Source organism: Thamnophis elegans, chromosome 1 (assembly GCF_009769535.1).
Source record: "Thamnophis elegans isolate rThaEle1 chromosome 1, rThaEle1.pri, whole genome shotgun sequence".
In the NCBI taxonomy this organism is placed as follows: Eukaryota; Metazoa; Chordata; class Lepidosauria; order Squamata; family Colubridae; genus Thamnophis; species Thamnophis elegans.
In genome coordinates this window covers 73,016,502-73,079,085 of record NC_045541.1, presented here as the reverse complement: position 1 = coordinate 73,079,085, position 62,584 = coordinate 73,016,502, and the positions used below count along the sequence as shown (strand labels likewise).

Here is a 62,584-nt window from a genome sequence, read left to right as displayed (position 1 = left end):
CTTTGTCATTATGCAGTATTGAGTGTAGATTAATGAGAAATAAATGAATTTCAACAACTATAGAATCAGGCCGCAGCATAATAAAATTGACAAAAGTTAAGGGGGTCTGAGTAATTTATGAATGGGTCTAGGACCTTCAGGCTCCCACCCTTGGCCATGTCTCCTTTGCCTCCAGCCACCCAACTCAGCCCCTTCACAGCCAGCTTTCCCCCTCTGCTGGCCCTTTCCCGGTGATTCTCCCTGGCCAATGGGCCTCTGGGCCTCCGACCCTTGCTCTTCGGCTTGGCCCATTTGCTGTAACATGAATTATCCCAGGTGTTTAACTCCAGGGTAGAAAAAGCTGCAAGCCAATTGGTTGGTAAGTGGCAATGATGGTGCTGGGAAGGGCGGCCAAGGGGCCTGGAGGGGAATATGATTAGTGACAGGTTACAGGAGAGAGCAAGGAGGGCAGGCAACCAAATTCTCCTTGCATACAGCTTGTGCTGGTGCTGGGAGGGGGCAGTAGGCAAACACTGCCTGTGCACTCCTCCTGGGTGGCTGGGGGAAAACAGGTAAATTCTGCCTGCACATCTGGTGTGGTAGGAGGAAACAGGCAAACGATTGTGCATAGCTCCTGGTGGAGCTGGCAGGGGAAAGGAGGCAAATGCTGGCTGTGCACTGCTCCTGGGGGATGTGGGGAACATCAGTACATCGATGGTAAACATGACTGATGGTGGGTTTTGTGTGTGTATGGGGGGGGGGGGGGTAGAATGGTGTGGTGCAAAATGGGAGGGCAGCCTAACTACCCATTCAGAGTTAAACCAGAGTCGAGACACAGAGGCAATGGCAGTGAGAGGTAAAATTAGGAAACCCCTGCCCACTGCTGCCTGCCCGTTGCCTACATTGTCTTCTCATTTTCACCACCACCACCATTGCCTCTGCACCTGGACTCCAGCCTAATGCCAAACGGGCAGTTTGGCTGTTATGCCACTGTGAATCCCCCCACCCCCTGCACCATCAGGAGTAGTGTGGAGGCAGCATTTGCCTGATTTCTGCTACCAGCACCAGGATGAGCTGTGCGCAGGCCTTTCCCCCTTGCTCTCTTCAGCATTTATTCCTTTCAGTTTGATGAACACAAATATTCCAAATTGAGCAATATTTTGAAAATATATCCAAGGAAAAGCAGTTCAGTTGCCATAAATACATTCCCTTGAATTCCTATAAAAATACAATCCATAATTATTTTTCGAGAACTAATAGTGATTATTTTGGACTGCAGATTTTCTGGACTGACCGGGATTGAATCCTGGACCAGGCATCTTGCAGAAGTACTCAAGACAAACCAGAGATTGAGAGAGTTATGCTTGGACATCATCTGCCTACATGATAAAACAATGAAACTATTGTGCGATGGGCTCAAACATCCACAATGCACAATAGAGGCATTAACGTAAGTGACTATTTACTTTCAGTTTGCTCTGCATCAGTGTCTTTTGGCTGTTAATATTTTAGAAATATATCTTGAAAGTCAATTTCTACACTAAACCTTTAGAGACTTAGCCCGCTGGACTTTTAGTTCTGCATCTCTCCCCCCAGACTGCGTCTATTACCGTGGCTATCATCGTCCACTATTACCTCAGAAACTTTACCCTAGCCATCTCGACTATTATTCTTCCTATACTAGACCTTTAGAGAAAGAGGCCTTTTTAGCTCCCTCATATCGTGCCAGCTTTGACCGGTTTATTGTGCTGTTGCTCTTTGGACTTATGTCTTTATGTACGGACTGCTCACTTATTTTATCACCTTTTTATATCTGCGCAATTTTTTCTTTGTAAGTAGTGTGGATGTGTATGATTGTAAGCGAATGATCCCACTTTTTAAAACTTGTGTAATTCCCTTTTTATATTTATATTATATTGTTGTATTTTAAAATTTTTGTGGGGGTGTGAGTGAGTGAGTGAGTGTTTGGGTGTGTAAGTGAGATTGCGATGGGAACTGGGTTCCCCCACACTGAGTGCTTCGCAGAAGTGTTGGGGGATCTGGGCCTACTCCAATCTCAGGATGACTGATTTGAAGGGCCTGTCGGGAAATGCGGGGGCTATGGGGGTGGGTGGAGGGACTACGGACACGGGAGTGGGCCGGAGCATTACGGTCTTAACAGGGAGGGGCAGATATGGCGGGGACTTTAGGGCTGGCCATTACCGGGGAAGGAGGGCTCGCTACGTTATAGAGATCCCTCCTTCCGGCCCTATGAGTCCCACTCCAAGGCCAGATGGCGTGCGTAATCAGGACCCTGGTCTCAGGCTGCTGTCGCTAAATGCCAGGTCTGTAGTTCATAAGGCTCCCCTCGTCCGGGACTTAATTTTAGACGAGAGGGCAGACCTGGCATGTATTACTGAAACCTGGTTGGGCCCGGAGGGAGGAGTCCCCCTCGTAGAGATGTGCCCAGAGGGCTTTCAGGTGCTTCATCAGCTGCAACCCCAGAAAAAGGGGTGGGGGTGTGGCTATTGTTATCCGAGAGTCTCTACTACCTCGTAGGATCCCTGCTCCGGAGCTTGTTGGGTGTGAGTCCTTGCTGGTGAAGTTGGACCTCAAGGGTCAAGTGGGCTTGCTGTTAATGTACCTGCCTCCCAACAGCGTTGCAGCAGCCCTCCCCTCGCTCCTAGAGTCAGTAGCTGAGCTGGCAATTGAGTTCCCCAGGCTTATGGTTCTGGGGGATTTCAATTTGCCTTCGCTCGGTGAACACTCTGATGGAGCGCAGGAGTTCATGGCTTCCATGACAGCCATGGGCTTGACCCAAGTAATTCGGGGCCCGACTCACTCGGCGGGTCACATGCTCGACCTCATATTTCTCTCGGAGCAGTGGAGTTGTGACCTTGGTCTGAGGGGTAGTGAGATCTTACCCCTGTCATGGTCGGACCACTACCTACTGAGGCTTGACTTTCGGAGACCAAACCCCCACTGTAGGGAGGAGGAACCGACCAGGTGGTTCCGCCCCAGGCAACTTATGGACCCGTCAGGTTTTCAGACTGAGCTTGGGGTTATTCCTGATACTCTCGCCCGCAGTCCGGCGGAGACTCTGGTTGCTGCTTGGAATTCAGCAGTGACGGAGGCTCTTAACCGGATTGCGCCTTTACGGCCGATCCGAGGCAGTGGATCCAGGAGGGCCCCTTGGTTTACTGAGGAACTCCGGGAGATACTAGTGCACCGTGACATAGTGTAAGGTGTGCCGTGGGAGAATTACTTTATATATAGTCAATATAGGCACAGAGTTAAAATTTTTTAACATTTTCTAATGGTGGTGTGCCTCGTGATTTTTTTCATGAAAAAAGTGTGCCTTTGCACAAAAAAGGTTGAAAAACATTGGCCTAGAGCACTGATGGAGATCCAGTAAGTCCGAGTCGGACCGAGCACTTTTAACATCCAGCATCAGAGTCTACATCCGGGCAATTAGGATGTCAAAGAGAACACACATTGCCTCTCTGATTGCTTCCGCTGAGTCGCGCCCAGCCGCCTTGTTCAGGATAACCCGTTCCCTCCTAAATAGGAGGGATACGAGCGATCCTTTGCAGGGCAGAGCTGAGGACTACGTCCAATTCCTCTCGGATAAAGTTGCTCGGTTTCGGGCGGACCTGGACTCCAATCCCACAGAACCAGCTGAGGCACCAAGGGATAATCTGGTAGGACATCACTGGATTGATTTTCAAGCTGTTACCCCTGAGGACGTGGACAAGGCCATGAGAGCTGTAAGTGCCTCCACATGTGTATTGGACCCGTGCCCCTCCTGGCTGGTTGTTAACAGCAGGGAGGTGACACGGGGCTGGATCCAGGCGGTTGTTACTGCCTCCCTTCGGGAGGGGGTCTTTCCCCCCCGCATTAAAGGCGGCGGTGGTGAGACCCCTCCTGAAGAAACCATCTTTGGATCCAGCCATCTTAAACAACTATCGTCCATTCTCCAACCTCCCCTTTGTGGGGAAGGTTGTTGAGAAGGTGGTGGCCTTTCAGCTCCAGCGGTCCTTGGAGGAAGCCAGTTATCTAGATCCCTTCCAGTCGGGTTTCAGGCCTGGCTACAGCACGGAAACCGCTTTGGTCGCATTGATCGATGATCTCTGGAGAGCTAGGGATGGAGGTCATGCCTCCATCCTAGTACTGCTTGACCCCTCGGCGGCTTTTGATACCATCGACCATGGTATCCTTCTGCGACGACTGCGGGAGGTGGGGGTGGGAGGCACTGTTTTATGGTAGTTCTCCTCTTACCTCTCGGACAGGTCACAGTCGGTGTTAGTCGGAGGGCAGAGATCGACCCCTAGGCCCCTAACGTATGGGGTGCCGCATGGTTCGGTCCTGTCCCCCCTCCTCTTTAATATCTACATGAAACCGCTGGGTGAGATCATCCGACGGCACGGGATAAAATACCACCAGTATGCGGACGATACGCAGCCGTATCTGTCCGCCCCGTGCCAACTCAATGAAGCGATGGACGTGATGTGCCAGGGCCTCGAGGCTGTTAGGGACTGGATGGGGGTTAACAAGCTTGTACTCAATCCAGATAAGACCGAGTGGCTGCTGTGCTTCCCTCCTACTGATTGGCCAAGTGTTCCACCTCTCAGGCTGGGGGGCTCAAATAGTACGCCCCTCAGATAGGGTCCGCAACTTGGGACTCCTCCTGGATCCACAGCTGACTTTTGAACACCATTTGTCAGCTGTGACCAGGGGGGCATTTGCCCAGGTTCGCCTGGTGCACCAGTTGTGTCCCTACCTGAACCAGGAGGCTCTCACAACAGTCACTCGTGCCCTTGTGACCTCCAGACTGGAATACTGCAACGTGCTCTACATGGGGCTGCCCTTGAAGAGTATTCAGCGACTTCAGCTTGTCCAGAATGCAGCCGCGCGAGCGATTGTGGTTGCGCCTCGGTTCACCCACGTAACACCTATCCTCCGCGAGCTGCACTGGCTGCCTGTTGATCTCCGGGTACGCTTCAAGGTGCTAGTTGTCACCTACAAAGCCCTTCATGGTATTGGATCTGGGTACTTGAGAGACCGCCTACTGCCAATTACCTCCACTAGACCAATTAGATCCCTCAGACTAGGCCTCCTCCAAATTCCATCAGCCGGCCAGTGTCGACTGGCGACTACCCGGAGGAGGGCCTTCTCTGTGGCTGCTCCGACCCTCTGGAACGAACTCCCCGTGGAGATTCGTACCCTCACCACCCTCCAGGCCTTCCGCATAGCCCTTAAAACCTGGCTGTTCCGACAGGCCTGGGGCTAAAGACTCGCTGCCCCACTCGAATGTTATGATTGTTGTGTTTCTTTTAACTATGTATGGTTTTATGTTTTTTGTAACTTGTTTGTTTTTTCCCTCCCTTTGAGTTGTGAGCCGCCCTGAGTCCCTCAGGGCGGCATACAAATAAAATTATATATATATAAAAAATTAGTTGCCATACTTTGTCCTATTCTCTTCAGTTCCTAAAAAAATACATTGCATACTTGATATTCAAGAAGTAATTGTACTTTTTGATATTTTTTTCTGGTGGGGCTGGGAGGGGGACAGGCGGCAGGGCAGTGGCTTAGGGAAAACTCTGTGACTGTCCTAGAGTGGCCCAACCAGAGCCCTGACTTGAACCCTAATGAGCATCTCTGGAGGGACCTAAAAATGGCTGTCCACTGGTGCTTGTAATCCAATCTGACTGAGCAGGAGAGGATTTGCAAGGAAGAATGACAGAAAATCCCCCAATACAGGTGTGCAAAGCTTGTTGCATGATACTCAAAAAGATTCGAGGCTGAAATTGCTGCCAAAGATGCTTCAACAAAGTCCTGAGTGAAGAGTCTGGATATTTATGCCAATGGGATATTTCAGGTTTTTTTTCTTTTTAATAAATTTACAGACATTTCTAAAAAAAATTCTCTTTGTCCTTATGCAGTATAGACATGGGCATCTAGACCCCCAACCCTTGCTCTTCGTCTCGGCTGATTTGCTGAAACACAATTTATCCCAGGTGTTTCACTCCATCGTACAAAAAACTGCCAGCCAATTAGATGGCAAGTGGCAATGATGGTGCTGGGAAGGGTGGCCAAGGGGGCTAGGAGGGTAATGTGATTAGTGACAGGTTACAGAAGAGAGCAAGGAGGGCAGGCGGGCAAATGCTTTCTGCTTACAGATCGTTCTTGTGCTGGAAGGGGGCAGCAGGCAAATGCTCCCTGCACATCTGGTGCTGGTAGGAGGAAGCAGGGAAACGCTTCTGCACAGCTCCTAGTGGAGCTTGGAGGGGGAAGGAGGCAAATGCTCCTGGGGGGGAAGCAGTGCAGCAACAATAAACATGGCTGATGGTAGTGTGGGTGTGTGTGTGTGTAGAATGGTGTGGTGCACAATGGGGGGGGGCAGCTGTACTCCCCGTTCAGGCTTAAGCCAGAGTCCAGACGCAGAGGAAATAGCAGTGAGAGGTCAAATTGGGAAGCCCCCATCTACTGCTGCCTGCCCATTGCCCACGGTGGCTTCTCATTTTCACCACCACCACCACCATTACCTCTGCACCTGGACACCAGCCTGATGCCGAACGGGCAGTTTTGCTGCTTTCCCACTGTGCAGCCCCCCCTGCAACATCAGGCAGCATTAGCCTGTTTTCCCCTACCAGCACCAGTTGCGCACAGGTAGGGTTTACCTGCCTTTCCCCCTTTGCTCTCTTCCGTGACCTGTCAACAATCACATCCCCCTCTGAGCCCTCTTGGTCACCCTTCCCAGGCACATTGTTGCCACCTGCCACCTGATTGGCTGGTGGCTTTTTGTCCCGTGGAGCGAAATAACTGGGACAAATGGTGTCTGGGTGAATGGGGCAAGCTGAAGGGCAAAGGGCAGAGGGCCAGAGAAAATCACTGGGGGAGGGCCAGCAGAATAGAAAATCTGGCTGTGAATGGACTGAGGCAGGTGGCTTGAGGTGAACTGGGTGTGGCCAAGGGTGGAAGCCTAAAGGTCCCAATGCATTCTGAATGCACTGTATGTTCATATTCCCTTCAGTTCCAATAAAATACGTTGCATGATGGATTCTCAAGAAATACTTCAAACCCGTCTCCGCAGATTTCATGGATACATATCAAGTGAATTGTGCAGCGGGCATCTTGCAGAAATACTCAGGAAAAATCAGAGATTGAGAGAGTTAGATCTGTTCTTCAAAACCCTGATGGCAAAACAGTTGAACTATTATGTGATGGGCTCAATAATCCAGGGTGCTTTTTTCCCCACAGAAATAATTGTAAGTTTTCGGACTTGTCTCTGCAGGTTGCATAAAAGGATCCTGAGTGAATCCTGCAGCAGACATCTTGCTGAAATATTCAAGAGAAACCAGAGATTAAGAACATTATCCTTGTCCCTCAATAAACCAGATGATCAATCAATGTTAGAACTGTGTGAGGTCCTCAAACAACCACAATGTACAATAGAGACCCTATGGTAATTGACTGTTTTTTCCTTTCAGTTTCATCTGTGCAACTGTTTTTTTTTAATATATATTCTGGAAATATATCCAGGGTGAGGCAGTTCAATTGCCATACATAATCTCATTCCCTTCAATTCCTATAAGAACAGATTCCAGTTTTTTTTTTTATTTGTTTGTACTATTCTCCGCAGGCTTCATGTAGAGATATTGAGTGAATCCGGCAGCAGGCATCTTGCAGAAGTATTCAGGAGAAACCATAGATTGATAGAGTTAGAGCTGTCCTTCAAAAGCCCTGATGACAAAACAATGGAACTATTATGTGGTGGGCTGAATGATCCAGAATGTACAATAAAGAAGCTAAAGTAAGTAATGCATTTTCCTATACAAAATCGTCTTGTGAAGGTTAATATTTTGAAAATATATCCAGAGAGAAGCAGTTCACCTTCCATTGTTTATTATATTTACTTCATTTCCTTTAAAAATGCAATACATAGTTGTTTTTCCTAAGATAATGTTAATTTTGAGATTCCTGTCTGCAGGATTTCTGGAGAGAGCCTGAGTGAATCTTGCAGCAGACATCTTGCAGAAGTATTCAGGAGAAACCAGAGATTAAGAACATAATGCTTGTCCCTCAATAAACAGATGATCAATCAATGATAGAACTGTGTGAGGTCCTCAAACAACCACAATGTACAATAGAGACCTGTTCTGACCCCCACCTTGCCCGTTCAGAAACTACAGCCACACACAGGTTGCAAAGGAATGTTTTTATCAGTCCCGACTCTTGCTGGCTGCGAGCCCAAAATAAACCCAGATAAATTCTCTGGCAAACGGAAACTACAGCAAAAGAGGTTTATATAAATCAAATCACTTATCCAAGTGCTTTTTATCGATGATTGCAAATAAACAGAGACTTGACTAGAACAGGAACGAAACGGAATGGAATGGAACGTTGACTTCTGCAACTAAGGAGTGGCACCATCAGTCTTTTATCCCCAGGAGGAGATCCTAACGAGCCACAGCTGCTCGTTATCCTCTCCTGTGAGTCGGTCAGCCCTGCATCCCGAAACAACTCACAGGAGGTTTCTGCTGAGTCACAACACTATCCCTTACTGCAGGGCCCTTCCCCCGGGTCTGACGGTCCGGATGCGGTTGTGATGGGGTGTCCGTATGATAGGCTCGTCATCTCCTGTGTTTCCTTCTTTGTTCCTTACGCTGCGCAGACCTCAGCATGTGTGCCTCCTGCTATAACGCCCAAATACCTTTAGGAATATTCCCCTTGATCCAATGCTCCCCCGGTATCCAGTGGCTGCCACGTCTCTTCCTGCCCTGCGAGGCATTGACAACCCGTCCAGGGTCCTCCACCTTCTCCAAGGCCGACCCACCAGCCCCCGTACTGTCGGATTCTGGCGGCAGCTTCAACAGCTCCTGCCGGGCCCTAACACCCTCTCCGGGGTTCTCCATCTCCTCCAAGGCCAACCCACCAGCCCCCGTACTGTCAGATTCTGGCGGCAGCTTCAACAGCTCCTGCCGGGCCCTAACACCCTCTCTGGGGTTCTCCATCTCCTCCAAGGCCAACCCACCAGCCCCCGTACTGTCAGAGTCTGGCAGCAGCTCCAACGACTCCTGCTGGCCCACAATACTACCCCCCACTGCAGGGCCCATCCCCCAGTTCCGACGCTCGGGATGCGGCCTGGAAGGGTGGGTGACAGCCTCCACAGAACACAGTGCAAGACACTGGTGCCCTGCCCTACATCCCAAAACAACTCACAGGAGGTTTCTTCTGAGTCACAACAGAGACCCTATGGTAATTGACTGTTTTTTCCTTTCAGTTTCATCTGTGCAACTGTTTTTTTTATATATATATTCTGGAAATATATCCAGGGTGAGGCAGTTCAATTGCCATACATAATCTCATTCCCTTCAATTCCTATAAGAACAGATTCCAGTTTTTTTTATTTCTTTGTACTATTCTCCGCAGGCTTCATGTAGAAATATTGAGTGAATCCGGCAGCAGGCATCTTGCAGATATATTCAGGAGAAACCATAGATTGATAGAGTTAGAGCTGTCCTTCAAAAGCCCTGATGACAAAACAATGGAACTATTATGTGGTGGGCTGAATGATCCAGAATGTACAATAAAGAAGCTAAAGTAAGTAATGCATTTTCCTATACAAAATCGTCTTGTGAAGGTTAATATCTTGAAAATATATCCAGAGAGAAGCAGTTCACCTTCCATTGTTTATTATATTTACTTCATTTCCTTTAAAAATGCAATACATAGTTGTTTTTCCTAAGATAATGTTAATTTTGAGATTCCTGTCTGCAGGATTTCTGGAGAGAGCCTGAGTGAATCCTGCAGCAGACATCTTGCAGAAGTATTCAGGAGAAACCAGAGATTAAGAACATAATGCTTGTCCCTCAATAAACAGATGATCAATCAATGATAGAACTGTGTGAGGTCCTCAAACAACCACAATGTACAATAGAGACCTGTTCTGACCCCCACCTTGCCCGTTCAGAAACTACAGCCACACACAGGTTGCAAAGGAATGTTTTTATCAGTCCCAACTCTTGCTGGCTGCGAGCCCAAAATAAACCCAGATAAATTCTCTGGCAAATGGAAACTACAGCAAAAGAGGTTTATATCAATCAAATCACTTATCCAAGTGCTTTTTATCGATGATTGCAAATAAACAGAGACTTGACTAGAACAGGAACGGAACGGAATGGAATGGAACGTTGACTTCTGCAACTAAGGAGTGGCACCATCAGTCTTTTATCCCCAGGAGGAGATCCTAACGAGCCACAGCTGCTCGTTATCCTCTCCTGTGAGTCGGTCAGCCTTGCATCCCGAAACAACTCACAGGAGGTTTCTGCTGAGTCACAACACTATCCCTCACTGCAGGGCCCTTCCCCCGGGTCTGACGGTCCGGATGCGGTTGTGATGGGGTGTCCGTATGATAGGCTCGTCATCTCCTGTGTTTCCTTCTTTGTTCCTTACGCTGCGCAGACCTCAGCATGTGTGCCTCCTGCTATAACTCCCAAATACCTTCAGGAATATTCCCCTTGATCCAATGCTCCCCCGGTATCCAGTGGCTGCCACGTCTCTTCCTGCCCTGCGAGGCATTGACAACCCGTCCAGGGTCCTCCACCTTCTCCAAGGCCAACCCACCAGCCCCTGTACTGTCGGATTCTGGCGGCAGCTTCAACAGCTCCTGCCGGGCCCTAACACCCTCTCCGGGGTTCTCCATCTCCTCCAAGGCCAACCCATCAGCCCCCGTACTGTCGGATTCTGGCAACAGCTCTAACAGCTCCTACCGGGCCACAACAACCTGTCCAGTGTTCTCCATCTCCTCCAAGGCCAACCCACCAGTCCCCATACTGTCAGAGTCTGGCAGCAGCTCCAACGACTCCTGCTGGCCCACAATACTACCCCCCACTGCAGGGCCCATCCCCCAGTTCCAACGCTCGGGATGCGGCCTGGAAGGCTGGGTGACGGCCTCCACGGAACACAGTGCAAGACACTGGTGCCCTGCCGAGATCCTAGAAACGAAGTCCTGTGCTACGGGGACTGGGGTCGGCAAGGGATGGAATCTTGGCGAAGCCCTCCTCGCAGACCTGGCTCATTGGCACTGGACAAATGACTCCACGCACTTCTGCACATCATTTCTTAAGCGGGACCACCAAAACGTATGGGATACCAAGCACAATGTCCGGAAAAAAACCCCAATGTCTCACTGCAGAAGCGCCATGAACCTGAGAGAGCATCTGTCTCCAGATGTGCCTGCGGGAACATAGAGCCAGTCCTGATACTTCAAAAGATCTCCCTCCAAAATCCATGGGGAATCCGGCCCTACTTCCGCCTTTCGTTGCTCCACCCATTCGTCACCCTGCTGCGCATCCCGTATCAGAGACTGTATGCTCATGGGATGATAAACTGCAGCGCAGGATGCGACAGGTAGAACAGTCCGGGGTGGAAGCAAGTCCGCAGGGTCAGAGTTCTCCAATTTTCTAGGCAGGGCATCCGCCCTTGGATTCCACACCCCACGAATGCACGCTACATTGTGCGAACGGGGTATCAGAACCACACAAATGTGCCGGTTGTCTGACACGATAGTTAGTTGCTGAGGGAAGCCCGCAGTCTGCGCAACCCTTCTATTCTTCTTGGGGCAACTCCCCGCCAGGTGTCCAGGATCCCCACAGTAGAAACACAACCTCTCAGTAAGTCGTCTGTCCCTCTCTGTATGTGACACTCGAGGTCTGACAGCACCCAACTCCATGGGCTCCTCCCATTCCACTGCAGTCTCTTGATGAACTGGCACGCTAGCGGTCTCCTGGAATGCACGGCGAGGCCTCCGCCTGTGCAGCCGGGCATCTATCCGGAGGCACAAGTGGACCAACGTGTTGAACGTCAGTGGCCTGTCCACCCTCGCCAGTTCATCTTGCAAGGCATCAGACAACCCGTCTTGGAAAGTGTCCATCAGAGCTGGTTCATTCCATGCTGAATCCTGGCTACGCTGCCTGAATTCACTCACATACTCTTGTAATGAACCACTCCCCTGCTGCAGTCACTTAAGACGTCTGGTTGCTGTTTCCCCCTTAATGGGAGCCTCAAACATTCGCCTAAAATACTGACAAAAGCCCTGGAAGTCATCCAACAAAGGGCTAGGCTGGGTTAACAAGGGGGTAGCCCAACGGGCAGCTGTGCCTGATAGCAAACTAATAATAAATCCCACCTTCATCCGGTCAGTGGGAAAGTCGTCTGCTCTCAAACTCAGGAACAGCTGGCATTGTCCCAGAAACGCTGCAAACATGGCTTGATTTCCATCAAACCTATCTGGCATAGCCACTGGGCACTTCCTCCTTTATTATTATTATTATTATTATTATTATTATTATTATTATTATTATTTTATTTTATTTTATTTTATTTTGTTACATAAACAACACATGCCCACACCAGTGGGAAAAGAAAAAATCAAAACACAAAAGAGACAAAAAACAAAAAACAAGGCAGGGGGAAAAAAAAGAAGAAACAAAAGAAAAAAAAACACAAGTATATTTTATAAAAAAGTATATCAGCTGGTTACAACATGTTTGGGTGCATCTCTTCCATTAATTCATATTAGTTCAAATATCTTGACTCAAATGTTTACCATATTGACATCATTATACCTCCACTTTTAGTTGACTACAGTTATTTAAACATCTTTCATCTTTAACTATGCCAAAGATTTAATCCATAACCACATGCTAACATTTCATTTACTTGTTTGTAAAATCCTCTATTAACATCAAATCCTCATATACTGTTTTAGTTAAACATCCATAATATTTAATACCAAAAATTCCATCTTCCATGTATATAGTTTATTATCATTCTCCTTTCTTTATTTAATTATATCGTATAGCGTAACATTTTCCCCATATTAGTTAACATTTAACTGTATATAGTTTTATTTTATTTTTAATAGTGATAATTATTGTGATTAATAACCTTTGTATATGGTCCAAAAGTATTTCTAACCTTCCCTTCTCATATCCAATTATTATTTATCATATCAACTCCACATTATATACATTACTGTCATTATCAATTATTATTCAACTATGTCTATTACAAATAAAAATAATTAGGTTTAGCTAATTTTGAATTGTATTCTTCCATCTATCAGCCTGTGTCTCTCCAATAACAAAACCTCCTTAATCCTATTACCATTCGTGGATCAAGTTCTACAAACGTCTTTATAAGCAAGTCCAAACAGGAATATCTTCGCACCTTTTTGCTTAAGATGCCTCTCATATAATGTCCTACACGTTGTCCTACGCTTGTTGCACTTTTCAGCTTGTCTTTAATTCTCAGTGGTGGTATCGAAAGATTTGCAAATGATGTTTCATAAAGTATAAATTCTTTAATGCTTCTCATTCCTCCTGCGCTCTCTTTTGAAATAAATCTTCTGTATGGCTGCCCCCCCTTCAAGCGTTGCATCTCTTTCTCCCTCCAAAGTAAACCAGATGCCCGGAGTGTCAGCAAATTGAGAATCTTTAAACCAGATGCCCGGAATGTCAGCAAATTGAGAATCTTCATTTCTGACATCCTTCGTTTGTATTTCAGGAACATTCAAACATTCAACATTCTCACTTTTTTCTTCATATTTTGATGTTAAAAACAGCAAATAGTCCAGTTTTTTTTCAAATCTGTCATACGTATCAGACAGCTTTTGCAATGCGGAAAAAATCATTTGAAATGAGTCATTTGAAACTTGCATAGACGCCATATTTGTGACGAAGTTAATATTTTTCCTTTAGAGGCTTTAAGGTATTTGCAAGTAAAAACAAGCTGGGAGCTGTACAATCTTATCTGATCTTAGACCAACCCAGCCAAGCAATAAAAGTGTCAAGTTGTAGGAAGCCAAATTATAGTAAATTGGTTTACAGCCCACTTACAGAGAGTCAGAGGAGATGTTGAGGTAATCTTTCCTTTGCCCATGTAAGTAGCATTTAAAACATTTAAGAAATAGGGTATCCACGTCCATAAACCTATAAAGAGATCCAATTCGCCACTAGATTCTTCTGTTCTTTGGTTTCAATTAGCTTAGATTTTTTATGCGGACCGTGTCTCTCTGAGTAATAAAATCATCTTTCCAGCTGGAAACACTCACGCCATTCTTAGGGGCAACCTGCAGTTTCGGTTAGCTTACAGCTAATCCAGAAGTCACTGGCAAAGGAGGTTAAATTCCAACCCCCCAGGGACTTTGCGAACGTCTCTGGGGTCGCTGGATCTCCTCCAACCTTTCACTGTCTCTCCGGGACAGCTTGGGTCCGAAAAGGACCGTCCAATTTCCTTCGGAATAGAGGAATGTCAGGAATAGCCTGAAAATCCGTCTTCTCACTGCTAAGCCCCGCCTTCTTCAGGGGCACTTCCTCCTTGACTGGGTTTTTTTTGCAGCTCTCTGAAATTGAGAAATTTGATCAGCCAATACTGTTATTTGCTGGGCCAGTCTGGTGTTCTCAGCGTAAAGTTGCTCCATAATTTTATGAATGGAGGTTTGTCTGGGCAGAAGTCAAACTGTTCTGACCTCCACCTTGCCCGTTCAGAAACTACAGCCGCACACAGCTTGCAAAGGAATGTTTTTATCAGTCCCGGCTCTTGCTGGCTGCGAGCCCAAAATAAACACAGATAAATTCTCTGGCAAACGGAAAACTACAGCAAAACAGGTTTAAATAAATCAAATCACTTATCCAAGTGCTTTTTCTCGATGATTTCAAACAAACGGAGACTTGACTAGAACAGGAATGGAACGGAATGGAACGGAATGGAACGGAACATTGATTTCTGCAACTAAGGTGTGGCAACATTAGTCTTTTATCTGCAAGAGGAGATCCTAACGAGCCACAGCTGCTCGTTATCCTCTCCTGTGAGTCGGTCAGCCCTGCATCCCAAAACAACTCACAGGAGGTTTCTTCTGAGTCACAACAGAGACCCTATGGTAATTGACTGTTTTTTCCTTTCAGTTTCATCTGTGCAACTGTTTATATATATATATATTCTGGAAATATATCCAGGGTGAGGCAGTTCAATTGCCATACATAATCTCATTCCCTTCAATTCCTATAAGAACAGATTCCATTTTTTTTTTATTTGTTTGTACTATTCTCCGCAGGCTTCATGTAGAGATATTGAGTGAATCCGGCAGCAGGCATCTTGCAGATATATTCAGGAGGAACCATAGATTGATAGAGTTAGAGCTGTCCTTCAAGAGCCCTGATGACAAAACAATGGAACTATTATGTGGTGGGCTGAATGATCCAGAATGTACAATAAAGAAGCTAAAGTAAGTAATGCATTTTCCTATACAAAATCGTCTTGTGAAGGTTAATATTTTGAAAATATATCCAGAGAGAAGCAGTTCACCTTCCATTGTTTATTATATTTACTTCATTTCCTTTAAAAATGCAATACATAGTTGTTTTTCCTAAGATAATGTTAATTTTGAGATTCCTGTCTGCAGGATTTCTGGAGAGAGCCTGAGTGAATCCTGCAGCAGACATCTTGCAGAAGTATTCAGGGGAAACCAGAGCCTGAGACATTTAGAACTGACCCTCAAGAATTCAAACGAGAAAACCATGGGACTGTTGTACGAAGGGCTCAAACATCCAGAATGTAAAATAGAGACATTACAGTAAGTGGCCTTTCTCTCTCTCTCTTCATTTTCATGTGCCAAACATCTCTTCAATGTTTATCTTCTGGAAATATATCCAGGATGAGGCAATTCTAAATGTAACATATAACTTTCTGTTCATTAAATGGTACAATTCCTGTTTCTTTTCAAAGATCTAAATATTAAAACTGTTTATGATTATCTTTCAATGGGAGAAAGCATAGGTTTGTTTGTTTTTATTTTATTTTTAAACATAAATATCATCTTTGCAACATTTCTACATTGGTAAATATCCATAATACTCCTTTTATCCGTACACATATAACTTTATATATCTATATGGCCATTTTTACATATTTTTTCATGTACTCCTATTATTATTTATACTTATATTTCTTCTATTCATGTTAGTCTTTCCATGTACTTATTTCTATACAATACATCTTATATCCTTCTATATATTTCTCTTATATTTCTTATTCTGTACTATTTTATATATAATCTACCTTATATTTCCCCCCTCTTGTTAATTCTGTGGTTTTATGATTATTTTCTGATTTCTTAATCTTTCTTCCTCCCTTTATTGCTTTCTTATTCTTTGCATCATTCCTCTAGCCATTTGTACCATAAATTCCATACTGAATAGTACTTGGATTCTTCTTTGTCTTTTATTTCTTTTGTGAGTTTGTCCATTTTGGTGCATTCTAGTACTTTTTTTATCATGTTTTCTTCTGTTGGTGTATTTTTCGTCTTCCAGTTCTGTGCGGATATGATTCTTGCTGCCGTTATTACATGTAGTAGTAGATATTTGATTTTTTTCTCATAGTTCCCTGTATTTGTTCCTAATACAAATAATTCCGGTTTTAATTCTATTGGTTGTGTAATTATATCTTCCAACCAGTTTTTTATTTTTATCCAATCTCTTTTTGCTGTTGTACATGTCCACCACATATGATAAAAAGTTCCGTGTGCCTGGCTACATTTCCAACACTCAGGTGAATATTCCAGAAATATTTTTGCTATTCTTGCTGCTGGTAGGTGCCATCTGTAGAACATTTTGTACAAATGTTCCCTGTATGCCATTGCCATTGTTAGCTTGCAATTTATTTCCCACAGGCTTTGCTAATTATTCTGTATCCAAAGTTTGTTGCCCATGTTATCATGGTCTCTTTCACTACTTCTTCCATTTTGAATTGTAATAAATAATGGTATATTTTTTGATCAGTTTTTCTTCAGTCCCCTGTAAAATTTTGTCTAGTTCATGTGGTTCTTTGTAAAATCCATCTTTTTCTAGATCCTTCTTATACCTAGTCTGTATCTGCATATAAGGCCACTATTCTATATCTATTCCCTGATTTTTTAATTCTTGTCTTGTTTTTAGTTTCACCTGGTTGTCCAATAAATGTTCATATCTTATTATTTTATTTATATCTAATACATTTGCGTAGACTAGTGCTTCCATAGTCGATAGCTAAATTGGAATTTTATTATAATGTTTTCTTTACATTTTTAAACATGTTTGCAGTAAGGGATTTCTAATTTGATTCCTTTGGAAATAGCTATGTGTTTATTTTTCCCATCCCAAATGAAAGCATGCCAGCCTATTTCTAAATCGTGCCCTTCTATTGTTAACATTATTTTATTCCTTAAATTTATCCAGTCCCTTATCCAGGTAAGAAGAGCTGCTGTCTGGTAATAGAGCTCTCAGTCTGGGAGTCCAAAACCTCCTTTCTCTCTACTGTCTTGTAGTAATTTTAATTTGATCTGAGGTTTTTTCCCTAACAAAATAAATTATATTAATTTCTTTAGGTACATAAAATTCCTCCCCCCCTAAATTTATTGGTGTTACGTGGAATAAGAACAGGAGTTTTGGCAGGATGTTCATTTTAACTGCAGCTATTCTTCCTGTCAGTGAGTTAGTTTTTTCCCAATTTTCCAAATCTTTTTAAATTTGTTGCATTGTCTTATCATAATTATCTTCATTGATTATTGAGCATTTATTTCCCTGTTAGCCAGATTCCTAAATATTTCACATTTTTTTGATATCTGTATACCCTTATTGTCTTCTAATCTTCTCTCTTGTTTTTTAGTATGGTTTTTTGATATGATCTTTATTTTGCTCTTATTAATTTTAAGTCCGGCTACTTTGCCAAATTTCTCTGTTTTTTAAATTAATTTGGCCCTGTTTCTAATGGCTCTTCTAAAATTAATACTATATCGTCTGCGAATGCTGGACTTTATATTCTTCTTTTTTAATTTTTAGTCCCTTTATTTCTTGTTCCCTTCTAATTTCTATTAGTAATACCTGTAATATTAAGATAAATAATAGGGGTGATAGTGGACATCCTTGCCTTGAATTGAATTTGAATTGAATTTATTGCACTTATATGCCGCCCTTTTCCCCAAAGGGGACTCAGGGCGGCTCACAATCCAAGTCAGGGAAGGGGATACAGATAAGGGATAAAAAAGACGAACAAAACAATACACAATTTAAAAGCACACAACAACCATACCATTCGAGGAGGGGGGCAAAAGCTCTTTAGCCCCAGGCCTGTCGGAACAGTCAGGTTTTAAGGGCTTTGCGGAAGGCCTGGAGGGTGGTGAGGGTTCAAATCTCCATGGGGAGCTCATTCCAGAGGGTCGGAGAAGCCACAGAGAAGGCTCTCCTCCGGGTAGTCGCCAGCCGGCATTGGCTGGCGGATGCAATTCGGAGGAGGCCTAATCTGTGGGATCTAATCGGTCTATTGGAGGTAATTGGCAGCAGGCGGTCTCTCAAGTAGTCAGGTCCAATACCATGAAGGGCTTTATAAGTGATGACTAGCACCTTGAAGCGTATCCGAAGACCAATAGGCAGCCAGTGCAGCTCACGGAGGATAGGTGTTACGTGGGTGAACCGAGGTGCATCCACGATCGCTCGCGTGGCTGCATTCTGGACAAGCTGAAGTCTCCGAATGCTCTTCAAGGGCTGCCCCATGTAGAGCACGTTGCAGTAGTCCAGTCTAGAGGTCACAAGGGCACGAGTGACTGTTGTGAGGGCCTCACAGTTCAGGTAGGGACACAACTGGTGCACCAGGCGAACCTGGGCAAATGCCCCCCTGGTCACAGCCGACAAGTGGTGTTCGAAAGTCAGCTGTGGGTCCAGGAGGACTCCCAAATTGCAAACCCTGTCTGAGGGGCGTACTGTTTGACCCCCCAGCCTGAGAGATGGAAAACTTGGCCAATTAGTAGGAGGGAAACACACCAGCCACTCGGTCTTATCCGGGTTGAGTACAAGCTTGTTAACCCCCATCCAGACCCTAACAGCCTCGAGGCACTGGCACATCATGTCAACCGCTTCACTGAGTTGGCATGGGGCAGACAGATACAACTGTGTATCGTCCGCATACTGATGGTATTTTATCCCGTGCCGTCAAATGATCTCACCCAGCGGCTTCATGTAGATATTAAACAGGAGGGGGGACAGGACCGAACCCTGCGGCACCCCATGATTCAGGGGCCTAGGGGTCGATCTCTGCCCTCCGACCAACACCGACTGCGACCTGTCCGAGAGGTAAGAGGAGAACCACCGTAGAACAGTGCCTCCCACCCCCACCTCCCGCAGTTGTCGCAGAAGGATACCATGGTCGATGGTATCGAAGGCCGCTGAGAGGTCAAGGAGCACTAGGACGGAGGCATGACCTCCATCCCTGGCTCTCCAGAGATCATCGGTCAAAGCGACCAAAGCGGTTTCTGTGCTGTAGCCAGGCCTAAATCCCGACTGGAAGGGATCTAGAAAATCGGTTTCCTCCAAGGACCGCCGGAGCTCAAAGGCCACCACTTTCTCAACAACCTTCCCCACGAAGGGGAGGTTGGAGACTGGACGATAGTTGTTTAAAATGGCTGGATCCAAAGACGGCTTCTTCAGGAGGGGTCTCACCACTGCCGCCTTTAAAGCGGGGTGAAAGAACCCCTCCTGAAGGGAGGCGGTAACAACCACCTGGATCCAGCCCCGTGTCACCTCCCTGCTGTTAGCAACCAGCCAGGAGGGGCACGGGTCCAGCACACATGTGGAGGCACTTACGGCTCCCATGGCCTTGTCCACGTCCTCAGGGGTAACAGCTTGAAAATCAATCCAGTGATGTCCATCCAGATTTTCCCCTGGTGCCTTGGCTGGCTCTGCGCAATTGGAGTCCAGGTCCGTCCGAAGCCGAGCAACTTTATCCGCGAGGAATTGGACGTAGTCCTCAGCTCTACCTTGCAAAGGATCGCTCGTATCCTTCCTATTTAGGAGGGAACGGGTTATCCTGAACAAGGCGGCTGGGCGCGACTCAGCGGAAGGTATCAGAGAGGCAATGTGTGTTCTTTTTGTCATCCTGATTGCCCGAAGGTAGACTCTGATGCTGGATGGTAAAAGCGCTCGGTCTGACTCAGACTTACTGGATCTCCATCGTTGCTCTAGGTGTCTCTTTCGGCGCTTCATCTCCCGGAGTTCCTCAGTAAACCAAGGAGCCCTCCTGGATCCACTGCCTCGGAAAGGCGCAATCCGGTTAAGAGCTTCTGCCGCTGCTGAATTCCAGGCAGCATCCAGAGTCTCCATCGGACTGCGGGCGAGGGTATCAGGAACAACACCAAGCTCCGTCTGAAAGCCCAAAGGGTCCATAAGGCGCCTGGGGTGGAACCACCTAATCGGTTCCTCCTCCCTACAGTGGGGGTTTGGTCTCCGAAAGTCAAGCCTCAGTAGGTAGTGGTCCGACCATGACAGGGGTAAGATCTCGCTACCCCTCAAACCAAGATCACAACTCCACTGCTCCGAGAGGAATACGAGGTCGACCGTGTGACCCGCCGAGTGAGTCGGGCCCCGAATTACTTGGGTCAAGCCCATGGCTGTCATGGAAGCCATGAACTCCTGCGCTCCATCAGAGTGTTCACCGAGCGAAGGCAAATTGAAATCCCCCAGAACCATAAGCCTGGGGAACTCAATTGCCAGCTCAGCTACTGACTCTAGGAGCGAGGGGAGGGCTGCTGCAACGCTGTTGGGAGGCAGGTACATTAACAGCAAGCCCACTTGACCCTTGAGGTCCAACTTCACCAGCAAGGACTCACACCCGACAAGCTCCGGAGCAGGGATCCTACGAGGTAGTAGAGACTCTCGGATAACAATAGCCACACCCCCACCCCTTTTTCTGGGGTCGCAGCTGATGAAGCACCTGAAAACCCTCTGGGCACATTTCAGTGAGGGGGACTCCTCCCTCCGGGCCCAGCCAGGTTTCAGTAATACATGCCAGGTCTGCCCTCTCATCTAAAATTAGGTCTCGGACGAGGGGAGCCTTGTGAACTACAGACCTGGCATTTAGCGACAGCAGACTGAGACCAGGGTCCTGATTACTCACACCATCTAGCCTTGGAGTGGTACTCATAGGGCCGGAAGGGGGGATCTCTGTAACGTAGCGAGCCCTCCTTCCCCGGTAATGGCCAGCCCTAAAGTCCCCGCCATATCTGCCCCTCCCTGTTAAGACTGTAATGCTCCGGCCCACTCCCATGTCCGTAGACCCTCCACCCACCCCCATAGCCCCCACATTTCCCGACAGGCCCTTCGAATCAGTCATCCTGAGATTGGAATAGGCCCAGATCCCCCCAACACTTCTGCGAAGCACTCAGTGTGGGGGAACCCGGTTCCCATCCCAATCTCGCTTACACATCCAAACACTCACTCACACCCCTACGAAAATTTTAAAATACAGCAATATAATATAAAAGGGAATTACACAAGTTTAAAAAGTGGGATCATTGGCTTACAAACATCCACATCCACACTACTTACAAAGAAAAATTGCACAGGTATAAAAAGGTGATAAAATAAGCGAACAATCCGTACATAAAGACATAAAGTTCATAGAGCAACAGCACAATAAACCGGTCAAGGCCGGCACAATATGAGGGAGCTAAAAAGGCCTCTTTCTCTAAAGGTCTAGTATAGGAAGAATAATAGTCGAGATGGCTAGGGTAAAGTTTCTGAGGTAATAGTGGACGATGATAGCCACGGTAATAGACGCAGTCCGGGGGGAGAGATGCAGAACTAAAAGTCCAGTGGGCCAAGTCCATAAAGATGAAACGTAATTGGAGGGGCCAGCTAGGGTAGATGGTAAGGATGGTAAACAAGAAAGCCACCCCCCAGCCACAAAGGAGGGCAAACCAAGGGGGCCTTGCACGCCCAATAAGATGGAAAGACGGCTGTTGTAGGTTGAAAGGCACTGGATGGGGGGAAAGTTCAGAAGGGCCGTAATGGTGGCTACAGACTAGCCGCTCGATCACCCTAGGCCCTAACCCACCCATCCAGGCTAGCCACCCCTTCACCCGGTCCACGCTGACAAAACAGACCAAACGGCTAAGCCAGGGCGTTTTCAGGGTGGCTTCGGCGAGCCAATAGAACAGCAAGCCAGCAGCAGCCAACATCAGCATAACAGTGATTAAGATAGTCAGGGCGGCAGTCATTGCAGTCATAGCGGGGTCAAAGCTCGCCAAACAAACAGGGGGGGGCGGTGTCCTCCAACGAACTTAGCCACAGCGTTCTCCCAGTTGCATCGGCAAACCAAGGTCTAACAAGCCAACAGCAGCCCTGCAATTGTCATAGTCACCAAGCCAGAATGGTAGTTGCGAGGAGACCAAACCCCCTCTGCAGCTAGGCCACAGCGTCCTCTAAAGCTGAGCCGTGGCGTTTTTAAAACAGCCTCAGCAAACCAGAGGCACAGCGGCAGTCACGGCAAACAAAGCAGCAGTGTGGGGGGGGGGGGGTTAGGCTCTCTCAGCCAGCAGTTAGAGAAGCTCTCTCAGGCCAGCTGGATCGTAAAAACTCCCAAACGGTGTCACCCAAACGTCTCCGACCAAGCTGGGTCGTGGCGCCTTCCAAACGGCACCCGGGCGGCGTCTTCAAACGCTTCTCCAGACCAGCTGGGCCGCGGCGTCTTCCGAGCGGCTCCCGGGCGACGTCGGCGTCTTTCTCAAAAGGCAGCCTTGGAGAGCAATGTCTCTCGAGTCCGCTGCCAGCACCAGACCCCCGAAGAAATCGCTCGTGCCCTGGCCTCTCTCCAGCTCGATTTCTGAGGCCAATTACTCTTTTTTTTTGGCTGTTTTCCCGTACGGACACCGGAGCGATAAGCTCGGCAGACATGTTCCTTTGCACATCAGCAATACCTTACTCCCTTCAAAATATTAAATTCCTCTGTGACATCTCAATTTATTAGGACTTTCGCCATTTGAGTCGAGTATATTGTCTCAATCATCTTTACAAATTTTTTTCCAAATTTCATGATTTTTAGTTGTATAATGATAAATTGCCAATTCAGATGGTCAAAAGCCTTTTGGGCGTTTAAAAAGATCAGTGCAACTTGTTTCCCTGGGTGTTCTTCGTAATATCCTAATGTATTCATAATTATTCTCATGTTATTTTTCAGTTGTCATTTAGTTAAAAAACCATTTTGATCTGAGTGGATCATTTTGTTTAGTTTTATATTAAATCGTTCCGCCATTATGGATATAAATAATTTATAATATGTGTTCAGTAATGAAATTGGTCTGTAATGAAAATAGCCAAATTTTGTTTGGCTATTTTAATTTTCGGCGCCAACTCCTCTTGTATCATCAAATTCAATTTGTGTTTTTTCAGTTCTCTCTTTTCTTTTCTTTTCTTTTTGTATTTTGTGGATCTTTTTGCAGGCCTACTTCTAATTTTTTAAAGTCTCTAATATTTCTCATTTTTGTTTCTTTTCTTTGTTTTTCTTTGCCAAATATGTTATTGTCAGTCCTCTAATGAATGCCTTTGTTGTACCCCACAAGTTTTGTAATGATGTTTCTTCTTTTTCGTTTACTTTGTAGAGGAGTTTCATTTCTTTTTCTATCATTGTTATGTGTTCTTTATCTTTCAATATTCTTTGGTTAATTTTCCATCTCTTTTTTTCCCTGTCCTTTCCATACTATTTTTATTGGATTGTGGTCTGCCCAGATATTAGTCATTATATCAATCTCCTCTATATCTTTTCTCAATCCCAGTGTCATCCGGAACATGTCTATTCTTGACCACGACTTGTGTGGGTTGGAATAGAAGGTATATTGTTTGTTTTCTGTCTTAATTTCTTGTTCCATTTCACTATTTGTATACAGTGCTTAATTTTCTCATAGTCCTTGTCTCCATTCTTGTTCTTGCGCCCTCTCGTTCTATTTGTTCTCTTTCTTGTTTCCTTTTTTCTTCTTGTTCTACCTCCTTATCTTCTATTAGTTGCTCTTCTTGACTTCTACATTCTGCTTTCTCCCTACTCTCTTGTTCTTCCTCAGTTGTGAAGTGGTGTTCGAAAAACTCGTGTGCCTTATCTATTGTGTTTATTTTGAACTTTTTTCCTGCCAAGTGATCATGATTCCCTCTGGAATGAGCCATCTGAACATTATGTTGTATCTTATTAATTGTGAGGTGAGGAACTGGTAATACCTTCTTTGATCTCTAACCCTTCTTGGTATTTGTCTCAGAATTTGTATTTCTCTTCCTTTGTATGTTGTCTTCTCTCACTTTCTTATATACTTTATCCCTTACTGATTTTTTTGTAAATCGTATGTGTATTTCTTTTGGGAGTCTGTGTAATTTGGGAGTCTAGCATAATTTGTATGAATACCTATGTTCCTTTATATATCTTGTTTGTGTTTTGTAATATGTGTGCCAGAATTTCTGCAATTGTCTTTCCTAAACCCTCCTCCTTATCTTCTACTATGTTTTGGAATCTAAAAAGAAAACTGCCTTCTCCATCTTGAGGAAAACTATTTTTTCTTCTAAATCCCTATTCCCTGTGGACAGCTTCTGTTCTATTCTTTCCATTTTTCTCTCCATTGTTCTACCTTTGTTTCTACTTTTTTGGATTATTTTTGTTCATCTTGGTAATTTCATTTTGTATTTTTCCTATTTTGTCATCTATTCTTCTAATCTCACCTTTCACTTCTCCCACCTCAGTTTTGATTTCTTCATGTTTTTTTTCTAATCTCCTCATGATTTTTTGTTATTGTCTCTTGTGTCTTCATCATTGTTTCTTGAATCATAAGTAACGTTGCTTGCCTACTCTGTAGATTTGTTGTTGAGCTTGATTTTTCTATGCTTAGCATGCTCTTATTGAGCCCTGGTTTGAGGGTGATGATGTTGCAGATGCAGGATTATATGTCACCTTCTTATTTATTTTACTAATGATTGTTATGCTCGTCGTGTTTATCATGTGCACAATATTTTTCCAAAATAGCATATACTGATACAATTATTTAGATATGTCAGTTGTTTTTGCATACTTGATATTCAAGAAATAATTGTACTTTTTGATATTTTTTCTGGTGGGGCTGGGAGGGGGGACAGGCGGCAGGGCAGTGGCTTAGGGAAAACTCTGTGACTGTCCTAGAGTGGCCCAACCAGAGCCCTGACTTGAACCCTAATGAGCATCTCTGGAGGGGCCTGAAAATGGCTGTCCACTGGTGCTTGTAATCCAATCTGACTGAGCAGGAGAGGATTTTCAAGGAAGAATGACAGAAAATCCCCCAATCCAGGTGTGCAAAGCTTGTTGCATCATACCCAAAAAGATTCGAGGCTGAAATTGCTGCCAAAGATGCTTCAACAAAGTCCTGAGTGAAGAGTCTGGATACTTATGCCAATGGGATATTTCAGTTTTTTTGTCTTTTTAATAAATTTACAGACATTTCTAAAAAAAAATCTTTTTGTCCTTATGCAGTATAGACATGGACATCTGGGCCCCCGACCCTTGCTCTTCGTCTAGGCTGATTTGCTGAAACACCATTTAACACAGGTGTGTCGCTCCATCGTACAAAAAACTGCCAGCCAATTAGATGGCAAGTGACAATGATGGTGCTGGGAATGGTGGCCAAGGGGGCTAGGAGGGTAATGTGATTAGTGACAGGTTACAGAAGAGAGCAAGGAGGGCAGGCGGGCAAATGCTCCCCGCTTACAGCTCGTTCTTGTACTGGAAGGGGGCAGCAGGCAAATGCTCCCTGCACATCTGGTGCTGGTAGGAGGAAGCAGGGAAACGCCTCTGCACAGCTCCTAGTGGAGCTTAGAGGGGGAAGGAGGCAAATGCTCCTGGGGGGGGGGGAGCAGTGCAGCAACAATAAACATGGCTGATGGTAGTGTGGGTGTGTGTGTGTGTAGAATGGTGTGGTGCACAATGGGGGGGGGCAGCTGTACTCCCCGTTCAGGCTTAAGCCAGAGTCCAGACGCAGAGGAAATAGCAGTGAGAGGTCAAATTGGGAAGCCCCCATCTACTGCTGCCTGCCCATTGCCCACGGTGGCTTCTCATTTTCACCACCACCACCACCATTACCTCTGCACCTGGACACCAGCCTGATGCCGAACGGGCAGTTTTGCTGCTTTCCCACTGTGCATCCCCCCCTGCAACATCAGGCAGCATTAGCCTGTTTTCCCCTACCAGCACCAGTTGCGCACAGGTAGGGTTTACCTGCCTTTCCCCCTTTGCTCTCTTCCATGACCTGTCAACAATCACATCCCCCTCTGAGCCCTCTTGGTCACCCTTCCCAGGCACATTGTTGCCACCTGCCACCTGATTGGCTGGTGGCTTTTTGTCCCGTGGAGCGAAATAACTGGGACAAATGGTGTCTGGGTGAATGGGGCAAGCTGAAGGGCAAAGGGCAGAGGGCCGGAGAAAATCGCTGGGGGAGGGCCAGCAGAATAGAAAAGCTGGCTGTGAATGGACTGAGGCAGGTGGCTTGAGGTGAACTGGGTGTGGCCAAGGGTGGAAGCCTAAAGGTCCCAATGCATTCTGAATGCACTGTATGTTCACATTCCCTTCAGTTCCAATAAAATACGTTGCATGATGGATTCTCAAGAAATACTTCAAACCCATCTCCACAGACTTCATGGATACATATCAAGTGAATTGTGCAGCGGGCATCTTGCAGAAATACTCAGGAAAAACCAGAGATTGAGAGAGTTAGATCTGTTCTTCAAAACCCTGATGGCAAAACAGTTGAACTATTTTGTGATGGGCTCAATAATCCAGGGTGCTTTTTTCCCCACAGAAATAATTGTAAGTTTTCGGACTTGTCTCTGCAGGTTGCATAAAAGGATCCTGAGTGAATCCTGCAGCAGACATCTTGCTGAAATATTCAAGAGAAACCAGAGATTAAGAACATTATCCTTGTCCCTCAATAAACCAGATGATCAATCAATGTTAGAACTGTGTAAGGTCCTCAAACAACCACAATGTACAATAGAGACCCTATGGTAATTGACTGTTTTTTCCTTTCAGTTTCATCTGTGCAACTGTTTTTTTTTAAATATATATTCTGGAAATATATCCAGGATGAGGCAGTTCAATTGCCATACATAATCTCATTCCCTTCAATTCCTATAAGGACAGATTCCAGTTTTTTTTTTTATTTGTTTGTACTATTCTCCGCAGGCTTCATGTAGAGATAGAGTTAGATCTGTCCATTTGCCCTGATGACAAAACAATGGAACTATTATGTGGTGGGCTGAATGATCCAGAATGTACAATAAAGAAGCTAAAGTAAGTAATGCATTTTCCTATACAAAATCGTCTTGTGAAGGTTAATATTTTGAAAATATATCCAGAGAGAAGCATAAATTGTAAGCCGCCCTGAGTCCCCTCAGGGAAAAGAGCGGCCTATAAATAATAAACCATAAACCATAAACCATAAAGTTCATCTTCCATTGTTTATTATATTTACTTCATTTCCTTTAAAAATGCAATACATAGTTGTTTTTCCTAAGATAATGTTAATTTTGAGATTCCTGTCTGCAGGATTTTGGGAGAGAGCCTGAGTGAATCCTGCAGCAGACATCTTGCAGAAGTATTCAGGGGAAACCAGAGCCTGAGACAGTTAGAACTGACCCTCAAGAATTCAAACGAGAAAACCATGGGACTGTTGTACGAAGGGCTAAAACATCCAGAATGTAAAATAGAGACACTACAGTAAGTGGCCTTTCTCTGTCTCTCTTCATTTTCATGTGCCAACCATCTCTTCAATGTTTATCTTCTGGAAATATATCCAGGATGAGGCAATTCTAAATGTAACATATAACTTTCTGTTCATTAAATGGTACAGTTCCTGTTTCTTTACAAAGATCAAAATATTAAAACTGTTTATGATTATCTTTCAATGGGAGAAAGCATAGGTTTGTTTGTTTTTATTTTATTTTTAAACATAAATATCATCTTTGCAACAATTCTACATTGGTAAATATCCATTATACTCCTTTTATCCGTACACATATAACTTTATATATCTATATCTATAGGGCCATTTTTACATATTTTTATAATAATGTTAATTTTGAGAATCCTGTCTGCAGGATTTCTGGAGAGAGCCTGAGTGAATCCTGCAGCAGACATCTTGCAGAAGTATTCAGGAGAAACCAGAGATTAAGAACATTATGCTTGTCCCTCAATAAACAGATGATCAATCAATGATAGAACTGTGTGAGGTCCTCAAACAACCACAATGTACAATAGAGACCTGTTCTGACCCCCACCTTGCCCGTTCAGAAACTACAGCCACACACAGCTTGCAAAGGAATGTTTTTATCAGTCCCGACTCTTGCTGGCTGCGAGCCCAAAATAAACACAGATAAATTCTCTGGCAAACGGAAACTACAGCAAAAGAGGTTTATATAAATCAAATCACTTATCCAAGTGCTTTTTATCGATGATTGCAAATAAACAGAGACTTGACTAGAACAGGAACAGAATGGAATGGAACGTTGACTTCTGCAACTAAGGCGTGGCACCATCAGTCTTTTATCCCCAGGAGGAGATCCTAACGAGCCACAGCTGCTCGTTATCCTCTCCTGTGAGTCGGTCAGCCCTGCATCCTGAAACAACTCACAGAAGGTTTCTGCTGAGTCACAACACTATCCCTCACTGCAGGGCCCTTCCCCCGGGTCTGATGGTCCAGATGCGGTCGTGATGGGGTGTCCGTATGATAGGCTCGTCATCCCCAGTATTTCCTTCTTTGTTCCTTACGCTGCGCAGACCTCAGCATGTGTACCTCCTGATATAACTCCCAAATACCTTCAGGAATATTCCCCTTGATCCAATGATCCCCCGGTACCCAGTGGCTGCCATGTCTCTTCCTGCCCTGCGTGGCGTTGACAACATGTCCAGGGTCCTCCATCTCCTCCAAGGCCAACCCACCAGCCCCCGTACTGTCAGAGTCTGGCAGCAGCTCCAACGACTCCTGCCAGCCCACAATACTACCCCCCACCGCAGGGCCCATCCCCCAGTTCCGATGCTCGGGATTCGGCCTGGAAGGGTGGGTGACGGCCTCCAAGGAACACAGTCCAAGACACTGGTGCCCTGCCGGGATCCTAGAAACGAAGTCCTGTGCTACAGGGACCGGGGTCGGCAAGGGCTGGAATCTTGGCGAAGCCCTCCTCGCAGACCTGGCTCATTGGCACTGGACAAACGACTCCACGCACTTCTGCACATCATTTCTTAAGCGGGGCCACCAAAACGTACGGGATACCAAGCGCAATGTCTGGAAAAAAAACCAATGTCTCACTGCAGAAACGCCATGAACCTGAGAGAGCATCTGTCTCCGGATGTGCCCTGCGGGAACATAGAGCCAGTCCTGATACTTCAAAAGATCCCCCTCCAAAATCCACAGGGAATCCGGCCCTACTTTCGCCTTTCGTTGCTCCACCCATTCGTCACCCCGCTGCGCATCCCTTATCAGAGACTATGCTCATAGGATGAAAAACTGCAGCGCAGGATGTGATGGGTAGAACAGTCCGGGGTGGAAGCGAGTCCGCAGGGTCAGAGTTCTCCAATTTCCTAGGCAGGGCATCCGCCCTTGGATTCCACACCCCACGAATGCACGCTACATTGTGCGAACGGGGTATCAGAACCACACAAATGTGCCGGTTGTCTGACACGATAGTTAGTTGCTGAGGGAAGGCCGCAGTCTGCACAACCCTTCTATTCTTCTTGGGGCAACTCCCCGCCAGGTGTCCAGGATTCCCACAGTAGAAACACAACCTCTCAGTAAGTCATCTGTCCATCTCTGTATGTGACACTCAAGGTCTGACAGCACCCAACTCCATGGGCTCCTCCCATTCCACCGCAGTCTCTTGATGAACTGGCACGCTAGTGGTCTCCTGGAATGCACAGCGAGGCCTCCGCTTGTGCAGCCGGGCATCTATCCGGAGGCACAAATGGACCAACGTGTTGAACGTCAGTGGCCTGTCCACCCTCGCCACTTCATATTGCACGGCATCAGACAACCCGTCTTGGAAGGTGTCCATCAGAGCTGCTTCATTCCATGCTGAATCCTGGCTACGCAGCCTGAATTCACTCACATACTCTTGTAATGAACCACTCCCCTGCTGCAGTGACTTAAGACGTCTGGTTGCTGTTTCCTCCTTAATGGGATCCTCAAACATTCACCTAAAATACTGACAAAAGCCCTGGAAGTCATCCAACAAAGGGCTAGGCTGGGTTAACAAGGGGGTGGCCCAACGGGCAGCTGTGCCTGAGAGCAAACTAATAATAAATTCCACCTTCGTCCGGTCAGTGGGAAAGTCCTCTGCTCTCAAACTCAGGAACAGCTGGCATTGTCCCAGAAACGCTGCAAACATGGCTTGATTTCCATCAAACCTATCCGGCATAGCCACTGGGCACTTCCCCCTTGGCTGGGTTTTTTTTGCAGCTCTCTGCAATTGAGAAATTTGATCAGCCAATACCGTTATTTGCTGGGCCAGTCTGGTGTTCTCAGCGTAAAGTTGCTCCATAATTTTATGAATGGAGGTTTGTCTGGACAGAAGTCAAACTGTTCTGACCCCCACCTTGCCCGTTCAGAAACTACAGCCGCACACAGCTTGCAAAGGAATGTTTTTATCAGTCCCGGCTCTTGCTGGCTGCGAGCCCAAAATAAACACAGATAAATTCTCTGGCAAACGAAAAACTACAGCAAAACAGGTTTAAATAAATCAAATCACTTATGCGAGTGCTTTTTCTCGATGATTGCAAACAAACGGAGACTTGACTAGAACAGGAATGGAACGGAATGGAACAGAACGTTGACTTCTGCAACTAAGGTGTGGCACCATCAGTCTTTTATCCGCAGGAGGATATCCTAACGAGCCACAGCTGCTCGTTATCCTCTCCTGTGAGTCGGTCAGCCCTGCATCCCAAAACAACTCACAGGAGGTTTCTTCTGAGTCACAACAGAGACCCTATGGTAATTGACTGTTTTTTCCTTTCAGTTTTATCTGTGCAACTGTTTTTATATATATATATTCTGGAAATATATCCAGGGTGAGGCAGTTCAATTGCCATACATAATCTCATTCCCTTCAATTCCTATAAGAACAGATTCCAGTTTTTTTTATTTGTTTGTACTATTCTCCGCAGGCTTCATGTAGAGATATTGAGTGAATCCGGCAGCAGGCATCTTGCAGATATATTCAGGAGGAACCATAGATTGATAGAGTTAGAGCTGTCCTTCAAGAGCCCTGATGACAAAACAATGGAACTATTATGTGGTGGGCTGAATGATCCAGAATGTACAATAAAGAAGCTAAAGTAAGTAATGCATTTTCCTATACAAAATCGTCTTGTGAAGGTTAATATTTTGAAAATATATCCAGAGAGAAGCAGTTCATCTTCCATTGTTTATTATATTTACTTCATTTCCTTTAAAAATGCAATACATAGTTGTTTTTCCTAAGATAATGTTAATTTTGAGATTCCTGTCTGCAGGATTTCTGGAGAGAGCCTGAGTGAATCCTGCAGCAGACATCTTGCAGAAATATTCAGGGGAAACCAGAGCCTGTTAGAACTGACCCTCAAGAATTCAAACGAGAAAACCATGGGACTGTTGTACGAAGGGCTCAAACATCCAGAATGTAAAATAGAGACATTACAGTAAGTGGCCTTTCTCTCTCTCTCTTCATTTTCATGTGCCAACCATCTCTTCAATGTTTATCTTCTGGAAATATATCCAGGATGAGGCAATTCTAAATGCAATATATAACTTTCTGTTCATTAAATGGTACAGTTCCTGTTTCTTTTCAAAGATCTAAATATTAAAACTGTTTATGATTATCTTTCAATGGGAGAAAGCATAGGTTTGTTTGTTTTTATTTTATTTTTAAACATAAATATCATCTTTGCAACATTTCTACATTGATAAATATCCATTATACTCCTTTTATCCGTACACATATAACTTTATATATCTATATCTATATGGCCATTTTAACATATTTTTTCATGTACTCCTATTATTATTTATACTTATATTTCTTCTATTCATGTTAGTCTTTCCATGTACTTATTTCTATACATACATCTTATATCCTTCTATATATTTCTCTTATATTTCTTATTCTGTACTATTTTATATATAATCTACCTTACATTTTCCCCCTCTTGTTAATTCTTAATCTTTCTTCCTTTATTGCTTTCTTATTCTTTGCATCATTCCTCTAGCCATTTGTATCATAAATTCCATACTGAATAGTACTCGGATTCTTCTTTTATTTCTCTTTGTCTTTTATTTCTTTTGTGAGTTTGTCCATTTTGGTGCATTCTAGTACTTTTTTTATCATGTTTTCTTCTGTTGGTGTATTTTTGGTCTTCCAGTTCTGTGCCGATATGATTCTTGCTGCCGTTATTACATGTAGTAGTAGATATTTGATTTTTTTCTCATAGTTCCCTGTATTTGTTCCTAATACAATAATTCCGGTTTTAATTCTATTGGTTGTGTAATTATATCTTCCAACCAGTTTTTTATTTTTACCCAATCTCTTTTTGCTGTTGTACATGTCCACCACATATGATAAAAAGTTCCGTGTGCCTGGCTACATTTCCAACACTCAGGTGAATATTCCAGAAATATTTTTGCTATTCTTGCTGCTGGTAGGTGCCATCTGTAGAACATTTTGTACAAATGTTCCCTGTATGCCATTGCCATTGTTAGCTTGCAATTTATTTCCCACAGGCTTTGCTAATTATTCTGTATCCAAAGTTTGTTGCCCATGTTATCATGGTCTCTTTCACTACTTCTTCCATTTTGAATTGTAATAAATAATGGTATATTTTTTGATCAGTTTTTCTTCAGTCCCCTGTAAAATTTTGTCTAGTTCATGTGGTTCTTTGTAAAATCCATCTTTTTCTAGATCCTTCTTATACCTAGTCTGTATCTGCATATAAGGCCACTATTCTATATCTATTCCCTGATTTTTTAATTCTTGTCTTTTTAGTTTCACCTGGTTGTCCAATAAACGTTCATATCTTATTATTTTATTTATATCTAATACATTTGGGTAGACTAGTGCTTCCATAGTTGATAGCTAAATTGGAATTTTATTATAATGTTTTCTTTAAATTTTTAAACATGTTTGCAATAAGGGATTTCTAATTTGATGCCTTTGGAAACAGCTATGTGTTTATTTTTCCCATCCCAAATGAAAGCATGCCAACCTATTTCTAAATCGTGCCCTTCTATTGTTAACATTATTTTATTCCTTAAATTTATCCAGTCCCTTATCCAGGTAAGAGCTGCTGTCTGGTAATAGAGCTCTCAGTCTGGGAGTCCAAAACCTCCTTTCTCTCTACTGTCTTGTAGTAATTTTAATTTGATCTGAGGTTTTTTCCCTAACCAAATAAATTATATTAATTTCTTTAGGTACATAAAATTCCTCCCCCCTAAGTTTATTGGTGTTACGTGGAATAAGAACAGGAGTTTTGGCAGGATGTTCATTTTAACTGCAGCTATTCTTCCTGTCAGTGAGTTAGTTTTTTTCCAATTTTCCAAATCTTTTTAAATTTGTTGCATTGTCTTATCATAATTATCTTCATTGATTATTGAGCATTTATTTCCCTGTTAGCCATGTTCCTAAATATTTCACATTTTTTTGATATCTGTATACCCTTATTGTCTTCTAATCTTCTCTCTTGTTTTTTAGTAAGGTTTTTTGATATGATCTTTATTTTGCTCTTATTAATTTTAAGTCCGGCTACTTTGCCAAATTTCTCTGTTTTTTAAATTAATTTGGCCCTGTTTCTAATGGCTCTTCTAAAATGAATACTATATCATCTGCGAATGCTGGACTTTATATTCTTCTTTTTTAATTTTTAGTCCCTTTATTTCTTGTTCCCTTCTAATTTCTATTAGTAATACCTGTAATATTAAGATAAATAATAGGGGTGATAGTGGACATCCTTGCCTTACTCCCTTCAAAATATTAAATTCCTATGTGACATCTCAATTTATTAGTACTTTCGCCATTTGAGTCGAGTATATTGTCTCAATCATCTTTACAAATTTTTTTCCAAATTTCATGATTTTTAGTTGTGTAATGATAAATTGCCAATTCAGATGGTCAAAAGCCTTTTGGGCGTTTAAAAGACCAGTGCAACTTGTTTCCCTGGGTGTTCTTCGTAATATCCTAATGTATTCATAATTATTCTCATGTTATTTTTCAGTTGTCATTTAGTTAAAAAACCATTTTGATCTGAGTGGATCATTTTGTTTAGTTTATATTAAATCGTTCCGCCATTATGGATATAAATATTTTATAATATGTGTTCAGTAATGAAATTGGTCTGTAATGAAATAGCCAAATTTTGTTTGGGTATTTTAATTTTCGGCGCCATCTCCTCTTGTATCATCAAATTCAATTTGTGTTTTTTCAGTTCTCTCTTTTCTTTTCTTTTCTTTCTTTTTGTATTTTGTGGATCTTTTTGCAGGCCTACTTCTAATTTTTTAAAGTTCTTTCTCTAATATTTCTCGTTTTTGTTTCTTTTCTTTGTTTTTCTTTGTCAAATATGTTATTGTCAGTCCTCTAATGAATGCCTTTGTTGTACCCCACAAGTTTTGTAATGATGTTTCTTCTTTTTTGTTTACTTTGTAGAGGAGTTTCATTTCTTTTTCTATCATTGTTATGTGTTCTTTATCTTTCAATATTCTTTGGTTAATTTTCCATCTCTTTTGTCTCTTTGTGTCCTGTCCTTTCCATACTATTTTTATTGATTGTGGTCTGCTCAGATATTAGTCCATTATATCAATCTCCTCTATATCTCGTCTCAATCCCAGTGTCATCCAGAACATCTCTATTCTTGACCATGACTTTTGTGGGTTGGAATAGACGGTATATTGTTGTTTTCTGTCTTAATTTCTTGTTCCATTTACTATTTGTATACAGTGCTTAATTTTCTCATAGTCCTTGTCTCCATTCTTGTTCTTGCGCCCTCTCGTTCTATTTGTTCTCTTTCTTGTTTCCTTTTTCTTCTTGTTCTACCTGCTTATCTTCTATTAGCTGCCTCTTCTTGACTTCTGCATTCTGCTTTCTCCCTACTCTCTTGTTCTTCCTCAGTTGTGAAGTGGTGTTCGAAAAACTCGTGTGCCTTATCTATTATGTTTATTTGAACTTTTTCCTGCCAAGTGATCATGATTCCCTCTGGAATGAGCCATCTGAACATTATGTTGTATCTTATTAATTGTGAGGTGAGGAACTGGTAATACCTTCTTTGATCTCTAACCCTTCTTGGTATTTGTCTCAGAATTTGTATTTCTCTTCCTTTGTATGTTGTCTTCTCTCACTTTCTTATATACTTTATCCCTTACTGATTTTTTTGTAAATCGTATGTGTATTTCTTTTGGGAGTCTGTGTAATTTGGGAGTCTAGCATAATTTGTATGAATACCTATGTTCCTTTATATATCTTGTTTGTGTTTTGTAATATGTGTGCCAGAATTTCTGCATTGTCTTTCCTAAACCCTCCTCCTTATCTTCTACTAGTGTTTGGAATCTAAAAAGAAAACTGCCTTCTCCATCTTGAGGAAAACTATTTTTTCTTCTAAATCCCTATTCACTGTGGACAGCTTCTGTTCTATTCTTTCCATTTTTCTCTCCATTGTTCTACCTTTGTTTCTACTTTTTTGGATTATTTTGTTCATCTTGGTAATTTCATTTTGTATTTTTCCTATTTTGTCATCTATTCTTCTAATCTCACCTTTCACTTCTCCCACCTCAGTTTTGATTCTTCATGGTTTTTTCTAATCTCCTCATGATTTTTGTTATTATCTCTTGTGTCTTCATCATTGTTTCTTGAATCATAAGTAACGTTGCTTGCCTACTCTGTAGATTTGTTGTTGAGCTTGATTTTTCTATGCTTAGCATGCTTTATTGAGCCCTGGTTTGAGGGTGATGATGTTGCAGATGCAGGATTATATGTCGCCTTCTTATTTATTTTACTAATGATTGTTATGCTCGTCGTGTTATCATGTGCACAATATTTTTCCAAAACAGCACATACTGATACAATTATTTAGATATGTCAGTTGTTTTTATTTTAACCTTTTAGTCTCCCCTCCCACTTCTTCTATTCCTCCCTCTTCTAGCCCCAAGAGTATCTGATTATTCCCTCTTTGGTATATTTTATATCTATAACAAATAAATCAATCTATGTATAACAAACTATACATGCAACTACGTCAATATATTTTTTAAATATGTATATGGAATGAAAATATATAAAATACTTAACCAACTTAATCACTGATATGTTGAATAGTATTAAATAATAACTTGTTTCCAACTTCACTTTCTAGTATTCCCTATTTTCAATCCAACAATCAATTATAATTCATTGTTCATATGCAATCAACAATTCTAACATATATCCACTATTCAATTCAATCTACTTTTATATGTAATTCTATATTCAATATTTGCAGCCCACTCTTTTATTTTACATTTTATATTTCAGGTATTTCCTATATTCAATCTAGCAATCAGTTGTAATTCCTAATTCATATATAATCACATATAATTCATATATAATCCAATACAGTTCTTCAATATTGCATCTATCCACAATTCAGTTTAGTCTAGGTTTCTACTTTCTTTTAGGTAAAGTCTTTTAAAGTTTTTTTTCTTACTTCCACAATCAAGCCTCCAAAATCCCTTCTTTTTCCCCTTGTAACTTTTCAGAAAATTGCATCAGTCACTTATCAGGTCTCTTTACTCAGTTTCTAATTTCTCAGTTCACTAGATGGCGCTGTTGTCATGTTCTCCATTTGATATTTCCAGTCTTTTTTTTGCAAAAAAACAAGTTTTATGCCATATGTCCGCTCCTGTGGCTCACAGGTACCTTTTAATTATATTATTCTACCCACCTTCATAGCTATCACTATTTCCCAATGTCCAAATTCCATGGATTTGTTGTTAAATAACCCTCTGGTGTTCCCTCCTTCTCTTTTGTCTTTTTACTCCCAATCTTTTCAGCTGCCAAAGGAAATCCTCGTGTGCTCTCTCTCCTTATTGCTGCTGGGTTTGGGCTGTGTTTCAGTCCGACTCCTTAGAGCCTCAAATTTCTAGCTCACACTCTTGTATATAAATCTTTTACCATTTTTAGATGTTGTTTCCTTCTCTGATGTTGTCGTGTTGCTTTCTAGTCTCTTCCTCATTTACGCTTGTCACAGCTCCGAATAGATTGTAGGCACCAATTTCTTTTCTGTTGGTTTCAAGGGGTTTCTCTCATCCATTTGGGAGATTGCATATCTCCACAACATTCCCCCGAGCTTTCCCTCTCTCCTGTCGCACTGTCCGGGTCCGATGTCGTCCTTTTCAGGATCACCAACATGAAACTGGAGCAAGTGAACGGAGCTGCCATTCCTTCACTCCCTCTGCTATGACGCCACTGCCAAACGTCCTATAGGTTTGTTTTTTTAGTAACTAACCTCCCATTGATAACTTACAATTTTTTCCAAAATCTAGGATCCCTTTTTCCTGATGGAATAAAATTTGTTGAAGTTGCTCTTGTTTCAGTGCTATTGACCTCTGCTCTGTTGCTGCTGCAGTGACATGATCTTCATTTTGAATATTCCCTGATAGTTTTCCAGCCAATCTTGTAATCCTTTCCTCCTTCTGTTCCCACACAGCAAAGAATTCATTCATTGTGTGAACACATTGTATGGACCTTTAAAAAACAACATATATTTTATGTTTTGTGTTCCCTTTCTCTGGCACACAAACATGCACCTCTATCTGGTTTTGTTCAGAAGTCAGGGAAAAAGAGTACTATATCTTTCTGTCTTACTTCACAACCACATGTGAGATAGGTTGAGATGAAAGTCACCAAGTGAGGTGCTGTGATTTTAGATAGCTTAGAATTGGATCTCTCTGGTATCAGTCAAATACATTAGTCACCATACCTTAGTCTTTGCCCATCCTGTCTCCTTTTTCAACTGCTTCCTACTCTAAGCTAAGTATAAGCCAGGACATCTTCAGCCATGAGAGATTAGGTGAACCATTCTTTCCCTAACCCTCCAGATGTGATGGGATCTCTCTACAGTATCTCCTACAGCTTCCTATACTTCAATAAAGAAGCCAGCAGGGATTTTAAACTTTTTCAGTTGAGAACAACAATGTAAAACATTGTGCTAAAGTTAAATTGAATTTAATTTAAATATCATTAGCACAATCATGCCACATGGAAAAAGAGAGGGATGTCATAGTGAACACATGGCCCCAAATGTTGGGTATGGCAAGGAAGAAAAGGGAAGAAGAAACTGAATGGATGGAATCCTTCTGTAATTATTACATTGGACATTTAATGCCAGATCCGAAAGCAATCTGAAATTTATTCAAATTCATAGATCCTCAAATAAGGAATGCTGTGGATGTCCTTTCTTGATGCTTGGGGGTTATGAGGACATGGATGGAGGACAATAGGTTTTGTTCTGGTTAGGTGGAGTGGCTCTGAGTAGGCGGCTCCTCTTTATTTGGAGTTTTAGTCTCTTTGGTCTTGTAGAGAGTAGCATTGTCACAGAGAGACCTGGTGCATTATCTGAGTGTCTTCTTGGACTCCCAATTCCTGCTCAAGGAACAGATGGCAGCTGAGCTGTGGCTAGAAGAGCTTTTGCTCAGCTTCAGGTTGTACGCTAGTTATTACCCCTTCCTGTATTGAGAAGGTCTCCTTTCATTCTAGGAACTGCTGCATTCTGGACTAGTTGCAGCTTCCTGACACTCTTCAAGGGTAGCTCCATGTGGGGTGCATTGCAGTAGTCTGTCTGCGCGATGACCAGGGCATGAATGGCTGAAAGGAAACAGAACCAAAATTATAGATATAAATCATATAAAATAGCAGCTGAGAATCCTCACAGCCTCCCGCAGGCTATATAACCATAAGAAAGGATCACCCATCCATTAGCACCAGAATGGCAAAACCAAGTTTTCAATGCCTTGTGAAAGACCAGCAATAAGCCTGATCTTGAGGGTGATGGTGTTTCAGAGTAAGTGGGCTACATATCTTAGAGGGTGGTGGATTTTTTTTAACTATAGAGGATTTTATTTAAATCAAATTAAGTTTAATATTTTACCCCCTCTATAGTTTTCTTGTTAATGATAGTTATTTACACATTCCGTGTAATTTTCTACCTGGTTAGTTAACAGAAACCTGTTAGGAACTGTTTTAGGTTCTTACTGAGAAACATTGAGATCTTTAAAACTTTGTTTTAAGGACAAATAAAAGCCATAATTCTTAAACTATTGTGACACTTATGTTATGAATTAATACCTTCAGATCATTGTCAAAATTGTCATATTAATAATATCCTTTCTGTCCTTGAGTCCTTCTGGCCTGTTAGGCATTTTCTGAATATTGATCATATACTCTTTGGAGTGACAGCAAACCTATATCCCAAATAACCCAAATGACAAATCAGTGAGGCAACTATTGGACTAGAAGGTAGTTCATTGACGCATCTATGCTCATTTTCAAAAGCAGCATAATAAATGCTCACAGACATCATGGATGGGTTGCAAGGAGCATCTGAGGCGTTTCTTTTCACTGCCCTTCGGTCACTTTGCCTAACCGTTGACCTTTCCTTTGGGGTAAAAGGAGAACAGGAAAACTCTTTTCAGGTTCAGGTTTGCTCCAGGATAATTCAAGTGGTGCAAGGGAATGGCAGTGCTAGCAGGAATTGGCTACAGCCAGCAAAGTTTGGAAGTTCTCATGAAATACACAAAATGGTATTCGAGTAAAAAAAATCCTGCTCCCTCTCCCTCAAAGTAATCAATAACAGCAGAAAGCACAGATATACAAAATTCATTGTTTGCTAAATCCAAAATCTACAAGGTGCTTATTTGGGAGAAACAAGCTGCACATATTTGATAGAAGCTGGTTGTTTGAAGCCATTGTTCTGACTGCCAGTCATTCAAAGATAACTAAAACAAGTATTTAAAAAGTAGTCAAGTGTTCTTCCAAAAGGACAGACCAACTCTGCCTCTCAGAAGCTCACATAATGCCTAACCAACGCTTTGCAGCAGTGACGTGCAGTGAGGTTTATGGCTGTGAGGCACTGACCAGTGGTGGGTTTCAAATATTTTTAGACTTGTGGACTTGCTCAGTTCCAGATTTAAAACGACAGCATTGTTTTTCTCCTTTGCGAAATAAGTTTCCTTTTTCATTTTCTTTTAATTCTCCCTTCCCTTCCTTCCTCCTCTCTCCCTTCCTCCCCCTCTCTCAAACACACACACACACACACACAGAAGTTGGATTGGACTATCTCTCCTACCCCTTCCCCCTCTCACTCACTCTCAAGCAAACACACACACACACACACACAAAGTTGGATTGGATATGTATTCAAGTGGCTTGAAAGCAGCTCCTCTGCCATCCCTCCATTCCCCTGCTGCCTTCCCCAAACATCTCCACCATTGCAAATGCAGCCTGCTGTCTGGGTGGGAAATGCCTGGAACACAATAAAGCCCACCCACTCACCTCCTGCTGGCAGGCTGGGTGAGAGGAGAGGCAGAGAAAACAGGAAGGGAGCTGATCTGACCTTCCAAAAGAAAGAGGCTGGGGGGAAAGTGTGTATGCTACAGCATGGCTTCTTGCCTGGCTTCCATGGATGATTCTGCTTAACTGTTAAAAAAAGCCTCTAAAAAAAGCGCCCTCTACTATGAGGCAGGAGAACTGCATGCCTCACCTACGTCAGTAATTTTTAGGCTTTTAGCCCTTGCTTAACTCTGCTTGAGTGATCATAAAATGCCTAAATTCAAACTAGATGAGGCATGCAGTTCTCGTGCCTCATAGTAGAGGGGGGTTTTTTTAGAGGTTTTTTTAACAGTTAAGCAGAATCATCCACGGTGGGGCAGCAACTAGCTCAGCTTTTTCCTTTCACATTTTTTTTCTTTTCATGATGAGAGCAGTCAGGCTGTGCCTCACTTGCCTCACCTGACTGCACGTCACTGCTTTGCAGAGCACCAGTCAGGCAATGCTCAGGGAAAGGCCTCTGCAGAAACTAGGTCTTCCCTGTCCTGCAGTCCAAAGGCCACTAAGGGCGGATGGTACCCAGGTAGTCTCTAGAGGCCAGTCAAAACCTGGGCAGCAGCATCACCAAGTTCATCCATGAGATACAGCAGATCTTCCTATGACAAGGTTTGTTTCAGGAGCAGAAGAAAAATATTACAATGAAGCTACAAAAAGTGAATGTAGGCTTGTAAGGGCAGTGGGCTGGGGATGAAACATGCCATGAAAAATATGGCCTTTAGAAATGGTTGAGTCATTTTTGAGGGGGATGTGAACTGGAGTTAAAAGCATCAAACATGGGTGACTTTTGGGCATCGATAGAAGCTGAGATTTTATCAACATATTGAAATGGTCGCATGTCTCTTAAGTATTGGTACTTGCAGGTGACAGATATAATGCATATTTTGACATTTTCTTTCCTTCACTACCATCTCTCTCCCCTCAATGACCACGCTGTCTTCTATTATAGTATGATTAGTTTAAAATCGACTTGCTCTTTCATCTATGACCAAGTTAGCACTGGTGTTTTCCCCTTAAAAGTATTTAATGGAAGCATTTTCCGAGCTGCAGTAAGAGATCCCAATTCAGATCCACTCTGGAAAACAGGATATCTCAACTTCTCTTGGGGGGGGGGGTTGGTGGCATTCGTTGGCCACGTGTTTCCTCCTGAGTTTGCTGGCCTTATTAACGTTTAACACGTATCTATTCAAACTAAATGTAATTTCCAGCCTCCCAGATAAACTCTGCCTACCACATGGCAACCCTCTGCATGTTCTTGGCTATCCTTTGGGATCTACCCATTGGGATCTTTAAACATGTGTTAACTCTGATTTTTCCCATTGGATATTCATTTGAGACAATGTGATTTTGATAGTTCTCTGTCCCCCGATTGCTTTGCATGTGATTAATATTTTAAAAAAGACAATTATTATGTTCTCATTCTTTTTCTAAAACAATAAAATTAATTAGTTTATACCTAATGTGATTGATCCATTATGGTATTGCGGGGGATTCTTACTCTAATTACTTGTCTTGTCCTATAGGGTCAACAGGTGACACTATAGAATTAGTTTCATTTTGTCAAATTCTTACTGACAATATATGTAATATGTAGTTCCAGAATATTTCAGAGAATAGTAACCAATCAATAAGTCCAGAATGTAAAATCAGTTCAGAGCACATTTGAAATTAAACAACTTACAGCACTATAAAGTATATGTTGATTACAATAGTGTCCATTTTTAATGTCACTATTCCGTTTATTTCAAATATGATAATTGACATAGAGATCACTCTCATGCTACTGTTTCTTTCATATTATTTTAATCTTCTTATTTCCTTTTAAAAGAATCTCCTATATCAACTATTTCTGGAAGTCTTCCAGATAAAACTTGTCTTAACTCAAAATTGGCCTTTAGATCAATCCACCAAAGACTCCCCTACTCACTGCAGCACTTAGTTCATCCATTATTGACCCCCTCACATCTTAGACAGGTGATGACGTCATGAAAGTGAGCTTCTTGGCTACTGATTGGCCAGGGAGAATTCGGCTATATAAATTAAAAAGGGGAAGGGCATTGCTTAGATTCTAAGATGAAATGACAATATGAAAAAGCTGTTTGCCTAGTTATTTGAGGCGGGGGGAGATGAAGATGAATATGAGAAACACTGGGACAACAATAAAACACACACACACACACACCACACACCAATTAAATTGTAGTGATAGCAAATCTTCACAAAGAGACTGGAAATCAAACTTTTTGATCAGACAAAACAACCTGGAATGAGTCAAAACAGATCACCCTTGAAATTATGTAGGATAAATTAGATTATAATCAGATTGTATAATTGTTAGGGATTTTTGCTGGAAAGTTAATATATATATATTTTAATTATAGGTTGAATGGAGAATACATTATAGAATGGAAAATGGAATGAAGCAGTTATGGTGGAATCTCCAGCTACAACCCAGGGAAGAGGGAAGAGACCAGCAAGCTCAGAGTCCTCGCAGAACACGAAGAAGCAGAGAACCGACTCCTTTCAGAATCCCTAAGCCCTAATGAGCTGATTCGAGGGTATAGTTTCGTGATGGTGAACCAATGGCACACGTGCCACAGGTGGCACATGGAGCAATATTTGCTGGCAAGGCATCCCATCTCCACCTAGAAAAGGAAAAAAAAAAACAAAAATAAATGCAAGTAGATAAAAACACAAACAACATAACAATATAATATAATTTTACAGCTTCCTGGATCAGCATGTATATTCTGCTTTTGTAGTTTACTATTCAATTATTGCCTTGTCATAGATTTAACAATTCTAATACTAATGCAATTATATTGTAATAGTATTATAATACATATAATCAGATTTTACATGCATACATTTTTCTTCATATTATAATCAATAGTTTTAAAAACTTTTATTTCTTGTTTTGGCTTTTATTCTCTAGCCACATGTACAATCTACTCCAAATTTTGTAATAGTCTGCCTGTTCTCTTTTCTTTAACTCCATAGTCATCCTGTCCATTTCAGCACATTTGAGTATCTTCCTAATTACCATTTCATTGGGGGGGGGGTAGGTTTTGTTTCTAATTTTGTGCAAAGGCGATCTTAGCAGCGTTTAGTACATGCAATATTATATTTGATATTTCTTGTCCACCTTTGGGTCTCGTTTACTTAATAACATAATTCTGGTTTCAATTCTATCTTTCCAGGATTCCTTCCAGCCAATCCTTAATTTTAAGCAATATTTCCTTGTGTGGGGACATGTCCACCACATATGATAGAACATTCCAGATTTATGTCTACATCTCTAACATTCATATGATAGGTTTGGGAACATCTTGGCCAATCTCTCTGGTGGTAAGTGCCATCAGTACAACATTTAATATAAATTCTCCTTATAAGCTACTGCCATCTTTAAGCTCAGCTTCTTTCCCACAATTTGTCCCAATGTGTAACTCAATGCTATGACCAAAGTTTCTGGCCCAGGTTATCATTGTCTCTTCCTCCATTTTATATCTTAAAAACATTGTATGTTTTGGTGATCATTTTTCATCCTGTTTCTTGCAATAGTTTGTCTAATTCAAATTGTTTCTCATATATGCCATATTGTTCACGGTCCTTTTTCAATCTTGTTTTAATCTGTAAATAAGGCCACCATTCCATCGCAATTCCTTGCTTTTTCAAAGCCTGGGCCAATTTTAATTCTCCTTTGTTATCTAATAGTTCTGGGTAGCTCACCATTTTATTGAGGCCTGTTTTCCACCTCTCTAGGCTCCGGAAGCTTTCCGGAAGCCTGGGGAGGGTGAAAAATGGCCCAATGGGCAAACCAGAAATGGAAATAGCCTGGCCAATCTGCAGTTATTTACAATGTCATCTACTGTGGTAATTTGGCTAGCAAAATGATATCGTACTTTATAATTCTGATGAGTTGCAAAAAGTGAATAAATACAGCTAATCCTCAACTTAAGACCACAATTGAGCCCAAATTTCTGTTGCTAAGGTAAAATTTGTTAAGTGAATTTTCCCACTTTTAGACCTTTCTTGCCACAATTGTTAAGTGAATCACTGCAGTTGTTAAATTAGTAACACGGTTGTTAAATGAACCTGGTTTTCCCATTGACTTTGCTTGTCAGAAGGTTGCAGAGGTTGATAACATGACCCCAAGGCACTGCAACCATCATAAATATGAGTCAGTTGCCAAGCATCTGAATTTTGATCATGTGACCATGGGGATGCTGCAATGGTTCTAAGTGTGAAGAATGCTCATGCCAGTTTTTTTCAGTGCCTTTGTAACTTTGAGTAGTCACCACTGTTCCCTCTAAGGTGCGCGGCTGCACGGCCGCGCACATGGCAAGAAAACACCGCGCAGGACTTTTCAACTCCCACGCAGTGATTTCCACAGGCTCCGGAGCTGGGGAGGAGGTCCTTTGCAGGCCGGACTAACGCTGCTGCCTCCTCCTCCTAACAGCACCGCCGGATTTGCTGCCCGGCGCTGCGGCTTTGAGGAGCCTTTGAGGCTACAGGAGCCAGTAGGAAGGCGGCGGAGGGCGGGAGCAGGAAAAAGCCCTGATAGTCTGTGGGAGATAGGGAAGTAGGCATTAACAGTAAGTTTCTAAAGGATACTCAGCACGAAGGAAGCCGAGGGAAGGAAGCCGTTTTCTAGCTGATTGACAGGGAGGCTGTTCCTCCTGGATCAAAGTTACTGAGGAGAGAAGCGGCGGCAGCAGCAGCAGCAACGGCAGCAGCAACTCTCAAACAAGTGGAAACCCACGCCTGATATGCACATGTTGTCTGAATCCAGCCTCTGCGCTCGAGGTTTTTTTTCGCAGGAAGGGGGAGTCGAGCTGGTGCTCTGCAGATTTATTTGATTTTAGAAAAGAAAATAAAGGCTTCTTGGTCCACCTGGACCGGAAAGTCAAAATCCAGAAAATTAACCTTGTTTAGGAAAGTTTTGCACTGATGGAAAAATGGGTTTTCCAGTGAAAGTTTTTTCCCTACTTTCCTTGTTTGCTTTTTGGCCTCTATTCCTTCTCTTCTCTCCTCTTTTTTTCTTCCTTTTTTCTTTCCTTCCTTCCTTCTTTCTTCCTTTCTTCTTTCTCTCTCTTTCTTTTTTCTCCTCTTTTTCTTATCCTCCCACCCTCCTCTCCCCTTTCTTTTTCTCTTTCCTCTTTCCTTTTTTTCTCTCCTCCTCTTCTCTCCCTCCTTTCTCCTCTTTCCTTTTTTGTCTCTCCCTCTGTCTCTGTCTCTCTCTCCCTCTCCTTCTTTCCTTCCTCTCCCCTCTTTGTTTGCTTCTTTAAGTGCTCCAATTGCTAATCTACATCAGTTGGTAATTTATTCATAACTTGCTAATATCACTGCAGACTATTGGATAGTAAGGGGGAAAGTATAGTCCTCAACTTACAACAGTTCACTTAATGACTAAAGCTACATCAGCACTGAAAAAAGTGAATTACAGCTGTTCTTCACACATGATCATTGCAGCATCCCCATGGTCATATGATCAAAATTTGGATCTTTGGCAACTGCCTCATATTTGATGGTTGCAGTATCCTGGGGTCACCTTTTGCAACCATCTGCCAAGGAAAGTCAGTAGGAAAGTCAGACTGACTTAACAACCAGGTTACTGATTTAACCGCAGTGATTCACTTAACTGTAGCAAGAAAGGTTGTAAAATGGGGCAAAACTCACTTAACAAATGTCTCACTTAGCAATAGAAACTTTGGGCTCAATTATGGTCGTAGATTGAGAACTACCTGTATAGGGAGATTTCTTTACTTAATGGATATTTACATGGTAGAATTGAGTTTCAAATAACACTAATTTCGTTGTCTTGGGTGACATCTATGAAAAAAATCCAGGTGCTTAGGTATGAAAATGTGCTGCTCAAACACTATACTTTTCCGCTCACACTGAAAAAAAATTAGAGGGAACATTGGTAGTCACTAAATGAACTGTTGTAAGTCGATGATTACCTCTAATGCAAGAATTACATTGTACAAATGATACCCAGTTGGATTCCTACAACTCAACAATATTAAAGCAGGAAGACAAAGGCACATTTTTCAATTAAGTATCCATAGAATTTTTTATCCCAGGCTGTATAATATAACATTAGGTACTGATTAAAGAAACATTTCTCCAATAATATTGCTGAGAAATTAGTAAAAATCTCTGTAATATGCCAGTAATAACATAGAATAAAAATTATCATCTTTTTAATTGTTTTTATATGTGTCATTGCTTCTTACTTAAACTGTACTTATTATTTTTAGAAATAATTCAGAATGTGTTGGGTATAATACACCTTCCTTTTCCTTTATTCCCCACAACAACAACAACCCTGTGAGGTAGGTTGAGCTGAGAGAGAGGAACTGGCCCAAAGTCACCCAGCCGGCTTTCATGGCAGAACAGATTCTTTCTGAATCCAGCCAGCAGCTGTAAAGAAGGAAACACTTTTCCCTGAAATGAAAAGAAAAGGCAGAATGTATTAAATAGTGATTGAAATCTATTCCAGTTTCCATCCTTCATCTATGCTACTTCTCCATGTACTCCTGTGAGACAGAATTAAGAGAATCTATACCAGTGGTAGTCAACCTGGTCCCTACCACCCACTGTGGGCATTCCAGCTTTCATGGTGGGCGGTAGGGGTTTGCTGTAACTCTGCTTTATAAATTTTATAAAGTAAGGTTACTTCCCTACTTTATAAATCACCATTACTGTGGAACTGGTGGGCGGTTTGAAAATTTTACTACTAACAAAGATACAAAAGTGGGCAGTAGGTATAAAGCAATAGCAGTTAGACTTATATACTGCTTCATAGGGCTTTCAGCTCTCTCTAAGCGGGTTACAGAGTCAGCAAATTGCCCCCACAGTCTGGGTCCTCATTTCACCCACCTCGGAAAGATGGAAGGCTGAGTCAACCTTGAGCTGGTGAGATTAGAACCGCTGAACTGCAGATAACAGTCAGCTGAAGTGGCCTGCAGTACTGAACCCTAACCACTGTGCCACCTCGGCTACCCCTGATCTATACATTTCCAGCTGTTATTAATTCCTTCTTCTGTCAGCCACATTGTCAGCAATCAGGACAAAGTCAGGAATAAAGCTTGTTTTAGTCCAGGTCCTCCAAACTGTTCTCCTTTCTAGAAATGCGAATTTCAAAATTTCCAGTTAGCAATTGGGGCATCCGACATGATCTGATAGGTCAGCCAGATTCCATCCTGAAGAGCATCTCTACCTTTCCCCACACAAAGCAGTGGGTACTGCTTAACATTATTTCTAGGTGTCAGTATCTAGTAGACCTTAGCTAAGCAGCCTTCTTGCTATGCATTTTCTTCTAGGAGTTCTGGAACAAGAGTTGGAACTCAAGGAATTACATCAACACCTAAAGTTCTCAAGGGCTGCAGCAATAATTGTTTATCTAGGTTTGCTTTGACTGGATTCCCACATGGAAAATCCAGAGAAGATAGAGCTATGTCTTATGAAAAGATAAATCATCAGAGAAATTGTGTCATAGATATGTTTGGCATTCACTTATCAGATTCCTCAGCTGTCCTGGGAAAGTCACATACTCTTATATAGATTTTGTTTTTCATCTATAGGGACTGAGCTCTGTTTTTGGCTGCTTGTGGATCTAGATTGGCTCAGTTCCAGCTTTAACAAATACGAATCTCCAAAGGCCATCCTGAGTGCTAGTAATATAAAGTTCTTAAATGTTCTTAAGGGACAATGTGGGGTATTTGTATTATAGCAAACAATGTAACACCTTCTTTTAAGGACAGATGCTCTCTTGTTCCAGCCAGTACAACCTCCAGAACAGATAAGTGTAAATTGGGAGAAGACTTGGTCATTTGGATGGTGGTTTTCTCTTTGGTGAAGGTGAGATTCAGCTTGCTTCCTAAGTAGCAAATTCCAGTAATGTTCAGTGCTTTATGTCATCAGGATAAACAGGGTCAAATTTCAGGCAGCTTCTGGAGATCCTAGGAAGAGCAGAAAGAACTCAGTGGCTGGAATAGGGAATCCCTTACATTACCACCAGCCTTGAAACAGGATACAGATACATACATCACTCAGGGTTTCATTCAAGATTACCATTATTTTCCCCAACTAGTAGTGATTTTAAAGCAGAGTCCAAGAATAAGTTCTTCCAAAGCTTGATGGGAGTGGTGGGATGGCAAAGAAAACTATTAAGGTCCAAGTTAAATTAACTACTGGTAGTTTTTAAAAGGGATGTTAAAGCCAAAAGCCAGAGCTTAGAGTAGAATACATTTCCAGAAACTCTGGAGAGTTACCAGGCCAAAGTTGATCCTGCTGGCTAGAGTGGCCGATGCATTTTGCAACTTATTTTGCATCATCTACGCACATACTATTCTGTGGAGCAACATCAGCAAAAAACAACAACAAAGCACTGATGGAGGAGGATATTTGTAGTTCAGGGTTGAATCCTTGGTGCTCTCTGAGCTTGGTTGTTTTCTTGCATGTTTCATTACCAAACTAGGTAACATCATCAGAGCATTTGGTGGGAAAAGACAAGATGGCCTTAATCTCAGTATCCCTGCTTGACGGATTCTGGCTGCTCAGTTAATGGTATTTCAGATTAGCATAAACAAAAGGAGTTTGATGACTGCAGTCAGAAGCATCTGCCCATGCACAACTCCTGCAGTGGGGAAAGCTTATTCCCCCCACCCACCCGCCTACCTTGACTTCTAAAAATAGTTATCACTGTAATTTTAATATGCATACATACATACATACATGGGACTTTTGAATAGATAGTAATCATTCACAACAAGTGCTAAATGAAATCATTCTATCAATTTTTTGTCTTGCTTTACAAAATACTTTTAGTTACAAAACTCACACTATATTTATTTTTAGATGTGACTTTTCTAACCTATATCATTATGTTTTTATAAGAAATTATTTCCAGTTACACATACCCTATATGCAACTTTTCTGAACACACAGAGATACATTTTAAGCCAAATACACAATAAGACAGCTAAGAAATAGATTATAAGAAACTCTACGGTTAGGGAAGCTACGTCCCCATTCATTCTGCAACACAACATGTTCTGATACATCACATGATTTGACTAGGAAGAAAACTCTGACAATTTTTTCACCATTCCTAATTTATACCTGAACCCAGCATATCCAAAAAAGATGGCTTGCAGAAATCCACCCATCCCAGTCAAGAAATTTACAGCTCCTGATCCATCAGAGGTTTCCACCCAGATCTAAGAAAAAGAAGAATATATTCATATGGACTATAGATGATGTTGTCAAGAGTAGAAGAACTTAAAGACAGGAATAAAATGTGCCCAATTGGTTGACCTACATCAGAGAAAGCACATCCCTGAGCAAGAATGCAAAAATATTGACTACTGAGTGTTGGGCAAAATGTTAACTTGATGCTCTCCACATTAGTATGTAGGTTGAGTGATGGTTTTCATTCTCACAATTAAGTGAACAATTGATCTGCAGGTTTTAAAGATAGGATGAACACCTCGGTTTCATATTCTGGATGGTAACGTCTGCTCTTATCCAAAGGCACTTTAAGTTTCTTCATAATCTCCTTCCATTCTTCGGGCACAACAAAATGCAACTGGGAGCCCAAGTCAATTGCAACTATTGAAACTATTCCTCCCAACACATGTTTTAATCATTGTGATGTCATGCATAATGTTTACTCCTGTGAAATTAAATGCCATCCTGAAGGTACAGTGGTATACATTTTTTGTTGCAGGACAAAAATCAGTGATATGCTACTTAAAGAAGTTTTGTGGAGTTCCTCTAGTACTGGGGTAAATACGGCAGATTAAAATACATCAACTGTCTCCAAAAGTATCTACACAAGTTCTGCAATTGTATTTCACCTTTCTGCTTTTTACTAGTGTTACTTGGGAACAAAATATTGATTTCTGAACAATGCTGTTACTTTTTCATAAATTTCAAACTTCTAATGAAAATCAGCAGCAACATTTTTAAGTTTATCATATGTATTTTTGTGTCTTTTTCTTTAGAGTGTCTTTAAATGAACATAGGACCTGAGATCTTGGATAGCCAACACTCATGGATTATTAATGGGGTTTTTTTGTACAATGTGTAAGATGCATCTCTTTCTGCTTGCAGCTTCACAGTAGAAGTAAGGGAGTGGGGAAAGGGCATAACTGGAATGCAGGAGGGAGAAAAGGAATTCACATGAGCTATTTGCAGCCTGAGAAAATCCTGAAATATCAAGGTTGCATGCAAGGGGCTTCAAGTGGTGCAGACTGATTCCCAAAACAAAATGTGTAACCTGGATTGGTGGACAGTGGTCAATGGGTGATCCGGAAAGAAAAGGGTTTTTTACTATGCTGCATTTTGCATCAAAACCTTAGAACAGGCTTTGCTTCTTCTGTGCCTATATGGATCTATCAGTAAAGTTATACTCTTAGAAAAAAACAATGTTCCAGGAGTGTATTTTGCTGTAGATGCCAATAGGACATTTGACAGAAATATTGTCTGGACAGTTGATTGCAGAAAATGCAAAATTTGCAAACTCTAGTAATGAAATTTAGAAAGCACGGTGAAAAAATGGACTAAGATTAAATATAAAGAAAAGCAAACAATGCTCTACTAATGAAGATGCAGGTAGTATTTGTCTTACAACCAATTTACAACTTGGCTTGGCAAGCATTCAAAGTTATGATGGATGCCTCCCCAAAAGGTACTCATAACAAATGCCTCTCCTCCATGGTCACATAACCCAATTTCAGGCACTTGTCAACTGGTCCACATTTAGGGGTGTTTGCAATGTCACATGGTCCACAATGTACTTTTTTTTTTTTTACTAAAAGCAGTGTTGCATGCTAACCTTGTTTGTTTGTTTCCAATTTTGGCAAAAATGCCCCATTGGGATTGAAGCATTTATTTATCGTTGCTGCAAAAATGGTTGTGAAATGGAGTCTGGTCACATGATGACTTGCTTTACAACTATGACAAGAATGACAGTAATGGGCAGGCTCTATTCAGTTGTAAGTGAAGGACTTCTTGTACTGAAGTGATGAATATTTTCTGCCTTTTATGATCAACCATCAACAGTAAAGAAACAAGCTGTAGGTTCCAAGTAATGCATCCATCACAAATTGAACTCTGAGGCATTCCTTTGCTCAAAGTACCAATTTATTTAGATAGGCCATGTTGGCGCTAACTGGTGAAAAGCCAGTACTAAAGTTTCTGGGCTTTTCACCCCAATATAAGTTTCATTTGAACTTTCCTGTGGTGGTGATTGGAGCTGCTGGTGGAAGGGGGGAGCAGAGAGAAAAAGAAGCAGGTAGTGGCCGTGTGAGCCTAATGGTGCAGGAATCATATGTTCATAAACCAAAATAGTAATAATACATTCTGGATTAGTGCGCTTGAAATTGTGATTTTATTTATTTCAAAATGACCGGTTTAGTTCAATGTAATAGCTGTCTTGCACCTGTCTTTTGCAGTACTCTTTTCAAATTTGGATACTGTCCCCTTTGTAAACAAATTACTAGTCTGCATAGACAGATTACCTATCTAGAATCTCTAATCTGTGCTCTCCAAGCAGAAATTAGCTGTCCATTCCACTCTACGGAGATGCCACGCTATCAGCCCCCCCCCCCCCCCCGCAGGAGAAGAGCAGTCTGGACAACCGTGGGATCTGGCAGGGTGAGAGCTGTGAACCATAAACACAAAGCTTTTGCTGTGACCCATAACAGATATAGTGCCCTTGCTGACCCTAATGGGGACACTAAAGAGACAGGTCAAGGTAGTTGTGATAATGATGACTTAAATAAGCAGGGGATCATGGTACAAAATGAAGAACTTACTTTGGAAAGGCGAAATGGGGAACCAGGTATCACATATCAGTCGCACAAGAAGATGCAAGGTATGCAAAAAGAGAAGTCATCTTCTGGTTGGTGATTCAATCATAAGGGATGTAAATTTAGGAAAGGATATGGAGGTTTTAAAAGAGGTCAGGTGTCTGCCAGGTGCTACTGCCAGCAGAGACAAGACGGTATTCTTAAGATAGTCAAGAATGCAAAGTAAGGACTGTGATGTTGATGCTATTATACATCTTGGCACAAATGATCTGTCCCAAAAAGATGTACTTTCTGTGAAGAATGATTTCCAGAGCTTGGGGTGAACTTAGTAGTATAGGTTGTAGGCTTATCTTTTCAGAGGTTTCCAGTATATAAGGAACAAAAAGGGAAGGGCCAGTGTGTAGCAGAGTTTAATGTGTGGCTAAAGGAGTGGTATAAAAGAGAAGGCTTTGGTTTTATTAGTCATGATGTCTGCAGCTGGTCCAATGAAAAACTGTACAAAAGAGATGGTTTGCACCCATCCAAAAGGGACTGAGTTACTTGGCATTAAAGTCACAATTTTCTGGATAAACATTTAAACTGTACAGCGGGGACAGAGAATTAATTGATACAGAACATTCTGTCCCCAGCAATCTAAAATTCATAGGGTTATCAGTGAATGGCACACATGTTTATGCGGGTAAGATTATCACTCCCGCTGTCAAGCAAAACCAAGCATTTAATAGTGAGTGCCATACCATGTGCATGAATCATACAAGTGGCAAGAAAATAGGGGCAGTCAGGCATAACACAGGTTATGTAGACAGTAAACACAGGGTCAATCAAAATGGACTCAAATGTCTATACACCAATGCACAGAGTATGAGGAATAAACAGGGCAAATTAAAATTCAAGTAAAAGAGGGGCAGATACGATATTGTTGCCATTACAGAAACTTGGTGGGATGAAACTGACAAATGGAACATACAGCTAGAAGGATTTAAATTATTTAAAAGAAATAGATCAAATAAAAGAGGAGGTGGAGTTGCACTATATAAGAAATAATTACCTCTCTACAGAAATAGAGCACAACAATGATGAGAACTATCTTGAATGCTTTGGGTCAATATTAAAGTTGGGGGGGGGGATGACATTGCCATAGGTCTATACAACACCAAGCAGAGGAAGTAGATGAACTTTTTACTAGTCAGCTAACTAAGGTATGTAGGAAGCATCACAATAGTAGTGGGGGATTTTACCCTGACATCAACTGGGAAACAAACTCTGCACCAAGTGGAAGATCCAACAGGTTCTTAACAAACCTAGCAGACAACTTTGTTTCCCAAAAAGTAGAGAAGGGAACAAGAGGATTGGCCATATGGACTTAATTCTCACTAACAAAAAGAAATGATAGAAGGTGTTGAAGCCACAGGAACCTGGGGGCAAGTGACCATGCAATATTGGAATTAACATTATGCAAACACAAGTAGTAGAACAAAGTGAAACTAGAGTCTTGGACTTTAAGAGAGCTAATTTCAATAAACTTAGAGAGAGCTTGGGAAAAATTCATGGATGAGAATCATCGGGGAAAACAACTCAAGAAGCTTGGGAAATTTTGCAAAATAAGATTACAAAAGCCCAGTCTAGCACAATACCAATGAAGAACAAAAGTAACAGCTCCCATAAGAAACCACTTGGCTGCAAAGAACTCTCTGACAAATTGAAAGACAAAAAAGATAAGTATAAAAGTGGAAAGCTGGGGACATAACTAAGGCAGAATAACAGCAAATAGCCCAAGCATGTAAAGATGAAGTGAGGAAAGCTAAGGCTCATAATGAAGAAAGGCTTGCCACAAAAGTAAAAAATAAAAAAAGCTTCTTCCAACATGTTAAAAACAAGAAAAAGGTTAAGGAAACAATTGGTCCATTGCTGGGAGAAAGTGGCAAGAAGGTGACAAGCAACAGGGAGAAAGCAGAACTATTTAACTCATGTTTTGCATCTGTCTTTACAAAGGGATAAAACAGTCCAACCTATCAAAAACAGCACCACAAAAATCAGATTAGGAACACAATTGAAATAGGGAAGAAAATGGTAAGTGAGCACCTGTCTACCCTAGACGAGTTCAAATCACCAGGACTGGATGGATTACACCCCAGGGTTCTGAAGGAACTGGCAGACGACATCTCAGAACCACTGAACTATATCTTTCAGAGATCCTGAGCACCGGGAACTAGCAGAGGACTGGAAAAGAGCTGATGTGGTTCCCATGTTCAAAAAGGGGAAAAAACAGATCCAGGAAACTAGTATCAGCCTGACCTCAATAACAGGAAAGATTCTAAAAAAGACAATCAAGCAACGAATTAGCGAACACCTAGAAGCAAACAAAGTAATAGCCAAAAGCCAACATGGGTTTGTCAAAAACAGATCATGCCAGACTATCTTATTGCATTCTTTGATAATGTGACAAAATTAGTGGACCAAAGGAATGCCGTCATATAGTTTACTTGGACTTCAGTAAGGCATTTGATAAGGTAGACCATAACCTACTACTAGATAAAGTAGAAGATGTGGGTTGACAGCATCACCACCAGATGGATTTGTAACTGCAGCCAACCACACTCAATGTGTATCCTCAATGGAACTGCATCTTCATGGAGGGAAGTATGCAGTGGAGTACCCAAGGCTCTGTTTTGGGCCCAGTACTCTTCAAATTTCATCAATGATTTGGATGAGGGAATAAATGGGGAACTCATCAAATTTGCATATGACACCAAACTGGCAGGAATAGCCAACACTCCAGAAGAAGGCTAAAGATACAGAAGGATCTTGACAACTTGAACATTGGGCACTATCTAATAAAATGAAATTCAATGGTGAGAAGAGTAAGGTTCTACATTTAGGCAACAAAAACAAAACACAGGTACAGTATAGGTGGTACCTTGCTCAACAGTAGTAACTGTGAAGGGATCTTGGAGTCCTAGTGGAAACATTTAAATATGAGCCAGCAATGTGCAGCAGCTGCCAAAAAAGCCAACACAGTTCTAGGCTGCATAAACAGAGGATAGAATCAAGAGCCCGTGAAGTGTTAATACCACTTTATAATACTTTGGTAAGACCACACTTGGAATACTGCATTCAGTTTTGGTCACCACAATGTAGAAAAGATGTGGAGACTCTAGAAAGAGTGCAGAGAAGAGCAACAAAGATGATTAGGGACTGGAGACTAAAACATATGAGTACGGTTGCAGGAACTGGGTATGTCTAGTTTAATAGAAAGAAGGACTAGGGAGACATGATAGCAGTGTTCCAATATCTCAGGGGTTGCCACAAAGAAGAGGGAGCCAAACTATTTTCCAAGGCACCTGCGGGTAGAACAAGAAGCAATGGGTGGAAACTAATCAAGGAGAGAAGCAACTTAGAACTGAGAGAAATTTCCTGACAGTTAGAACAATTAATCGTGGAACAGCTTGCCTCCAGAAGTTGTGAATGCCCCAACACTGAAGTCTTTAAGAAGATGTTGGATAGCCATTTGCCTGAAACGGTATAGGGTTTCCTGCCTAGGCAGGGGGTTGGACTAGAAGATCTCCAAGGTCTCTTCCAACTCTGCTATTGTATTGTATTATATTTTTTTCAAGTTTCCAGAACAACTGTCACATTGTGCAACCAAGATGGGAGCTGGTTGCTCACCGACATCTATCCTCCTCTGATCAGCCATACATTGGAATGTGGTTGATTCATCAGTTAGGGATGACGTTTTGGCTGAAGGCTCCATCCCCTTTCAGCCCAACCTGTGTCAAAGTGAATTCATGTCAGAATGCCCAAGGATACAAACAATCCCACAGGTTTGACACAAGCAGTAAAGAAATAAAGCAGAAAGTGAGTTGGAGTAATACCTATATTTGTAAAAGTGAAAGTGCTCTTTACAGTAGGTATAAAAGTGAATGGATAAAGTCCATTTCACCTGTTTTGTGATACTGCATCAGATTCTGTTTGTGCGTTTTCACTGCAAAGTGGTAAGTCAATCAAATCAATCAATCAATCAGAATAGAGCTGGAAGGGACCTTGGAGACCCTATACCATTTCAGACAACTGTCTATCTTTTCTTAAAAACGTCAAGTGATGAAGCACCTACAACTTCTGAAGGCAAGCTTTTCCACTGGCTAATTGTTCTCACTGTCAGAAAGTTCTTCTCATTTGATTAGTTTCCACCTGTTGTTTTTGTTTTTGTCTTGCCCTCTGGCGCTTTGGAAAAAGGTTTGACCTCTGTTCTTTATGGCAGACTCTCAATACTGGAATATGCTATCATCACCCCTAGTTTTTTTCTCTAGACTGGCCATACCCAATTCCTGCAACTGTTTTTCGTATGTTTTTGTCTCCAGGCCTTTAATCATCTTAGTTGTTCTTCTTTGCACTTTCCCCCAAAGTTTCAACATCTTTTTGTAATGCAGTCACAAAAATTGGATGCAGTATTCTAGGAGTGGTCTTACCTAAGGCTTTATAAAGCGGTACTAATACTTCATGGATTGTATTTTGGCTGCCAACGACACTGCGGGCTCATATTTAAGTGATCATCCACTAGGATGCCAAAGACCCTTTCACAGTTCCTTCTTTTGAGCCAGGTTTCACCTAATCTGCACTTTGGCTTTTCTTGCCTAAGTGTAAAGCCTTGCTTTTTCCCACATTAAATTTCATGTTGTTGGATAGGACCAATTGTTCAATTCTGTCAAGATCTTTTTGAGATCCTGAGCTGTCTTCTGGGGTGTTGGCTATTCCTGCCAGCTTAGTGTCATCTGTTCCCCTTCTATTCTGTCATCTAAGTCAGGGTCCCCAATCTGTGGGCCAAGGCCCACTACCAGGTCATGGAGTAATCATCACCAGGCTGTGTGAATGGCTGGCAGGTACGTGTGCCTCCATGTGTGCGTACTTCCCCACTCACAGGAACTTCATCCTGAGCACTTGCAGCCTGATTTGTGCATGCTTCATCCTGGGCGCTCATGGCCCCACTTGCGTGAACGATGCTATGGACTTACATGCATGTATGTGCACATGCACATGTGCTTGCCCCTCCCTCAAAATCATCCCCTCTTTTACCCTCCCCTGATCCACACTCACCCAGAAAGGTTGGAGACCCTGATCTAAGTCATTTATGAAGATATTTTAGAGTACTGGACCTAAGACAGAAACTTGTGGTATCCCACTGCTTCCTTCCTTGCATGTAGATGTAGTATTATTAAGGTCTACTCATTGAGTATGGTTTGTCAGCTGGTTACAAATCCTTCTGGTGGTGATGCTGTCTATCCCATATTTTTCTAGTTTCCAAAGATGTAGGTTGTGGTCAGTGGTGGGTTTCAAAAAAAATCAAAAACTCAAATTGCCCTAAGGGAATTTTATTGCCAGAAGCAGAGGGGCTACATAAGGTATGGATATATGCTCCATTCTCAATGGCTGATTTATATAATTGGAAAAATCAAATTCCTGCTTATAGAGAAAATCCAGTGAGATTAATGTTCTTTTTGCATTCATTTTCTGAACTCAATAGTCTGCTTGGGTTGAATTTTATTAACCCCAGAGAAAAGAAGGCTGGTGAAGGGAACCATGAATAAGCCTTTGCAGAAGGATCATGCAAAAGATCCAGACTGGATATGATTCTGAAGGAACCAGATTGGGAAACTTAGTCCATTCAGCTGCAAAACTATTGGACCTTAGTTTTGCTAGGATTCAAACAAACAGTTAAGAACTTAGGGAAGGTCTATCAAATTCAACAGAAACAGATGAAAATCCAGGGGAATTCCTAGAATGCATTATGAAACCTTTAGGCAATATACTACATTAGTTTAGTTTAGTTTAGTTTAGTTTTATTTAATATTTATAGGCTGCCCTTTCCCTGAGGGGACTCAGGGAGGCTTACAAAATATAAGGGAAGGGGGTACAAAACGGTAAACATAAAACAATACATAAGTAAAAAATCCACAACATTCATTCATCATTCGGGTGGGGACAGATTACAATTTATCCCCAGGCCTAGATCCTGAGGTTGAAGAAAATAATAGAATGGTCAACATGATCTTCATCAGTCACTCTGCAGATGACATTAGGGTAAAAATGTTTACAGAAGACAAAAAAGGAGGGGCAGAAAGGCATCTCTGAACCTGTGGAATGAGCATACAAACGTATGTTAATTGGGCTCAAATTTCAGAGAAGTATAGAAAGAGTGAGAGGCTAGGAGACTTGCCGTAAGAATTGTGAAGAGGGACCAACAATTAGAATCCCATGCCCAGTCAGAGAAAGAGCCCTCCAGTTAGCAAAAAGGAAGCCATGGAGGTCTGTGTGGCTTGAATAAAAGGAAATGGCAAATGTGAGGTCAAAAAGAGTCATCCTGAAAAAAAAGCCTCTCCTAAAGATCGCACACCCTATGAAGAGGAAGATCCCCCTCCATATGCTCCTCCTTATCATACAAGGCAACTACAGAATACTAGCAGTAAGACAAAGTGACCAGAGGGAATAGCAAAAAGTGTAAAGTTTTTGCAGACCCCCCCCCCCCCCGGGACTGTCAGGCACTAATTCTTAAGGGCTTAGAGCAGGCTGCAAAACCTCAGTGACAAAGTCCAAGCCTTCTCTTGTAAACCAAAAACCAGACAAAAGTCCTGAAGCCTTCTTCCAAAGACTGGTTGAAGCATATAAAACCTACACCCCAATCAATCCCCTGGATCCTGAAAATGCTCGCATGCTAGCCATGGCTTTCATATCTCAGAGTGCCCCAGACAATTAATGGAAATTGCATGAAAGGTCTTTGTGAAAAGTAGAAGAAAGATGACAGATGCAATGTAAAGCTATTGCTGACAGTTGCATTGCCAAATAATTCCAAAGCCCAAAGCAGAGGTCGATGTAATTGGTGTAAGGAAAAAGGCCACTGGCTACAAGAATGTCCCAAGACATGCCTGAATGCCCAGTTCCTCTTTTGGGTCATGATATCCTATGCAAAATGGGAGCTATACTGTCCTTTTATCTTTGAGGAAGATAAAATGGCCCTAATGATGAGGCATGAGATATGGTGAGTAATGGTGGTTCAAGAATTTAATCCATCAGGCCATGCATCTCATCATGCACCTATAATTATACAAGTAAAGCCTCTAGCCATGCCTGTCTGCCTACGCCTTCTTCACCATTTCAATACCCAGGGACAGCCAGAAACTGTTTGCGTTTGAATGGGAGGATCCCATAACAGGTCATAAGAGGCAGTACGCTTGGATTAGATTTCTCCAAGGATTTCCTGGTTGTTGGTTCCAGAATTGGCACACAGCCTCCTTTGCTGTGGCCTATTGCTCTTTGTCCCTGACTTATGGAATATCATAAGTATTTAACTTGGGGCTTTTCCAGCTGAGCTTTTTGCCTTGGGGCATGATTCACCTACCTTTTTGGCGAAGCCTTGGCCTCAGACCTAGAATATTTCCAGCATTGCAAAGATGGATGTGCTACTCCAATATGTAGATAATATCTCAGTAACTGGACAGACAAAGGAGATTTGTTGAAAAAAAATACCAATCAATTGCTTCATCTGTTAATGGACAAGGGACATCATGCCCCAAGGCAAAAAGCTCAGCTGGAAAAGCCCCAAGTTAAATACTTATGGTATTCCATAAGTCAGGGACAAAGAGCAATAGGCCATCAGCGAAAGGAGGCTGTGTGCCAAATTCGAACCAACAACCAGGAAAATGTTGCGAGGATTCTTAGGTGCAGCAGGATATTGCAGAATCTGGATTCCAAATTTTGCTCTGTTGGTCAAACCTTTGAATATCTCCACGAAGGGGGTGAAAAAGAACCCTTTGTTTGGAGTTTAAAGCAGAAATGAGTGTACAAAGCCCTAAAGTCAGAATTATCTCAGGCTCTGATAAGAAAAGGGAAGTTGGCAACAACTTGTGGCTTATCTATACAAACAGTTGATGCAAAAGGCTGGCTGCTACTCCTCTCTTAATGGAGGAAGCTAACAAATTAACTTTCGGACAGCCTACCACTATCTACACCAGCCACGCAATTCAAGGAATTTTAGAAATGAAGGGACATTTATAGTTAACACACCCTAGAATTTACAAATATCAGGCACTCCTGACTCAAAAGGCACTAGTGCCCAAGTAGCAGAATTATGGGCTTTAATCCCTGCATTAGAGAGGACAAAGAATGAAAGGGTGAACATCTGAACTGACTCTGTATGCCTTCCTTACTTTGCATATCAATACTGCCGATTATAGGGAAAGAGGTCTTTTTAATGGCCTCAGGAAAGAAATTAAGCAAATGTGTGAATCACACTGTTAAGGAAAAGATAAGGTGGGTTTTGAAATCCACCTTAAATGGGTAGATGCCTTACCCTTAGCTCTCTAGTCTGTAAGATGTACTCCACGTAAAGGACTCAAACTGTCCCCTTTTGAAATGATGGATGGATGGTAATAAGTTCTAATTTGAAAAATCATGTAGGGGATCTGGGACAGCTGGGGCCTCATGGGTGAATCAAATGTGGGAGAGTTAAATAAGCAAGTACAAAAAATTCAATATTGTGTTTCCCTCACCCACCATTTTTAACAAATTTTAGTCATAATGTTCAGGTGGGGGACAGAGTGTGGGTAAAACATTGGAAAGGGGAGAACTTGAAATCTAGATGGAAGGGCCCGTATACTGTAGTTATATGTTCTCCACTTGCAGTAAAAGTTTTAGAATCCAAGGCTTGGATTCATTGGACCCTCATTAAACCAGCCGCTGAAGAATACTGGGAGGCTGACTTGGACGAATCCCGTCCTTAGCAGTACGCTCAAAGAAACGCCTCCTATAAGCTTCCCTACCGGCAACGGGTAGCTCTTACGGGCAGAAGAGGCCCTACTGAAGTCATCCCTAGAAGCTGACTTCTGACATACGGCTGAAGATTTGGAGGAGAAGATAACGTTCCATTTATTAGATATAGATGTATTAGAAAGTTTGAGCATCTGTGAGGAAATGGCAAGCCAAGTATTCATAGCCATAACTGCACTATCTCTCGCTTTAGTGATATTATTTATTGTTGTATTGCATATTCATCCTCAGTAATTGCCCCCTCCAGAGGAAGACAGGTACTGAGGCTAAAATCATTGACTGTGACAAAGAGGAGTGCGAATCTTCTGATGATACTTATGTTTGAGGAACTGTGGGAATGGATTCTTTGCAGTATAATAGGAGTTTTTGAATTGTGGGTGATATGTTCAGCAAATAAGATTTGGTTTTGTGGATTGTCCAAAGCTGATATTGCCCTTCCTCAAAATATATAACCCCTGCCTTCTCCCTGATGGTGATTCAGTAGGCTAAAAGAATTTGTTAGGAGAAGTTTTGTGTGAGGGACAATTATGAGCCTTTTGTAGCTCTGGATGTTATTGGCAACGGGCTTGCTAAGTGATAACGTCCTGAATAGTAGTTCCCAATGTTGCGAAAATCCAAGCAACCCCCTTGCTCTTGAAGAAAGATCCGAGGATGTCAAAAATCCCTGAGAACAGGTGGAATCAAATTACAGGATGTGGAACATGTCCGCTCCCATCAATGGCGCATTATTTATGCCTGGGGACGGAACCGTAAGCCAATCCAACAGCTAAAGTCAACCATCTGACAAACCCTGTAAGAAAAAGGGCAAAGCATAGGGAAAGGGGCCTGCAACAATTGGAAAAGAGAACTTATGTTAAAAATGCTGGAGTTGGTCAAAGCTTAATCAATCAGTCTGATCCTGCCTGGGTCAAAAATGCTGGTTGTGTTTGTCTGCTGAACCTTCACCTTAACATGCTGTTCCAGTTGAGTCAGATTTTTAGGGAAAGACCAGAGCTACGATAGTCTTTGACAAGGGAGGTAGATGGGGAACTAAAATGGCAGAAGCCCAGCTACATGGCAATCTGTAAGACACACTTAAAAGACTGGGGATGAACAATCTCCCATCGTTGGCCCATAGCAGTTGGTGTAGAAATTATAGGGCCACCCTCCTTGTCCATCAATCGATATCAGGAGCCTGGCATTCCTGTGGGGTCACTATCAGAGGAACAATGCCATCTGAAACCCTTGTAGACGTAAAATTGACTCGCAGCATGTCTCCCTCTGCTCACAGCCCTTCCAACAGAAAGTCACTTTCTCGCTCCCACCTACACTTGTTTTAACTGATGAGAGGGGAATCTGACCACTGGAAGCTGCTGAAGGGCATTCCAACCACCCTGGCTGCCACTTTGGCCTCAATACAGTCCACTACAGGAGTCTGTTTACTTCCTCCCTGGAAACACAAAATCCCAATATCTCTTTGAAGGGCCAATCCTCAGGAATAAGCTAATGGACCCTAATCAAGAAGTTCCATTACAGCCCCTGACTTGTATGTTC

At 42.3% G+C, this 62,584-nt stretch overlaps 1 protein-coding gene across 1 annotated transcript; it reads left to right on the top strand.

Annotated features, from left to right (window-relative positions):
- The first annotated feature begins 9,423 nt into the window (after positions 1-9,423).
- LOC116505382 (NACHT, LRR and PYD domains-containing protein 12-like) lies at positions 9,424-31,498 on the top strand. The gene is made up of 7 exons (XM_032212584.1): positions 9,424-9,561; positions 15,077-15,247; positions 15,425-15,595; positions 26,661-26,831; positions 27,010-27,117; positions 30,982-31,152; positions 31,330-31,498. Exons 1-7 carry the CDS (start codon positions 9,506-9,508, stop codon positions 31,496-31,498), a joined length of 1,017 nt encoding a protein of 338 aa, XP_032068475.1. The 5' UTR covers positions 9,424-9,505.
- Positions 31,499-62,584: the final 31,086 nt, after the last annotated feature.

Coding starts and splice junctions, on each gene's coding strand:
- LOC116505382 (XM_032212584.1), top strand. CDS start 9,506: ATGGAACTATTATGTGGTGGGCTGAATGATCCAGAATGTACAATAAAG. Junction 15,248..15,424: donor TGTACAATAAAGAAGCTAAA/GTAAGTAATGCA, acceptor TCCTGTCTGCAG/GATTTCTGGAGAGAGCCTGA. Junction 31,153..31,329: donor TGTACAATAAAGAAGCTAAA/GTAAGTAATGCA, acceptor TCCTGTCTGCAG/GATTTCTGGAGAGAGCCTGA.